We start from the raw sequence: 72,089 nt of genomic DNA, 5'->3' as shown, positions 1-72,089 counted from the left end.
TCTCACTTTTCCAAAAAACAAAGGACTAACCGCCTGAATTCTTTTGTGTCTCCCTTCTCCCTTTTCAAAGAATTCAAAAATACACAGTCTAAGAATTCTTTTGATTCTTCCCTTTCCCTTAAACAAAAGATTTCAAAAGACTAACCGCCTGAGTTATCTTTTTTTTCCCCTTTACAAAGTTTGAAAGGACTAACCACCTGAGAACTTTGTCTTAACACATTGGAGGGTACATCCTTTGTGGTACAAGTATAGGGTACATCTACTTGGGTTGTTGTAACTGAGAACAAGAGAGGGTATATTTCTTGTGGATCAGTTCAAGTGGAGGGTAATTCCACTTGGTTGTTCAAAGAGAACAAGGGAGGGTACATCCCTTGTGGATCTTTGCTTGTAAAGGTTTTTACAAGGTTGAAAAGAAATCTCAAGGACCGCAGGTTGCTTGGGGACTGGATGTAGGCACGGGTTGTTGCCAAACCAGTATAAAATTCTTGTGTTTGTTTTCTTCTTTCCTACACTCTTTAATTTCCGCTGTGCACTTTAATTATCGCTTTTGCTTTTGGTTAAGTTTCAATTCTTGTTCTTTACTTTCTTAACTTAGTAGTAAAAGCCTAATTAAATCTAGTAACATTAAGAAGGATAGATTTTTAATTAGTAAAGGCTCATTAATAATTAATTCAACCCCCCCTTATTAATTATTCCGAGGCCACTTGATCCAACAGTCAATTGATTAATAGATGATGATGGTGAATTCATGGACATGGGAATCCCTTGTATCGAAAGTCTTCCTAGTGGGTGAGTCCATGCCTTAAGGGCCAATGGTGTGCCCTATCACTGTGAAACGGTGGAGAGTAGGGTGCAAGATATTAGAGCATGTTAGCGGCAATGACTAGGCATAGTAGGGGCCACCATTGGATACTTGTGGACTGAAAATGACTTCCGCTTGAGGGGGAGGCTATCATATGGAAGAGACTCACACTTGAGGGGCAAATTGTTGGAGTACAAGTGTGATGTGAAGTTTCGCATTGGATAGAGATGGGAAAGTTCAGTGCAATATAAGTGAGGAGAAGACCCGTAAACCTAACTTCTAAGGTTTTATGTTAAAGTCTTGTCTCAAATTCACTTATTTGGTTGTTCATGATGCATTGGTATAATCTTTTTGGTGTTTACCCCTTCTGATGCACAACATTACCTTAGTTTGATTTTGACTAGGTGTGCAAAAATCGCAGTTTACAATTTCTTGTACATTTTCTTTGTTGTTATCAAAATGACTCGGACTTACTTTCTTGCACAAATTTTCTAGTTCAGAGACAAAAGTGGTTTCTTATTTGTTGTGTGAAATATGATGAGCTTTGGAAAATCTTTGTTTCCCACATTTGATATTCATTTTAAAAAATTAACATTTTATGGGAAAGGATGTTTCTCGAGAATTTTTTTAACTAGTTTCCCATGAAAATTTTGCCATGGGGGGAGGGTGGGTATCTTAATTTCCCAAGTTTAATATTTAATTTACTACAGAAAAATATCATGTAACTAATTTAATATGGTAAATAATTAAGATGCCGATAAAAATATCGCATATTTCTTTGATTCCCAAAAAACTTATCTAAATATTCTCAATAACCAGCTAAACAAATTTTATTCATTCTTAGAAAATATGATTTCCATGATTTGTGATTCCCAGGATTCATGATTCCCAAGCATGTAAAGTTTCTCCCTACCAAATGCACCCTTAGTGTAGCAAGACAAGTCACATCTCCCTCATTGTTAGAAAGGATTGCAATCCAGAATCTTTTGTATTGAAGAAAATATTGAGATTAAATTTTTTCTTCAATATTTTCTAAGCCTCCATTAACATGTGAACTTCATCATCTCCTTTATGAGAGTTGTTAGCCTTCAATAGTAGGAAATATACATCATCCCTTGAATTATCCAATAAGAGTGTAAACTTTTCCTTCTATTTCTCCTCAAAACTTTGAAACAAAGTTTGACCTGACATGGCACAAAATTAATGATTGAGTGCAAATAACCCCTTTATTAATTTCATTAAGGCAATTTATGTGACATTACCTGCCACATTGAATGCAAGCATCCAAATCCATACCATTTTCTTCCTCCTTGTGTCTTGATGAACACAAAGGTGGGCCAAGGCCCCCCAAGCTACACACACCCGTGATTTAAGTAAAGAGGATAAGGGAAAGTTAGAGACATAAAAGAGAAAAGAAAGAAAAAGGTTAAAGAGAAGGACAATAAACAAAAGAATATTAAAATAAGAAAGAGAAGAAGTAGAGATCCTAAGACCCAGTTACCAAAGATTATCTCCACAAGTTCTTAGAGGTGAATGCTTACCCCTTATTTTTCCCTATCCCTTGATTTGTATGTTTTTCCCCTTTTGAGCCCCAAGATGGAAATTTTGGGATTTTAATGATAAGGCTTGATTGATGGGTTTATTAAGGAGTTTAATCAATTAGAAATATAATAGAAGTGTTTAGGACTTGATTTTTGTGTTGAGGGACGCTTGGGAAGCCATTGATGGACCCTTTGAGTAAATCTCTCGAAAACGTGATTTTGTAGATCACATATCTTGCTTAGCGAGCACATTCTTGCTAAGCGAGAGTGAGAGTGATGAGGTTGAAATTTTTATCTTCAAATTAATGAGTGAACTCCCAGGGAACTTTATTTGTTGAGCGAGCATAGAATCACTAAGAAAATGAACACCCAAGGAACTTTGTTTGCTAAGCGAGAAATGCCTCGCTAAGCGAAAATAAGACCAAAGAACAACCCCCGGGGTCTAGGCCCTCCAAAGCAGTAATTGGGAATAGTTGAAAGTTACAATTATCTAGTTGTTCGATATGCTTTCTTTCTTTCATGTAACCATAGATGAATGCTGTTTCTTTTTAGTTTATATGAACATGAAGAAACAAAATTGTTATTTGTTGAATGAAATATTCAGATTACAATATTTTAAGAATTGAAAGGGAATGTTGATAACATCATGATGATGACCGATAATCTTATTTTGGAATCGTCCCTATGTGTGGAAAAGAATTAGCTATATCCTTTGAGAATTTCTTTTATTCAAAAATTTATACTTGGAGGGTGAGTTCTACACTAAAATTTTGTCCCACTAAAGTGACTTAAGGGTCTCACCTTGTATGGTATCTTCCTGAGTACCACCCCTATGTTTTGACTTTGAATGACCCGTCAAAGTGTTGAGAACTACTTTTCAAGAGGTTTAATGACCATTTTAGTGTATAAGAGATGAGTTGTTGTGATGTGGTTGGTTGATTGTTGAGTTGTATTTCGATACTAAGTCAAGTCATACGAGATCACAGGTATGGAGGTGTCTATCTAAGATTGTAGGGAATTCCAAATGTGTTTTCTCCGTTGGTATACGACAGGTACATAGTTGGTGCTTAGGCATATGGGTAGGCACATAAGTTGAGGGTGTTGGAATGACCCCCAACATAGTGTTATGGGTTTTTGTGGTGGCGAATAGGAATATGCCTATATAATAAACGAATGGGTGAATTTCTTTGAAATTTATGGTCTTGCAAACCTACAAATGTAAATCATTACCTACACTTGTCTATATTTGATAAAACCACACTTCTTTCATAGGACTTGCCCAAGAGACTCCCTAAATGATCATAGAGTAAGACTATGTTAGGGGATGAGGCTTGTAACACCCTATTTTTTGTAAAATATATAAAAAGAGTTTTATTTAAAAAATTAATAGAGTTTTTAGAAATTAAATAAATGAGAGAAAAGGGTTTTTGTTAATTAAAATAAAGGTTTTATAGTATTGGAAAATAAATAAAGTAAAATGATGTTTTAGAAAATAAATGGATGTCTTAATTGGTTATTTATTTAATGAAAGAGTAAAATAAAGTTCTTTTTTATAAAATAGTAAATTGAATAAAAAATAGAATAAATAAAAGGTTCAAAGTATCCTAGTTATAAATAAAGACATATTAGAAGTTTTAACATTTACGATATGTTTCTACACTCTTTCTTCCTTCCAAATTCGTTCTCCTTTCTTCTTCTCTCAAAATCCTCTTTTTTTTGCATACACCCAAACCTATCCCAGTAAAACTATGAGTTCAGACTCGTTAACCGTTGGATCATCCTGAAATTTGGACACCACCTTCAGAGCTCATTTTTGCATTGGAGTTGGGAAACAATGTCTATAAAGAGAGAAATGTCCCTCGCACGGAGACAGTGAAATTGAAGTTCCAACCTCTTCTCCTTTTCTCTAACGCTAGAAAACCCTAGTAGAGCAACCAGAGCAAAAGCTTGAGCAATCTTTGGGAACCACTGGAGACGCTGCTATCGCTGTCGGATTACACACATGAGCCCGCTTAGAGGTAAGGGATGAGTATATCAATTGGGGTTAGAATGAACTTGTGTAAGGATCTGTAGATGATAAAATTGGGGTTTATTTTGGAATGTTTCTTGTACTGTAATTCTGCCTTTATGATTATAATCATGAGATTGTTATGTTTGATGGACCAATTGATGCCCTGATGCGAATTGGTTGATAAAATTCAGTGCCTGTGGTGTTTTCGTGTTTTTGAACCTATGATTTTGATTCCTTTGATTTTGATATGATTATGTGAAATTGTTTGAGGGGTTTTACTCCCCATGTTATTAGAAGCATTTTTGTTTAATTCGTTTGTGTTTTGGATAAGATTTACTAGATTAGCGTGAGAATTAGATTGTTGGAAACATTCTTTGTCGTGTTTTGGTCTCATAAGCTTATTACGTGTTGATGATTATAACACATATATATGTATATGAATTGTTAAAATAAATTAGGAATTAATAGTTCAAGTAATAAAATTAAATTGAAGGAAATTAATATATTAAGATTCAATGATAAATACTTTCAATGCATATTTAGTTTAATTATTTATTAACTCTTTTTAATTGAAAATAATATATACATGTGTTGTACCATGTAAATATTAATAATGAGTGATGTTTATATGATTCATGAGGTGTGATAACATGTTGCTTTTGGATTATAAGATTATGATTGAGATTGGGTGTATGTCATAAATTGAATATGTGTTGAATTGTAAGATACATGTGTATTGAGATTTTGTACGCATTGAGTTGTGAGCTATGAACTGTACAATCACACAACTATAAGACCCTTTAAGGGTGACAAGTTAATGTGTGATGAGTATTATGATGGGATCCACTATGGGAGCTCGACGAGTTGAAGCACTTAGAGGCGCGATCAGTTAAAATGATTTTAAAAACAATTGAGTAGTTATATGTATTGCATAGTTTAAACTCCAGTGGCAAATATATGATTTTAATGCCTATTTTAATGAGTTGATTAGTCATATGAACGTAATATATTAATATTATTATTGTGTGATATGTATATGATGCATGAGGCATGATAACATGATCTCTTGGGATTATGAAAGTGTGATGAGTTGTGTGTAAGTGACAAGTTAGGTATGTGTTAAATTGTGAAATCACACATATAGTGAGATGTTATGTGCATTGAGTTGTGGGCTATGAACTATACAATAACACAACATAAAACCCTAAACCCCGATGTCACATCCTATCAGAGCACAGTTTCCCAACATCCTCTAGCATAAGGCTCTTCATAGTCATCCACCTAACCATCCGCTCCCATGAACACAAGGTTCGAGATTATCACATGATCAAAACATAAACAACACACATGGAGTGAGTTATCACATTCCTAAATAGGTATAGATAAACGAAAGCACATATATATAATATAAGTATAACAAGCTAAACTTAGCACAATTTGCATCATTTTACCTCTCATTACGTAACATCAATTGTCCCAAGGATTTTATCACAAAATCATATTGCACACCTTTATATTAATCAAGTGTTCAGAATAACACATCTCGAATATAACACAACATCTCACACTTACATAATTCATTACCCACCATCACGTAATAAGTCACAATGATCACTACACAAGCGTTATGCAAGAGATACACTAAGACTTGATCCTATATGCAATATAGTGCCATATCAGTGATAAACCTCGTGGGACGCTTAGGAGTATATGATAAGATAGACCATACATTGGTAAGTCAGGTCACTCTCACTAGGTACAATCATAGGGAGACCAGTCAAGATCACGTTGTTTTACGAGAATGCTCCAATCATGTGGGATCGGCATAAGCTTAAAGGATCGCTCAAACCAGGTGTATTTACCCCCAAGGTCTGAACTCCGATCATGTTGTATGAAGGAGAAGGCCAGTAGTCCTCTGAAGGTGAGGACGTGTAGTCCTATGAAGATGAGGACGTGAAGTCCTTTGAAGTCGAGGGCATGCAGCCCTCTGAAGGTGAGGATGTGTAGTCCTCTGAAGGTAAGGATGTGAAGCCCTCTGAAGGCGAGGGCTTGTAGCCCTCTGAAGTCGACGACATGTAGTCTTTTGAAGTCGAGGACGTGTAGCCCTCGAAAGGCGAGGACGTGTAGCCCTCTGAAGGCGAGGATGTGAAGCCCTCTAAAGGCGAGGGCCTGTAGCCCTCTGAAGGTGAAGGCGTGTAGCCCTCTGACAGCGAGGATGTGAAGCCCTCTAAAGGCGAGGATGTGAAACCCTCTGAAGTCAAGGACATGTAGTCTTTTGAACTCGAGGACGTGTAGCCCTCCAAAGGCAAGGACGTATAACCCTCTGAAGACGAGGATATGAAGCCCTCTGAAGGCGAGGATGTGAAGCCCTCTGAAGACGAGGCCCTGCAGCCCTCTAAAGGCGAGGGTGTGTAGCCCTCTGAAGGCGAGGACGTGAAGCCTTCTTAAGGCGAGGGCGTGTAGCCCTCTGAAGTGGAGGACGTGTAGTCCTCTGAAGTCGAGGATGTGTAGCCCTCCAAAGGTGAGGACGTATAGCCCTCTAAAGGCGAGGACATGCAGCCCTCCAAAGGCGAGGGCATATAGCCCTCTGAAGTCGAGGACGTGTAGTCCTCTGAAGTCGAGGACATGTAGCCCTCTGAAGGCGACGACGTGAAGTTCTCTGAAGTCGAAGGCGTGCAGCTCTCTTAAGACGAGGGCGTGCTGCCCTTTGAAGGCGAGGGCGTGAATCACTCTCTAGGCGAGGGCGTGTAGCCCTCTGAAGTCAAGGACTTGTAGTCCTCGAAAGGCAAGGATGTGCAGTTCTCTGAAGGCGAGGACGTGCAGTCCTCTGAAGGCGAGTACGTGAATCCCTCTAAAGGCGAGGACATGCAGTCCTCTGAAGGTGAGGACGTGCAGCCCTTTGAAGGCGAGGACGTGAAGCCCTCTGAAGGCGATGGCATGTAGCCCTCCAAAGGCGAGAATGTGTAGCCCTTGAAAGGCGAGGACGTGTAGCCTTCTGAAGGCGAGAACGTGAAGCTCTCTGAAGGAGAGGGTGTGCAACCCTCTGAAGGCAAGGGCGTGTAGCCCTTTGAAGGCGAGGACGTGAAGCCCTCAAAAGGCGAGGACGTGTAGCCCTCTGAAGTTGAGGATGAGTAGCCTTCGAAAGGTGAATACGTGTAGCCCTCCAAAGGCGAGGAAGTGTAGCCCTCTAAAGGCGAGGACGTGAAGTCGTCTGAAGTTGAGGGCGTGCATCCCTCTGAAGGCTAGGACGTTGTCATACCCTGATTTCATCCGGGAGTACTTGCGGTTGGCCCTTGAACCTTGTTTGGTCCATTCGGAACCCTCGAAACAAGCATCGTTGCGTAATCTGTAAGTTTCGCAACGTTTCGGAAGGAAAACGAGCTTTTTGCATAAATCCGTAAAGTTTTGCAACATTCCAGAAAGAAAAATGGGTGTCATTGGGTAATCCGTAAAGTTCCGCAACATTTCGAAAAGAAATCTGTAAAAAAAACACAAAAGGGGGTGTATTTAGTGAAAATGGGGGGTGCAAATAGCAACCAGGCCCACTTGGGCCTTCTTAAGGGTTCCAAAAGATGGCGGTGCCTTCTGGTGGAAGCAACCTTGCTGGCCTGGGCGAGTTGGGCGGCAACCTCCTCCCTTTTTTCTCCTATAAATAGGGGAAAGAGGGCAGAGCAAAAATGTTCAGCCCTTCTGGTATTGAGAAATTTCTCGAAATTAGTGAGAAAAAATTGTTTCCGTGAAAAAAATCCAAGCCGAAGTGCTTTCGTAACGCTTTCGAGACGTTTTCGTAAGCGATTTCATGGAGATTCTTCACCATTCTCATCGTTCTTCGTTTGTTCTTCGTCGTTCTTCGGTCTTCAACTAGTAAGTTCCCGAAATCGAATTTTTCAATTTATTCTATGCACCCTTAGTGGTCCCTACTTGTTTTGCGTACTTTTATTTTCATTTCGTTTGTTTTCCGTACTCCCTTTTAACGTGCTTTAACCGTTTATTTAAGCCATTATCTCACCTAATAAATGATAAAATGAATTTCAATCGATCATTTGTGATGTAATCTTGTTTAATCACTGTTAAAATAAAATCCAACCGATCGTTCACGCCATAACCTCGGTTAAATAAAAAAGGGAAAATAATAATAAAATAATCAAAATATCTTTGAATAAAGTAATCAATCAGACGTTTTTCTTTGGAAATTTCCTTGAATGAATTGACTAATAACCAAAGTGAAACTAAAGCTAAAATCAACTGACAAATCAAGCTTTTGTCTGCAAAAATCACTAAAAAACCATTTTAAGGTCCAACGCCTTAAATGGTCCTCTTTGCTTTTATCGGTTGACATGGACCGTTTAAAAGCATAAAATCTGGGAAGAGAGGGCTGCGTCAAGAAAGAGGTATCACTCGATGATGGAAGCTTGCTTGTGGAGCTTCTATGGAGGCTGGATCTTTGAGCTTCAATGAGGTCCTTTAATGGTGATTTTCCACCATGGAGATGCTGCGGAAGACAAAGGAGAAGAGGTAAGAGGCGACGCCATCTACTAGGGAATAAGCCATGGAAGAAGGAGCTTCACCACCAAGATGAGCCTTGGATAAGAAGCTTGGACAGGATGCTTCAATGGAGGAAAAGAAAGAGGGAGAGAAAGAGAGAGGGGGGAACACGAAATTGAAGGAAGAAAAAGGGAGAGAAGTTGAACTTTGAGTTCTGTCTCACAAGACTCTTATTCATCAAAGTTACAACAAGTGTTACACATGCTTCTATTTATAGACTAGGTAGCTTCCTTGAGAAGCTTTCTTAAGAAAACTTCCTTGAGAAGCTTCTTTGAGAAAACTTCCTTGAGAAGCTAGAGCTTAGCTACACACACCCATCTAAAAACTAAGCTCACCTCCTTGACAAAATACATGAAAATACAAAAAAAAAGTCCCTACTACAAAGACTACTCAAAATGCCCTGAAATACAAGGCTAAAACCCTATACTAATAGAATGGCCAAAATACAAGGCCCAAAAGAAGGAAAAACCTATTCTAATATTTACAAAGAAGAGTGGATCCAACCTTGACCCATGGGCTCAAAAATCTTCCCTAAGGTTCATGAGAACCCTAGGGCCTTCTTTAGTAGCTCTAGCCCAAGCCTCTTGGAGTCTTCTATCCAATACCCTTGGGGGGTAGGATTGCATCATCCCTTCCACCTTGGAAAGTATTTGACCTCAAATCTCGAGGTTCTTCATACTCTGGGCTCCTTCCCTCGACACCTGTAAAAAGAATAAAAACATATGTATTAGTGGTGTTGGGTATGTTAGAGTAGGGTAAGGTCTGAAAACTCCTTTCATGGACATCTTCCCATGAGGGAACATGGTTCCTCACCAACTCAATGAGTGGTGCTACAAGTATAGAAAAATATGGGACAAACCTTTTGTAAAAGTTTGTTAAGTCATGGCAGCCCCAGATTTCCCTTATACTTGGTGGAGTGGGCCAATCAGGAATGACCTTTATTCTCTTAGGATCCGTGGGAACCCCTTGATCACTATTTAAAAAATTAAGGAATGTAATGCAATAAAGTGTACCTTTTTCTGTATTTTTATGTTGATTATTCCTACAAAAAAATACAACAAACCCAAGGTGTCCCATATGAGCACCTAAGTTTGTATTAAAACCAAAAATAAGAACAAACCTACCTAATGAGTCCCTATGTACATGAATCATGAAGACGCTGGATGCATGACTGATTTTACAAAAGAGGGTTGCAACACTCAACAAATTCATCATATCACTTATTGTAGGGATTTGGTGCCTAATAATACCTATTTTGGGCACCAACAAAGCACAAGGATTTAAGATCTTACGAACCAAACCCTCATCCAACAACTCCTTTACTTGAGGAATAACCTCAAGCCCAAGAGGTGTGGCAGTGCTAACAAGTGTCTTTTTACAAAGGAGAAGATGTGGAGGTTGTCTAAGAGGGGAAGTTTCTTTAATATTTGTCTTTATTTCAAAATGACTTTCCTTCTTAGCTAACCTCTTGGAGGAGACACTTACCTTCTTACACTCCTCCTTAACCATTAAAGGTTGTCCCTCTTCTTGGGGGTAGATTTCTTCACTAGATTCTTCCCCTTTTACTTCTTCACTTTCACTAGAGGAAGGTGAAGTAATAGCCTCATCTTGGCTACTATAAATGTCTTGGCCCCTCATAATCATGGTTTTCTTGGTGGGGCATTGAGAAGTAATGTGCCCTCTTCCAAGACATTTAAAGCACTTTATGGAGCTAGTTTTCTCTTGCATACTAGCCTTAAGAGGTTGATTTTCTATTGTCTTCCCCTTATCATCTTTGGGCTCAGAAGGTGTCACCCGTAAGATGCCTTGACCTTGGTCTTTCTTTAGATAAGAGTAAGAGCCATAAGATTTTGAAGTAGACTTCCTTTTAAGTTGTTACTCTACCCTTATTTCCCAATCTAAATTAGCCTCTACATTGTCCTTCCCATGGAAGTATGGGAGGTTAATGTTAGCCTCTTGAGGCTTTCTTTCCTTTTCTCTCCTATGGGAGTGAGGTCTAAGATGTGACCTATGCCTTCCTTCATAATAGTCACGAAGTTCTTCACTTAGGCTTTTGCAAGAGTTATGACTACTATAGGAGACATGTTTTTCTCTTTTCATTTCTTTCATTATTTTTCTTCTTTCTTCCTCTCTTATTTTCTTTCTTTCATCTTGACTTATTTCTTCCACTATTTTTTTCCTTTTTCTTTTCTCTCTTGTTTTTCTTTCCATAACTTGAGGGAACTCAACTCATCTAAGATTCTAGATAAATGGTCTTTATGACTAGTACCCTCGCCATTAACACTAGATGAATGATGACTCATGTTCGTTCCTAAGTTGTGGTTCTTTCTTGTTGGAGGTTTGAAAACAAAAGGTAAAAGAAACTATGGTTGAAACTAGCCAAAATAAACACTAAAAGAGGTGTGAAAGATAAGGTAAAAAACTAATTGGTAAAAGGAAAGCTATCTAGGCGGTTTGACAATGGAAGGTAAAGGAAATAAGCTATGAAAGTAAGCAAGAAATGTAAACTAGGCGAATCCTAAGAGTGTTTGGATGACCACATTCAAGGTTCCCAACAAAACACTCACTATCCTAAGGAAAAATTGCCTAAAATTATTACACACAAATGGAAGTTTGGTAACCTATTGGAGGTTCCTAACACACTTCTAATGAAAGACCTTTTTGTTACAGAACTTGAAAGCAATGAAGGTAAGTAAATTGCAAATTACAAAATTACAAAACGGTCCTCAATTTTGGTGGTTGTTCTCTCTTTGGTGATTCACTCAATTTGGAGTGCTTCTTAGTCCAATAGCTCTTTAGGTGGTTGGCCCCTTTCTTCTTGACTCAAATTGTTCTAGGGATGGCACCAATCCTCCTTACAATTCCCGATAAGGCAACCCATAAAAAAGGAAACAAAGAGACAAGCAATAACAAAAGACAAAAAAAAATGAAATGAAAGCTAAACCAATGGAGTTTTAACAAGACAATTTTTCAAGGATTACTCAACAATTAAAGCAATGAAAAGGACATAGAAGCAAGCTAGGACTCAAAGAGAAACTTAGAATGGCTCTAGAGTAGAGTAAAAAAAAACTAAAAAAAAAAAGACTCAACAAACCTCTAGCTTTGGCACTTGTCTTCACACTAATTTTCAATTGAAATTTTCAATTATAGAATAAATTTTGAGCCAAAACAACAAGCACACTTCCCTTTCACCTTTTTTTTTGGATACTGATTTTCCTGCCAACTTGTGTGATTTTTCGTATTTTTCCTTTTATCCAAATCACTTGTTTCTTTTTTTTTTCCAGATGTCTAGAAAATTCAGTAAAAATATCAGCTCAAAATTCGAAGTAACCAATTCTCAGTAATTTTTACAAGTTTGTATGTCTAAGCTGTCAGCACCAGAGATTTTTTTTTTTTAAGCATGGTATATAGATTGCCTTGGGCTTACTTTCAACCTTCCTATGTATGTTGAACTCACTAGGATTGTTTACCACAGTTTTAGGAGTTCAATATTCACTTAGGATCAACATTTCAGCCTGCAATTCAATCACCAAAACTCAAATTCACAATAGACACAATCATAAGGAAACCTTAAAGTTCAAGAAAAGGTTCACAATCAAAGACTCTCTAAGAATTTTGCATGAACATGTTAAGGACTAATTAACATGAAAGATTTGACTCAAATCAAATAATAGGCTAAAAGAATTTCATACACTCATGAACAAATGAGTTACACAAAGAAACAAGAAAATAAAATTCAGCACAACATAAGAAATCTTATGTGACAAGTTTCATGACTAGACATGACTTCTATGACAAAACTACAATAGGTGAACAAGTCACTCTAGATTTTTGAGGTTTTCTTCTACTTTAATATTTTTGTTAAGAATTTTATGGTTTAGGTTTCAGCCACAAAAAAATAACAAGACAAAACTCAAAGGAACCTAAACTCAACACAATTCATGGTTCAAGAACAAGAACAAGAAATTTGAACCATAGAAAATCAAATCTACCTTCTATAGCAAGTTTAATCGGTGGAAACTCTAAAGAATCATGTTAACAACATTTAGCACAAGACATGTGAGGATACACATGGAGAAAAAATGAAGAAACAATAATGGAAGAGAAGGTAAAGCAAAAAAAAATAATGGAGGTTTAAGGAGCACCTACTTGAAGCTCTTGTGCTCTGATTACCACTTGATGGAAGCTTGCTTGTGGAGCTTCTGATGCAATCCTACCCCGCAAGGGCATTGGGTAGAAGACTCCAAGTAGATTGGGCTAGAGATCCAAGGGAAGGCCCTAGGGTTCTCATGAGCCTTAGGGTAGATTTCGAGCCCATGGGCTAAGTATGAGCCCGCTTATCTTTGTAAATATTAGAATAGGTATTTCCTTCATCTGGGCCTTGTATTTTGGCCATTCTAGTAGTATAGGGTTTTAGCCTTGTATTTCAGGGCATTTTGAGTAGTCTTTGTAGTAGGATTTTTTTTTGTATTTTCATGTTTTTTTGTCATGGGGGTGAGCTTAGCTATTATAGGGGTGTGTAGCTATGCTCTAGCTTCTCAAGGAAGCTTCTCAAGGAGGTGAGCTTAGTTTTTAGATGGGTGTGTGTAGCTAAACTCTAGCTTCTCAAGGAAGTTTTCTCAAAGAAGCTTCTCAAGGAAGTTTTCATAAGAAAGCTTCTCACGGAAGTTTTGTTAAGAAAGCTTCTCAAGGAAGCTACCTAGTCTATAAATAGAAGCATGTGTAACACTTGTTGTAACTTTGATGAATGAGAGTCTTGTGAGACATACTTCAAAGTTCCACTTCTCTCCCTCTTTTATTCCTTCAATTTCGTGCTCCCCCCTCTCTCTTTCTCTCCCTCTTTCTTTTCCTCCATTGAAGCATCCTTCCAAGCTTCTTATCCAAGGCTCATCTTGGTGGTGAAGCTCCTTCTTCCATGGCTTATTCCCTAGTGGATGGCGCCTCCTCTCACCTCTTCTCCTTTGTCTTCCGCTGCATCTCCATGGTGGAAAATCACCATTAAAGGACCTCATTGAAGCTCAAAGATCCAGCCTCCATAGAAGCCCCACAAGCAAGCTTCCATCAGCTTCTATGGAGGCTGGATCTTTGAGCTTCAATGAGGTCCTTTAATGGTGATTTTCCACCATGGAGATGCAGCGAAAGACAAAGGAGAAGAAGTAAGAGGCGGCGCCATCCACTAGGGAATAAGCCATGGAAGAAGGAGCTTCACCACCAAGATGAGCCTTGGATAAGAAGCTTGGAGAGGATGCTTCAATGGAGGAAAAGAAAGAGGGAGAGAAAGAGAGAGGGGGGAGCACGAAATTGAAGGAAGAAAAAGGGAGAGAAGTTGAACTTTGAGTTTTGTCTCACAAGACTCTTATTCATCAAAGTTACAACAAGTGTTACGCATGCTTCTATTTATAGACTAGGTAGCTTCCTTGAGAAGCTTTCTTAAGAAAACTTCCTTGAAAAGCTTCTTTGAGAAAACTTCCTTGAGAAGCTAGAGCTTAGCTACACACACCCATCTAAAAACTAAGCTCACCTCCTTGAGAAGCTTCCTTGAGAAGTTAGAGCTTAGCTACACACACCCATCTAAAAACTAAGCTCACCTCCTTGACAAAATACATGAAAATACAAAAAAAAGTCCCTACTACAAAGACTACTCAAAATGCCCTGAAATACAAGGCTAAAACCCTATACTAATAGAATGACCAAAATACAAGGCCCAAAAGAAGGAAAAATCTATTCTAATATTTACAAATAAGAGTGGATCCAACCTTGACCCATGGGCTCAAAAATCTACCCTTAGGTTCATGAGAACCCTAGGGTCTTCTTTAGTAGCTCTAGCCCAAGCCTCTTGGAGTCTTCTATCCAATACCCTTGGGGGGTAGGATTGCATCACTCGATGAGGCTTGCGAATTCCTCCACGTTATCCAACAAAGCGAGTTCAAAGTCATTGAACAACTCAATAAGACCCCGGCTAGAGTCTCCCTTCTAGAGCTGCTCATGACCTCTGAGCCTCACCGAGCTTTGTTGCTAAAAGTCTTGAATGAAGCTCACGTAGCCCAAGACATCTCCGTAGAAGGCTTTGAGGGTATCGGCAATAACATCACAACCAGCAATTACCTAACCTTCGCTGAAGAGGAAATCCCCGCCAAAGGGAGAAGGCATAATAGGGCTTTACATGTGTCAGTCAAATGCATGGAACACGGTATGGCCAAGGTACTCATCGACAATGGCTCAAGCCTGAACGTGATGCCCAAGAGCACGTTGGAGAAATTTCCATTTAACGCCTCCCACCTGAGGCCGAGTTCCATGGTGGTTCGTGCCTTCGATGGCAGCCGCCGAGAGGTAAGGGTAGAGATCAACCTCCCAGTACAGATATGGCCTCATACCTGCCGAGTTACATTCCAAGTGATGGATATCAATCCGGCCTACAGCTGTCTTTTGGGGTGTCCATGGATCCACTCAGTGGGAGTCATCCCCTCCACACTCCACCAAAAGTTGAAGTTTGTAGTGGAAGGACATTTGGTCATAGTATCAGGTGAGGAAGATGTCCTGGTAAGTTGTCCTTCCTCTATGTCGTATGTGGAAGCCGCGGAGGAGTCGATGGAAACTATTTTCCAATCTTTTGAGGTAGTAAGTATCGCTTCCGTAGATTCCCTCTCTCGGCAACCATGCCTGTCCGATGCGGCAATGATGGTGGCCCGGGTGATGTTAGGGCACGGCTATAAGCCCGGAATGGGTTTGGGTAAGAATAACGGCGACAGGGCCGGCCTGGTAAAGTTAGAGGAAACTGCGGGAAGTTTGGGTTAGGCTATAAACCTACGCAGGCTGACGTAAGGAAAAACATCTAGGAAAGGAAGAACAAAGGCCAAGGCCCGCGGTCAAGACAACAAGCCAAAGAGGTTCTGCCGTGCCACATCAGTAGGAGCTTCGTGAGTGCGAGTTTAAGACGCGAAGGACAAGTCGCCATGATATGTGATGAGGACTCCCTGAGGAGATCGGATTTGGTACAGCCATGCCCTCCCGGTTTCCAACTAGGGAATTGGTGGGTGGAGGAATGCCCGAAGGTTTACACGACAAGCATAATGTTACCATTTTAGCTTTAAAACTCTATGGTCGGGCCTAGACTTTAGGGTTTCCTTTTGTTTAGGCATTATGTCTTTTGTTCTTGAAGTTAATATAAAGATTTTTCTTCATCTGTTCTTGCACCTCTACCCATTCTCATTCATTTGCATGTTACGCTTATACGATACAGATCCAACAACGAGTCCCGCGAAGGTACTAATACCGGGAACCCAACCGTCGATTTCGAGCAAGAAGCGAGTCGGACGAAGGATGGAGAAGACGAAGATGTAAGGCTTCCCCCAGAGCTGGAAAGGATAATTGCTCGAGAGGATCGAGAGATAAGGCCGCATTAAGAAGAGACAGAACTCGTAGACTTAGGTACCGGCAGTGAAAAGAAGGAAGTAAAAGTAGGCACGAGTATGACCGCCCTCATCTGTGAAGAATTGGTGGCCTTGCTTAGGAACTACCAAGACATCTTTGCCTAGTCGTACCAAGATATGCCTGGTTTGAATTCTGACATCGTACAACACAGATTACCTCTAAATACTGAGTGTTCCCCGGTAAAGCAAAAGCTGAGGAGGATGAAGCCCGAGATGTCCCTGAAGATAAAAGAAGAGGTAAAGAGGCAATTCGACACTGACTTCTTGGCTGTTGCTCGGTACCCGGAATGGGTTGCCAACATTGTTCCAGTCCCTAAGAAGGATGGGAAGGTACGAATGATTGTGGATTATCGGGACCTAAATCGAGCCAATCCCAAAGATAATTTCCCTCTGCCGCACATCGATGTCCTCGTAGATAACATGGCCAATTTCGCTTTATTTTCCTTCATGGACGGTTTCTCCGGCTACAATCAAATAAAGATGGCGCCAGAGGATATGGAAAAGACCACATTCGTCACCCTGTGGGGAATGTTCTGCTATAAGGTGATGTCCTTTAGGCTCAAGAACGCCGGGGCGACCTATCAACGAGCTATGGTGGCTTTGTTCCACAACATGATGCACCGGGAGATCGAAGTCTACGTAGACGACATGATCGCTAAGTCTAAACCTGAGGAGGAACACCTCGTCAACTTGCGAAGGTTGTTCAAAAGGCTTAGGAAGTATCAATTAAGGTTAAACCCCACTAAGTGCACCTTCGAGGTCAAGTCAGGAAAATTGCTGGGTTTCATTGTAAGTCAGAGAGGAATAGAGGTGGACCCCGAAAAGGTAAAAGCCATCCTTGAGATGCCAAAACTGCGTACCGAGAAGCAGGTCCGAGGTTTCCTGGGACGTTTAAACTACATTGCCAGATTCATATCGCAACTCACAGCTACCTATGAGCCGCTGTTCAAACTCTTACGCAAGAACCAGTCCATCCACTGGGACGAGGACTGTCAAGAGGCGTTTGGAAAAATCAAACAGCGCCTCATGAACCCTCCCGTGCTTATGTTGCCGGTGCCCGGGAGACCTCTCATCTTGTACATGACGGTTTTGGACGATTCAATGGGGTACATGCTGGGGCAGCATGACGAGTCCGGAAAAAGAGAGCAAGCCATCTATTACTTAAGTAAGAAGTTCACGGCCTGTGAGATGAACTACTCCTTGCTGGAAAGGAAATGTTGTGCTTTGGTTTGGGTGTCCCATCCTCTTAGACAGTATATGCTGAGCCATACCACCTGGCTGGTATCCAAGATGGACTCGGACAAGTATATCTTTGAGAAGCCTGCTCTCACAGGGCGGATCGCTCGGTGGCAAGTGTTGTTATCCGAGTTTGACATAATCTACGTCACCCAAAAGATGATAAAGGGGAGCGCCTTGGTGGACTATTTGGCTCAACATCCTTTCAATGATTATCAACCCATGCGTCCCGAGTTCCCAGATGAAGACATCATGACCTCATTTGAAGAGAAGCTAGACAAGGACAAGGACAAGTTGATCGTGTGGTTTGATGGGGCGTCAAACATTCTAGGCCATGGCGTTGGGGCAGCATTGGTCTCTCCAGACAATCAATGCATACCTTTCACGGCCAGGCTTGGGTTCGACTACACCAATAACATGGCTGAGTACGAAGCATGCGCCATGGGCGTCCAGGCGGCAATTGACTTCAACGTCAAGCTACTCAAGGTGTACGGAAACTCGGCACTAGTAATTCACCTGCTGAGAGGATAATGGGAAACTAGGGATCACAAACTAATACCTTACCAGACTTATATCAAGGGATTGGCTGAGTTCTTTGATGAGATCTCCTTCCATCATGTTCCCCGAGAGGAAAATCAAATGGTCGATGCACTTGCCACTTTAGCCTCCATGTTCAACCTGACACCGCACGGAGACCTGCCATACATTGAGTTCAGGTGTCAGGTAGACCCACACATTACTGTCTGGTGGAAGAAGAGCGGGACGGTAAGCCTTGGTATTTTGACATCATGCGATACACTGAAAGCAAAGAGTACCCACCGGAGGCTTCCGACAACGACAAGAGGATGTTAAGGAGATTGTCGGCCGGTTTCTTCTTAAGCAAAAGTGTACTATACAAGAGAAACCATGACATGGTTTTGCTCTGATGTGTGAACGCCAAGGAAGCTGAGCGCATGTTGGGGGAGGTCCATGAGGGCTCTTTCGGTACGCATGCTAACAGGCACGCCATGGCTAGGAAGATCTTAAGGGCGAGCTACTATTGGCTCACCATGGAGAGCGATTGTTGCCTCCATGTGAGGAAGTGTCACAAATGCCAGACGTTTGTGGACAATGTCAACGCTCCGCCCCTGCCTTTGAATGTTTTGGCCGCACCGTGGCCCTTTTCCATGTGGGGAATAGATGTGATCGGGGCCATAGAGCCCAAAGCTGCAAAGGGACATCGTTTCATCTTGGTGGCGACCGATTACTTCACCGAGTGGGTCGAAGCAACCTCATATGCTAGCGTCACGAGGAGTGTGGTGGTCAGGTTCATCAAGAGGGAGATTATCTTCTGTTATGGTTTGCCGAGGAAGATTATCATAGACAATGGCACCAACTTGAATAACAAAATGATGGGGGAAATGTGCAAGGAATTTAAGATCCAACACCACAATTCCACGCCCTATAGACCTAAGAATATCAAGAAGATTATCCAGAAGATGACTGTGTCATACAAGGATTGGCACGAGATACTCCCTTTTGCACTACATGGTTACCAAACCTCGGTGCGCACTTCAACCGGGGCAACGCCGTTCTCGTTGGTATACGGAATGGAGGTCGTGCTACCGTTTGAGGTGGAAGTCTCGTCATTAAGAATCTTGGCGGAGTCCGGATTAAAGGAATCAGAGTGGGCCCAAGCATGTTTCAATCAACTCAATCTCATAGAAGGCAAGCGTTTGGCCGCTATGAGCCACGGGCATTTGTACCAAAAACGGGTGAAGAATGCTTTTGACAAAAAGGTACGCCCATGCAGGTTCAGCGAAGGGAACCTGTTACTGAAGAAAGTCTCCCAAGCCCTAAAAGACAATAGGGAAAGTGGGCCCCAAACTACGAAGGGGCTTTCGTCGTAAAAAGGGCTTTCTCCGGAGGGGCCATTGCGCTCACCAACACGGCATGTTTTATTTTCTGGGGTTTCCCCCAGGGATTCCTGTCCTCTGTATTTTTTTCGTCACAATCTTTTAAAGAACGTGGGATTGGTGTTTCATTGTTCCGATCTTCGCTTTGTGCCTTAAAAGATGTGTAGCCTTTTAATGACCCGAGCCTTTTCGCTCAGTCCATGGGGATGCCCCAAAGCGCTCAATTAAAACTGAACCCGACAAGCTTCTATTAAAGAATTATTGCATTTGACACCGCTCATGCATACGCATGCACATGCATATTTTTATCTTGTGAATCAAAAGACAGGAACAGGATCGCTTTAAGCGATGATCAAATACTGTGCCAAATCCAAGACAGAGATGAACCGAGGTAAGTGGTAGCATAGCCACATTTTTCTACGCAATGTCATTTCCTGTTTTCAGGTGCTCGAGAACGGGTACAAGTAGACGCTAGGCCCGTGATCAGCGAATCATCGTCCCACGTCCGGCTCCGAGTGATTAGGAAGCACGACTGGGAGGCAGCCTAGTATCCTTTAAATTTCTGCCTATTATCATTTTTATTTCTCTAAGGTGATGATCGGATATGCCTAACTTATCCTAGGGGTTTCGAGTAAACGAGCACCGACCCATAGAGAACACGTATTTTCTTCGCAAAAAAAAAAATGCACAGGGTTAGCTCGCCTGGGCGAGCTGAGCTCGCCTAGGCGAGCACCCCCTGTACAAAATGGTTTAAAAGAAAGGGGGAAATGCAGTTTTTCAACCCAAAAACTTCTCCCCTTCACTCAAGAACACAACACCCGCGGGATTGACGGTTTTTCTGACCCTAGGCCACCATTTTGTGCTTTTTTTGCTTCCATTTTAGTGTCCTTGATCACTCCATTCAAGTAAGTACACTATCCTTTGGTCTCTAGCTTTCTGTTGATGCATTTGTATGCTCTAAGTGGTACATATTTGGCCAATTTCGTGAGACAATTTGGGACAAATTCATGCTTTGATTTATTAAATTGGGGGGTTGTAGGGGATGGCCTTAGGCCTAGGGTTGTTCTGAAATATTTGGGCAAGCCATATTGCCCCCATTCCCTTGCTGTTTATACCCAAAAGTGCACCCACCAAGTGTTCGGTGAAATGCCTCAATGGCATTTGCGCATAAATTTGTGAATATTGCTTATAGATTTGGTTTGTGCATATATGGTTGCCATTTTTGGATGTGTGGACAGCTTGTGGAAGTTAGGGTAAATGCCGAAATGTGACTTAGGCCTAGGAACCCAAGCCTTTGATTTTGAATGCAAGAAGGCATGAAAATGAGAGCATGTTGGTAAGGTTTCCCCTTTAGGCCAGCACTTGATTTGGGCTGCACCATGATGATTTCTTTGTACCTAGATGGTGTGAAAATGTTGTTCACCATGTACATGTGTATATAGAATAGGTAGCAAGAGGCAAACACCTTTCAAATAAAGCGTACATATGTTGAATAGGTAGCCAAGTGCTTTGTAAATGTGCATATATGTTGAATATCGCACGAAAATGCTTCTCAAAATAGGAACATATGACATGAAATTGCCTTTCAAAAATGTGAATAAGTAGTACAAAAATTGCCTTTCCAATGAATGTGTAACATGAAATTACTTTTCAAATGAATGTAAATATGTGTGAATATATAGCATGAAGTTGCCTCTCAAGTGTATGAACATATATGTGAATAAAATGCAAACATATAGCAAAAATGCCATTCAAAATGGAGTAGATAGGTAGCAAAAATGCCTTGCAAATATGTATGTGGGATTGGATAGGTAGCAAAAATGCTTTGCAAATATGTATGTGTGGTTAGATATGTAGGCAAAGTGCCTTGCAAAATATGTATGTTGGATAGTTTGGCATGTAGCATAAGAAAATTCTTTGCAAACGAAAGTAGGTGCATCTCATAAAATGTTGTTCACCAAAGGAAAGATGTGTGTAAATGTATGTATGTCTTAGGAAAATCCGCGCATCAATGTGTAAGTTTTTTCTTTAAATTCACATTGATATTTGCGTTTTGTTGGAAACAAGTGTACGCCATTTTTGCTTGATTTGGCTTTTATTGTAATAAATTGGTATTTCTCGTAAACTAACTATACAAATGTGTCCTCGCAGGTGATGGCTCCGAGAAAGCTCCCCGCCAAGAGGTCCAGGAAAGACACCGCTAGAGAGGGCTCCAATAAGGCCCCACAAACGGATGTGGACTTTGATAGTCATCGGTTTCGGAGTGTCGAGCATCAGCAACGCTTTGAGGCCATCAAGGGATGGTCGTTCCACAGGGAAAGGCGTGTCCAGCTCAGGGAGGACGAGTACCCTGACTTCCAGGGTGAGATAGCTCGCAGGCATTAGGCACGACTAGTGACCCCTATGGCTAAATTCGACCCAGAGATAGTCCTAGAATTCTATGCCAACGCCTGGCCCACTGAGGAGGGGGTTCGGGACATGCGCTCGTGGGTGAGGGGTCATTGGATCCACTTCGATGCAGATGCCCTCAGCCAATTCTTAGGTGACCCGCTAATTTTGGATGAGAATCTGCAGTGTGAATTCAGCTAGAGGAGGAACCAGGCAAACGATTTCGATGAGGAAGCCATCGCCCAGCTGCTGCGCATACCAGGGTAGGATTTCGCCTGGACCGCTGCGGGAGGCGGGTGCGGATCGTGCGCTCCAGCATGACTACCCTAACCCAGATATGGATGACCTTGCTGCTCAGCAATGTCTTGCCTAGCGACCACAACTCCGACCTCCCTCTGCCTAAGTGCCAGCTGGTGTATGCCATCCTGACACGGATGAGCATTCACGTAGCCCAGGTGATTGCTGATGCCATTTATTTGTTTGCTGGAATGGCGCCTACTAGGCACCCTTTGGACTCGGAGAAGTCCAACGGGGCCCTAGGGTTTCCGACTATGATCACGGGCCTCTGCCAGTTTTATGAAGTGCATGTCGCCCCCAGCAAGGTAATCTGACCACCAATCACCCGAGCCTTCATCGAGAAGTACTGCACGCCTAGGCAGGCGCAAGGTGATGCACCTTAGGTCGCGGGCACACTGCCACCCCCTCAGCAGGCCAATTCGGCTGGACCACTGAACGTGGAGCAATATCTATAGCATTTGGTTCGCCAGCAGGCAGCCAACCACCGTGGACAGGTGCAAATACATGGGTGTCTCTACCGGTTCAGCCTCAACCAGCAGGGGCAGGGTTCCACCCCTTTTGTATGCCCTACCCCGGAGTAGTTCGGGGCTGAGGTCGCATGACCTGGAGACTGGCTCAATGCCCAAGCAGGGGAGGAGCCTGCAGAATCCCCCGGTGAAGTGGATGAAACCCGTATGGATGAGGATATGACTGACCTGCTCGGTTTCTTGGGAGGGAGCGGGGCCACATGACCGAGGTCACCGCACTTTTAATTCCATCATGATTTACATTACTGCTTTCAGTTATTGTTTTTGTTGTGATCTAACATTACTGCTTTCAAGTTATTGTTTCTGTTTCCACAGTGATCTAGCATTACGGCTCTCAGTTGTTTTGTCACTGTTTTTCATTGCGACTTATCATTGCATTGTTTCTATTTACTTTGTGATTTGATGACGTAGGTAGGTTGTGTGTACCCTCGTTCGCACGGCTTTTCAGAAAAGAAAAATATATATATGTGATCGTAGATATCAACTTTGTCAAAAAATATATATATATATATATATATATATAAATAATAATAATAATAATAATAAAAATAGGTGCATGCATGACCAGTTTTGCATAAAATTTGCAAATCATCATTGTTGCATGTGCGTCATGGAAATAATGTTGGACATCCCCTTTATCCCTAAACCACTGGCTAAACCAACACCCTGACATATATCATGTCTAGTCGTTCTACAAGCCTTGGGCCAAAATCCCAACTCACCATAAACCTTGACCCAGGGTGAGAATGTCCATCCTTGCCCTCAGAAGAAAACAAAAAAAGAAAAAGAAAGTTCCCGATCAAAGATCGGAGGAAAGCAAAAGAAGAAAGTTCCCTATCAAAGATTGGAAGAAAGAAAAAAAGAAGAAGAAAAAGAAGAAGAAGAGGAAAGAAGAAAATTCCCGATCAAAGATCGGAAGAAAACAAATGAATATACAGAAAGGTCTTTAGACCAGACAATATCTGAACAATATAGAATTGTCACAAGCAAACAAGGAAAGAAAGGAAACCATGACTTTAAGTGGTTCTCTCCTTTTAATCGCCAACCAAAATCCTGTGCGTTAGCTACTTTCTCGCCCCACACTAAACAAAAACAGAAAAGGAAAAGGCCAAAACACTCAGAGCCAAATTTCCCACCAAAACACCACTCCCAAAAAGGTCCTATTGATCCATGATCACGCATGTAATCTTTGATTTGATAGGAAATGATTTGCAAAATCAAGTCATGACATATCTATGGTTCGGAATTAGGATGAAACACTTGCCTGTGTGAGGTTTATACACTTTGAGTGATTTTCTTCTATTTTCAGTTGGACCCGATGTTTCCTCTAAATGGTCGTTTAGAAACGAAACGCTAACATCCAAAATCTCATTTATGGTTACGAGAAAATTTCGTCAGCATACTCTCCTTCCCCGATAGACACATTGTTTTTTACCAAAAGTATATGTTGCTCTGATTAGTTGGAGGTTTTGTTTCTTTACTAAAGCATGTTCGCATGTTAGCAAAAGAACACCGAGACTATTTTAGTCTCACACATCACAAAATCAAGAACTACGTAGGTCTGAATTCCTTATCACAGATTGAGGATACATAGGAGCAAAAACCCTGCTTTTGTCGACCACCCCACCTTTTGTTACCATGACCCAAGAGTCTGGTGGCATGCGGAGACACCCGAAGGTAACCCGTACACCGAGACTACAAAAAAGTCTCATTTTCTATCCGTAAGACTCAAAGCACGATAGCAAGCAGTGACTAACATCGTCACCTGAACCCTTCCCGGAGATGTCAGCGTCTTCCGGCTGAGACTACGAAAAAGTCTCATTTGCTATCCATAAGACTCAAAGAACGATAGCAAGCAGTGACTAACATCGTCACATGCACCTTTCCCGGAGATGTCAGCGTCTTCCGGCCGAGACTACGAAAAAGCCTCATTTGCTATCCGTAAGACTCAAAGCATGATAGCAAGCAATGACTAACGTCGTCACCTGCACCCTTCCCGGAGATGTCAACGTCTTCCGGCCGAGAATTTTTTTTGTCTCATGATTTCTGTTAATCCTGACCCGTGAAGTCAGGTGACAGGCGGGGATACCCAAGTGGTTATCTGTACAACACATTTCTATTAATCCTGACCCGTGAAGTCAGGTGGCAGGAGGAGATACCCAAGAGGTTATCTGCACCTTTCGTCAACCAAAAGGCGAACGAGTCCAATAGTATTGGGATGATGTTGTTCGACCGATTCTGTTTATTTTGAAAATTTTTGCAGGTTTTACTTTCGTCAGCCAGAGACATTCAAGCACGATGACGCGCGAGATTCTTCTCTGCTAGGCGGGGACGATCGAACTCGATAGCATGTGGAAACGTCGTGGTTATCCCATTTTATCGCTTTCAAGGCACTGAAGTTTTGCTGATGCCCTGATGCCTTTTTCTTTCTGAATGACAGGTTCTGCTGGTTGGGATATTCATCAACCAAATGATGTTCCGCTCAAACGAAATTAGTGTCTTATCTTTACTTCCCTTTTATCACCAATAAAAGCTAAGTAAAGAGGGGCGACTGTTATACCCTAATTTCATGTGGGAGTACTTGCGGTCAGCCCTTGAACCTTGTTTGCTCCCTTCAGAACCCTTGAAACAAGCATCGTTGCGTAATCCGTAAGTTTCGCAACATTTCGGAAGGAAAACGAGCTTTTTGCGTAAATTCGTAAAGTTTCGCAACATTCCGGAAAGAAAAATGGGTTTCGTTGCGTAATCCATAAAGTTTGGCAATGTTTCGAAAAAAAAATCAGTAAAAAAACACAAAAGGGGGTTTATTTAATGAAAAGGGGGGGTGCAAATAGCAACCAGGCCAACTTGGGCTTTCCTGAGGGTTCCAAAAGAAGGTGGTGCCTTCTGGTGGAAACAACCCTGCTCGCCTGGGCGAGCTGGGCAGCAACCACCTCCCTCTTTTCTCCTATAAATAGGGAAAAGAGGGCCGAGCAAAAATGTTCATCCCTTCTGGTATTGAGAAATCTCTCGAAATGTGAGAAAAAATTGTTTCCGTGAAAAAAATCCAAGCCGAGGTGCTTTCGTAACGCTTTCAAGACGTTTCCGTAAGCGATTTCGTGGAGATTCTTCACCGTTCTTCGTTTGTTCTTCGTCGTTCTTAGGTCTTCAACCAGTAAGTTCCCGAAATCGAATCTTTCAATTCATTCTATGCACCCTTAGTGGTCCCTACTTGTTTTGCGTACTTTTATTTTCATTTCGTTTGTTTTCCGTACCCCCTTTTAACGTGCTTTAACCGTTTATTTAAGCCGTTATCTCGCCTAATAAATGATAAAATAAATTTCAACCGATCATTTGTGTTGTAATCTTGTTTAATCACTGTTCAAATAAAATCCAACCGATCGTTCACGCCGTAACCTCGGTTAAATCAAAAAAAGGGAAAATAATAATAAAATAATCAAAATATCTTTGAATAAAATAATCAATCAGACGTTTTTCTTTGAAAATTTCCTTGAATGAATTGACTAATAACCAAAGTGAAACTAAAGCTAAAATCAACTCACAAATCAAGCTTTTGTTCGCAAAAATCACTAAAAAACTGTTTTAAGGTCCAACGCCTTAAATGGTCCTCTTTGCTTTTATCGGTTGACATGGACCATTTAAAAGCATAAAATCAATGTGCAACTTTACCGCTTTTTTCGACCACCTCAAGAGATCATTAATGGTCCAACGCCTTAACGTTTCTCTCCTTTCAAAAATCAAAAGATCGTTTAAATGGTCCAAACACCTTAAATGACCTTTGTTCAAATAAAATCTATCTTGCGAAAAAAGATAAAAATAACTTAACCAACGTTCAGTTCTCAAAGAACTACGTAGGTCTGATTTCCTCATCGCAATTGAGGATACGTAGGAGCGGGGGAAACACCCTTGTTGACCACAAAAAAGATAAAAAAAAAATACAAAAGACATAAAAACATAAAGGGAAAAATACATAATGTTGAAAGTCAAATTTGCACACTTGATTGAAGGCTGCCGTCCCTTGTGACGAATGCATGGGGTGCTAATACCTTCCCAGTGCGTAAAAACAACTCCCGAACCTTTCACGCTTAAAGTTCGTAGACCACACCTTTTCGATTTTTCTGACATTTTCCTCAAATAAACGTTGGTGGCGACTCTGCACATTTTCTTCCCTTGGTAGACGCACTCGTGAGCCCTCGCGTCACCCTCTTGCCAAAGGGTAGGTTGCGACAGACGTGAAGCCCTCTGAAGGCGAGGGTATGTAGCTCTCTGAAGTCGAGGACGTGCAATCCTCTAAAGACGAGGACGTGAAGTCCTCTGAAGGTGAAGGCGTGTAGCACTCTAAAGGTGAGGACGTGTAGTCCTCTGAAGGGGAGGATGTGTAGTCCTCTAAAGGCGAGGACGTGTAGTCCTCTGAAGATGAGGGCGTGTAGTCCTCTGAAGCGAGGGTGTGTAACCCTCTGAAGGCGAGGGCGTGTAGTCCTCTGAAAGAGAGGGCTTGTAGTCCTCTGAAGGTGAGGACGTGTAGTCCTCTGAAGGCAAGGACGTGTAGTCCTCTTAAGGCGAGGGCGTGTAGCCCTCTAAAGGTGAGGGCATGTAGTCTTCTGATGGCGAGAACGTGTAGTCCTCTAAAGGCGAGGACGTGTAGTCCTCTGAAGGCGAGGGCATGTAGCCCTTTGAAGGCGAGGACGTGTAGTCCTCTGAAGGCAAGGACGTGTAGTCCTCTGAAGGCAAGGGCGTGTAACCCTCTGAAGGCGAGGACGTGTAGCCCTCTGAAGGCGAGGACATGCAGTCCTCTAAATTCGAGGATGTGTAGTCCTCTGTAGGCGAGAACGTGTAGTCCTTTGAAGATGAGGGTACTAGTTCCCAAGGGTCCACCCTTATGAGAAAGCAAGAGATTGACTCATTGAGAGGGCCGGCCGGTCATCCCAAATTCAAAAGATTAGACAATAGATGTAGGAAATTTATGTAGTTAACATGATTTTTAGGGATGCAGATGCATGCAATCTTTGTCTTGAAATGCAGTAAATGCGGACTTCGTATGCAACAATGCAATGTAATGGAAAGTTGTACAATGTTCATGGCATTCTTTCCCTATTTTGTGATTTTGATTTTGATTTGATTTTTTTGGAAAACACAGAATGACTATCCTTTTGAAAGAGGTGATAATTCATGTAATCTTATCCTATATTTTGCAAATCTCTTCGGGAACTCCCTTAGAGTGTATGTTCTGTTTGATTTAGTCACTTGACCATTTTGGAGTGACGACAATGGAGCCATTTGACATTTAATCAATCCATTGAAATCCCAGGGTTTGTCCCCCCTTTTTTGTTTAAAAACATCAGCGGGTGAGAACTTTTGATCTGCCCCTAAGTTCGCTTGAGGCTCATGCACGGTGCCCCTTATTGCCCCAATGTAGGGCTTTGAGGTACTAATCGTTGTCTTTCGTCATGACCTTGTAGCAGGGAACCTATTGGGTGAGAACTTCTAATCTACCCCTAGGTTCGCTTGAGGTTTATGCATGGTGCCTTTCATTGCCCCAGTGTAGGGCTCTGAGGTATCCATCGTTGTTTTGTTTTCACAACCTTGTAGCAAGGAAGAATGAAAGAAGCGGTTGATTCTCGCAAAAAGAATTTTTCAAGGACGAGAAATAGTTAAAGGATTTTTTCGGTTGACAGATTAAGTCAAATCACTCCTATTCTTGATAACTCACTTCTCTCTAAAAAAGAAAAACTTTCCGGAATGATAAAATGAGGTCACTTGAACGTCTATATTTACTTGAAAACATAATCAATCAAATGTTTTTTTCCTTTTTCATTTTGAACTTTTTTTTCTTTACTCGTCGTTTTACGACACCCCCACCAATGTGCAAGATGAGTAATCTCTGATTGAACGGTCTTGGAAGTCAACACTCAGGAGCGCAGATCGCTTGAGCAAACAAACCAATGGCTTACACTCACATTCCGGTGGAAGTTGAATAATCAAATATGTGTTTGTGAGAGGATGAGAGAGACAAGGATGTCAAATTTATCCATATTATTTAGCAATGTAATTATGGTTTACAATAATGGCATAAACTTGAAAATCCTAATGAGTCATTAGAGACATCTAACAACAACCTTCAAATTGCCCCATGTGTGGCATCTCTTGTCAATGTCAGGACTTACACGCGATTCTCCTCAAATTTCAGCCAGCCCGCATCAATTAGACCTTGCACCTTATACTTCAGGGCCCAACAATGCTCAATGGAATGCCCCGGAGCTCCTCCATGATAAGCACACGTTGCGTTTGAGTCGTATCCTCACAGAAATGGAGGTTGAGGAAACTTGGCTGGGGTTATGGCTACCATTGAATTAACGAGTAGATATGGGATCAAGTCAGCATAGGACACCAAAATTGGGGTGAATTCTACAGGATTTTTCGCTGCAAAATTCATTTCTTGGTTGGTGTTTTGGTTTGTGCTAAAGGTGGTGTTCGTCATTCAAAGTGCGGTAGACAGGCTTTGTGGTTGATTTAGGGATGGCCTTTGTGGATGGCTGGGTGGTGGGTAATGAGAAGGGTTGATATCGGCTGAGTAATGATGTTGTTGAGCTGGTGGGGGATTTTCCATGTAGGAAAGACAGTCGCATCATGGGTTTCTCCTTCATTCTCACCTTCTTCATTTGCCCCAGTTTTCTCATTCGTCCAAGCAGGATGATTAAGTTTGCCTCTTTTCAAACCCAATTCGATCCTTTCGTCGGCGAAAACTAAATCAGCAAAGCTTGAAGGTGTGTAGCCCACCATCTTTTAATAGTAGAACACTGGTAATGTGTCTACTATCACGGTTATCATCTCCTTTTCCGTCATTGGGGGTGCCACTTAGGCTGCCAAATCCCTCCACCTTTGGGTGTATTCTTTGAAGGATTCATGCTCCTTTTTGCACATGTTCTATAGTTGCATCCTATCCAAAGCCATATCAAAATTGTACTGATACTTCCTAACAAAGGCAACCATTAGGTCCTTCCAAGAATGGGCTCGGCAAGGTTCCAAGTTAGTATACTAGGTGGCAACTACCCCAGTAAGACTTTCTTGGAAGAAATGTATCAGCAGTTTCTCATCTTTTGCGTATGTCCCCATCTTCCGACAATACATCTTTTAGATGGTTCTTGGGGCAAGTAGTCTCCTTGTACTTCTCAAAGTCCGACACCTTGAACTTGGGATGGGTGACAACATTGGGTACTAGGAACAACTCTTCTAGGTTAGCAAAGGCATAATCTCTGCTTCCTTCAATGACCTTTAGCCTTTCCTCTATCCGATCCAACTTTCCATTTTCAGCCATAGCAGGAGGGGCTCTTCCCATCGCAAAATGCAATGGTTGCGGTTGTAGGCGAAAATGAGGGCCTTCCGAAGTGTTTGCAGGGGTATACCACGAACTGCTTGCCCTTCAGTGGCACATCCGAGGCAAGGCTCGAAGTTGGCTAGATTGTGGTGGGGTATTTCATATGTCTCCCCCATGGGTTGAGAGACATGTGCATGACAAGGTTCTCGGCTCTCAATGAGTATGGGAGAGGGAGTTATTGACATCCTCACTGGGAGTGTATGCCACATTGGGTGGTGTATAGTTGGGAGGCAAGCCATATGGCGTGAAGGCGTGCTTGTTTTGAATTAGCACACAATGAGGACCGCCCGTACTTGCCAACTCTTTGCCTCTCACATCCGAGGTTGGATGACTTATTTGATTGAGGCCAGATGGGTGAGTCAGGTCCACCTCAGCAACGCAGCTGCATTGATCTCCATTATCTCCTTCATGCTCATAATGGCCTCCATCATTGTGGCCACTTTCTCTTTCATGGCCTTCATGTCAGCCTTGATTCGTTCTTGTACCTCCTCTACTTCACCCATTACTCTAGCTCTAGCACGAGTTTAGTAAGGGTGTCGTAAAGCGCGTTCTCTCATTTTGATTATAATGATTACAGTTTGGTTTTCAAGGAAAGAATGCAATGAACAATGCAACCAATGAAAAGCATGGATGTATGTGAATGATGAATTGTTGAAGTACTGCGATTTTTAGATAGGACACGGGGTTGAATCAATTTAGATTTTCATTAAAACAACATGGTTACTTCCAATTTGCAAGTTGGTTACTTTCATACTTGACCTTGACTTGATGAACCTTTTCAAGAAAGCATGAGCTTGGTTCAACCCTATAATCCAAGGAATGGCAATTTCGATCGCCAATACTTCGACAACATTTCACAAAGATGAATGACTCAAGAATACCTAAGCTATGCATGGAAAATGTAATTATGAGATTGAGATGCCCGAAGAATCATCTTTTCTTAGTTAACCATGCATTAGGTACCATGTTCAATCATTTTGTTTTTAAGTGAAACGGGTTTATGATCCCAACATGGTTGGCTCATGGTACCGAACATATGCAACTAAGAATGCAGCGTGAATTTTCATGCTTTCTTTTTTTTGTTTTTGTTTTGCAGAGGAAAATGTAAGGATCATTCATGAGTAAACATGAAAATAAATGGTGTGCAAAAAAACATGTTAGATGCAGATGCATGGTGAAGAAATGACTTCTGCAAAATGCAATGCATGAAATGATAAGTGACAAATGCAGGAATGATGTGTCCATTACAATGCCATGAAGAGATGCTTATGCGATGCACGATATGAATGCATTTATGGACACGAGAGCCCGAAAAATAATCTCTTCTTACTTGCGCATTTGGGGGTGCAGTGCCCCATGTGTGCAGTTAAGAAGGTGATATGGACCTTCCGGCTTCCCATGACAAAAGACGAGACCAACATACAACGCGTGCGTGACAACATGATGTAGACCCGCAAAAGCGCAACACAGGGATGTACACAGTATGGCAATATCCACAAATAATCATACAACAAAGGTGTACATGAAATTTAGGTTATATGCATGGTAGTGTTTAAAAGGCACGCAGCGTGTTCGCTTCGTGCCCCTATTTTAGGGACCTAAATGGGAGGAACTAAAAGGCTTTTAGTGATAATTCCCAAGGTGGTCATATCTCTCTTGATGGTTTCTAGAGGTATCATCCCCTTCGAAAAACATATTGCGGCAGTAGGGACTACCAGCAACAATATGTTATCAAAGAAAAAAAACTCTAGATGAGGGTTCATTGTTATCAAGCAAGTCGGAGACCCAGCATGACCACAGATTCACCTCCACTCCTTATGTTCCCATGGACCCGAGCATGATCGTGTGTGCAAAAAGGTGTTGGAGTTGTGTGCATCAAATGAATACATATTTATCTCATGCATACATTAAAACACGCTTACAGCATCAAAGAAGTTTATACAAGAACATAAAGGAAAAGGGAAACCGATCAAAGGGAAAACACAACTTTTGCACAAAAGATTAATAGGCCTAACTCTCTAAAAACAGTCCCCAGTGGAGTCGCCAATTGTCGCGACCTACCCTTCGGCAGGAGGGCGACGTGAGGGCTCACGAGTGCGTCTTCCAAGGGAGGAAGGCTTGCGGAGTCGCCACCAACATTTATTCAAGGAAAACATCGAAAAAACCAAGATGCGGTCTACGAACTTTAAGTGTGAAAGGTTCGGGAGTTGTATTTACGTGTGGGGAAGGTATTAGCACCCCATGCGCCCGTCACAAAGGATGGCAACCTTTAATTAAACGTGCAATATCATGACTTCAAACTGTTTTACTTTCCCCCTTTCTTATGTTTTTGTATTTTTATGCTTTTTATGTTTTTTTTTTACTTTTTTGTTGGCCTTTTGTATTTTTTTTATCTTTTTGTGGTCAATAAGGGTGTTTTCCCTCGCTCCTACGTATCCTCAATTGCGATGAGGAAATCATACTTACGTAGTTCTTTAAGAACTAAATGTTGGTTAAGTTATTTTTATCTTTTTTTCGCAAGATAGGTTTTAACCGAACAAAAGTCGTTTAAGGCATTGGACCTTTAAACGATCTTTTGATTTTTGAAAAGGAGAGAAATGTTAAGGCATTGGGCCATTAATGATCTCTTGGTTGTGAAGGAAGAGAAGTGTTAAGGCATTGGACCATTAACAATCTCTTGTTTTTTGAAAGGAGAGAAACGAAGGCATTGGACCATTAACGATCTCTTGCGGTGAAAGAAGAGAAGCGTTAAGGCATTGAACCATTAACGATCTCTTGTTTTTTGAAAGGAGAGAAACGTTAAGGCATTGGACCATTAATGATCTCTTGGGGTGGTCGACAAAAGCGGAGCTTTTGCTCCTACGTATCCTCGATTTGTGGTGAGGAACTCAGACCTACGTAGTTCTTGTAGAACTAAATGTTGGTTAAGTTGTTTTTTTATCTTTTTTCGCAAGATATATTTTAACTGAACAAAAGTCGTTTAAGGTATTGGACCTTTAAACGATCTTTTGATTTTTGAAAAGGAGAGAAACGTTAAGGCGTTGGACCATTAATGATCTCTTGATTTTTGAAAAGAGAGAAACGTTAAGGCGTTGGACCTTTAACGATCTCTTGGGGTGGTCGACAAAAAGCAGGGCTTTTGCTCCTACGTATCCTCAATTGCAATGAGGAAATCAGACCAATGTAGTTCTTGCAAAAGCGATAAAGTTATGTGTTAATTTTATGCTTTGAATGGTCCATTTTAACCAATAAAAACAAAGAGGACCGTTTTAAGGTGTTGGACCTTAAAACGTTTTGAGTGACTTTTGCGGACAAAGCTTGGTTTTGAGGCGATGGAAAATCTTCACGAAATAGCTCATGGAAACGTCTCAGAAGCGTTACGGAAGCACCTTGGCTTGGATTTCTTCACGGAAATACGCTTTTTCACCCAAAACAGCTGAAATGCATATCATAGGGGTTAGGAACCCTTTGGAACAGCCCCCCTCGGCCTATTTATAGAAAAAAGGGGGTGGTGCTTGCCACCCAAGCGAGCTCTGCTCACCCCGGCGAGCAGGTGGCATCCTCAGGAAGATTCCTGAGGCACCCCCCCTTTTACTAAGTTTACCCCCCCCCCCCCATTTTTCGTAATTTACAGAAAAGTTACGAAAGCCTTACGGAAGTATATCGGACTTGATTTTATTTATTCTTTCTCTTACTTCTCACCCATATTAAGTAAAATATGATTATTTAGGGTTACGGGGATTTTACGGAAGCCATTTTTTAACAAAATGGGGGAGGAGGTTGCCGCCCAGCTCGCCCAGGTGAGCTAGTTTGCTTCCTCCTTAAGCAACCCAGCCTCCATAATATTCTGGAAGGGCCTTGATTTGAAAATGCTATTTACACCTCTATCTCGATAAGTTTACCCCCCCTATTTTTGTGTTTTTGGTTGTTTTCTTTCCGAAACCTCATGGAACATTACGGATTCCACGGTGATGGGTTTTAAGCCTTCATAAGCAATCAAGAATGGTCCCCAGATGAAATTAGATTGTAACAGTCTATTTACACACACACACACCTTGCTAAATACACTCATATTTTTATGTTTCTGGCTGGTTTCTCTCAGAAACATCCCAGAACTTTACGGATTCCATGGTGATGGGTGTTAAACATTTTGAAGTGGTCAAACGAAGGTCGCATGCCGAAAAACAATGGTCGCTGAACGAAATTAAGGTATGACACATCCATAGTGACAGAATTATTGTGGAAGGTAATTGTAGTGTTGTGATTCAACGCATTCTTCCACCCAAGCACAAAGATCCTGGAGTTGTCACGATACCGTGTTCTATTGGTGAGGTTGTTGTAGGCAAAGGTCTCATAGACTTGGGAGCTAGTATCAATTTAATGTCTTTTTCCATGTGCCAGCGACTTGGAGAGATAGAGATAATGCCTACACGCATGACCCTCCAGTTAGCTGACCGCTCCATCACAAGGCCATATGGAGTCATTGAAGATGTTTTGGTGAAGGTTAAACACCTTATATTTCCAGCTGATTTCGTTGTCATAGATATAGAAGAGGATGCTGACATTCCTCTCATTCTTGGCCGCCCATTCATGTCTACTGCAAGCTGCGTGGTGGACATAAAGAAGAAGATACTGCAGATGGGCATAGAAGATCAGAAGATCAACTTTGATTTGTTCCATGAGGACAAAGATCCACCTCGCCAAAATGTCTGTCTGAAAGAGCATGTGATGGAGGAAAAAAGACCTAAGAAGAAGGTCCTTGAAGTAGGAACTCTTTTGGATCCTGGATTACAAGACGATGTGTCAAGCTAGTGATGTTAAAAGAGCGCTTATTGGGAGGCAACCCAGCTTGTCTTTCCCTTTTCTATTTTCATTCTTACCTCTTGCATGTAGTTAGGATATCTTGCTTGTGATTGTGATTAATTTCAGCTTGTTTAGTAACGAACAAGGGGTTTTAAGCTTGTGTGAAGAGATAGACAGAAAAAGACTCAGAAAATTTTTTGCAATTGTCTATCCGCTAAGTGCAGACCTTGCGCTAAGTGCTCAGTCTTCAAGCGCTAAGCCGAGCTTGCTCGCGCTAAGCGCATAGACCCCTAATTGGTTGGCTAAATAGTTCAGCTAAGCGCACATCACTGTGCTAAGCCCCACATCTTCATGGTAATTGAACTTTAACCTGTGGGCTTAGCATGGATGATGCGCTAAGCGCCACTTTTACTCTGTAAACATTTCATTGTAGCAACGCTAAGTGCGCTATCCTGCGCTAAGCCCCAGATCTATTCTGTAACTTGAGCTTTTAAACTAGGCTTAGCTGGCCAAGAGGCGCTAAGCGCCAATCTTTTACAGTTTTTGAACTCTTGGAAGTACGCTTAGCGCGCCTGTTGCGCTAAGCCTGAACTACTCTCTGTAAGTTGAAGCTTGATGGTACGCTAAGCCTCACATCTCAGGCTAAGCGCATATTGCAGAAAAAAATTGGTGTTGCAGAAAGCGCTAAGCGCAGCCTGCCGCACTAAGCCCAGATGCTTACGGGATTTTAAAACTTCGAGTTGGGCTTAGCGCGAGGCTTGGCTAAGCGCTAGTGTTTTAAACTCAAACGTCACGTTGGCACGCTAAGCGCAGCTGTGCGCTAAGGGCCATACAGATTTCAGTTTTTAAAAATCAAAGGTAGAGACACTTGGGTTGCTACCTTTACACCCAAACCTCTGCACCCTCTTAACCATGAGCAAATTCTTTTACTTTATGCTACGTGTCTACTGCTTCTCTGCATCATCTTTACTTCATCTCAAGAACAATCCAAGTAAGTTAGCACATTTCTATTTTTATTTTTCATTCTTCAAACCTTAGGATAGATGACTTTTTGTTTTCTTAGTTGTATGTTGTTAGGTTAAGGTTATTAGTTTTAGGGTTAGCCAATGTAGGAATTTAGGTAACCTAGAAGCCCATTAGGAGCAATGTGGCTGAAAAGGGGTGAAGACCCCTGAAGTTCTATCAAGAAATCGCAATGAACGCGCTAAGTGCGCCTATGCGCTTAGCCTGTTCATCGCAGCTGTCAAAATTTTGGATTTCTAGATGAACTTAAGTGATAAGCCCGCTAAGCGTATCTGTGCGTTAAGCGGGACCAGTGTTCTAACATTTAGGGTTTTGAGAATTTTTGTTCAATGCTAAGCCGGACCTGTACGGCTAAACACCACTTTGCTTCTGTAAGTTTTCCTTTGTAATAAGGTTAAGTGCGTCTATGCGCTCAGCCCTTTTTGTGTGTTGAGCTAAGCGCCCTGCTGGGTTAAGCTCAACTCCCTCACTGTCTTTTAAGTTTTTGTAGTCAGGCTAAGCGCACCCTGTGCGCTAAGCCTGAGTGTCTTTCTGTCGAGCTGAGCTAAGCGCCAGCATGCTGCGCAAAGCTCCAACCCTTTTCGGTTTTGAAAATTGTAGACTTAGGCTAAGCTCAGATGTGCGCTAAGCCTATTCTGCAGAAAAAAATGTTTATGTGTCTTCAAGCTAAGCGCCAGCTTGCTACGCTTAGCGCCTGCGTAAAATTTCATAAGGCTCGCTAAGCTCAGCATGCTACGCTAAGCGCCCAGTCAAAATTTCAGTTTTATTTTTCTGTTTTTGTGAAAATAACTTGTACTAATCTCTTGTGTTTGTCTTATATTTTACAAATGGCATCTAAGAAGAGGAAAGCACCCTCTACTCCTACCCAAGCCAGATTTGATAGATCCAAATTCTCATCCCAAGAGGCTTGGGAGAGATACACTGACATTGTGGTACCTAGAAAGATCTTGCCTGAAAGGAATGTCATTATTCATCACACTGAGTTCGATGAATTTACTGAAGAACTCGAGCGTAGAAACTGGCACAAGGAGTTGACAAACTTTGTGGAGGGTAGTATTGATGTGGCCATCGTAAAGGAGTTTTATCTGAACCTCTATGACCCAGAGGATAAACAACCTAAACAGGTGAAGGTGAGAGGTCATTTGGTGAAATTTGATGCAGACACCTTGAACTCATTCCTGAAGACCCCAGTGATACTTGAGGAGGGGGAGAACTTTCCAGTATACTCCAGGTTCTGTCGCTCGAAGCCAAAACCACAGGAATTGGTAGCTCGATTATGCATCCCTGGAAGGGGATTCGAGTTAAATGCTAATGGACTGCCACTAAAGATCTTACGGAAGAATCTAACCATGCTCGCTCAGACATAGAGCGTTATTTCTTTCTCTAACCTGGTCCCTACCTCTCACACTTCTGATATCACATTAGATAGGGCCAAGTTGATTTTTGGAATCATTCAGAAGATGGATATGAACTTGGGCTATATTATTTCAGCTTAAATTTTTATGATTGCCCAGCATGACTCTTCTAGGCTTGGGTTTCCAGCCTTAATCACTGCTCTCTGCAAAGCCAGGGGAGTCATTTTTTATTCTTTGACATTGGAGAGCCTCGGTCCAGCTATTAATGTGGCTTATGTGAAGAAAAATTGTTGGAACCTAGATTACGTCTCAGTTACCTTCAGAGGGTCGCGCAAGGCCAAGGGGAAGAGGTCTGAGGCTCCCCCATCTTCTGAGGTTCACCCTTCCTCAGCTCCAGCACCTATTCCATCTGTCCCATTTGCATCCACGTCTGTTCTTCCATCTCCTTTATCTGTAGGACCATCAAACTTTATATTCACATCCCAGATGCTGCACTCCATGCTACAGAGCATCCACAGGGGGCAGTCCATTATCATGCAGAGCCTACAAGGCTTGGGCTTGCCATCCATTATGAGCATGGATGAGTTTGATGAGCAGGTGGCTTGGCAAGGAGCCTGCTTCTGAGGAGCCAGCAGCAGCAGTAGCAGAGGGGGAGGATAAGCTCACCCCTCCTGAGCCTTCTTATTTTGATGCAGGTATACACATGGCTCAGGAGGAGGATGCTTCTACAGACTAGATCCCAGAGCTATCCCCAGCACCCATACCTGATGATGCCACACCATCTACACCAACACCTGAGTTAGAGTAGCCTATCTCTCAGGATTCACCAGCTGCTCAGGTGTTGGACCTTAATGAGCATGCACATGAGCAACCATAGGAGCAGGACATTTGAATTTGTGCATCATGAACATTTTAGTTTATTTTCAGTTATTTTATGATTTTTGTTCAGTCATTTTAATTTCAGTTTTATATTTTAGTTCTTTAAATTTCAGTTATTTAAATTTCAGCACTTTGAGTTGTTTGCTTGTACCAAAAAGCTTGTTTGAATAGTGAATTAATTGAAAATGATATGCAGTGGATTGTTTTGGATGAAATGAGTGTTTGAGAATGATTTGAATGAGCAATTGTATAATTTGAATGGATTGGAATGATTAGATAATTGTTTTGATCAAGCTTGTAGCCATTAGAAGAGAATGAGCATGTGATTAGAAGTATGACTGAAAATGGTAGTCAGTTTTTCAGATTGATTGTGAAGGAATGCATTAACCATATCCCGATGAGAGTGTGATCCTTAAATTTTGAGAGAAACGACTATCATTTAGTATTGATTTTTGCGTGAATCTTTGAAGTATGGACTGAATGTAAGAAATTGATGATGATGAAGGCCATGTTTGATTGTGATAGCCACTTAGCCAAAAAGCTAACCATGTGCTTGAATGAATTATCCCTTGTACCCAGTTTGAGCTTAATGAATTATTGATTGATTGAACCCTAAGCCTATACAGTGTTATCTCCTGCTACCTTGTAGGAGAGAATCATCCATAGGAAGCGTGGTTCAAAGCAAATTTGTCCCAAATTTGGGGGAGTAACTATCAAGGTAAATTTGTTCCAAATTTGGGGGAGGCACTGGGTAAGAATGGAAATGGTCAAAGTAAACAGCATACACACGCTATTTCTGTATATACACATAATGTCTCTGTATATATTGTGTTAAAAAAAATTGTAAGTACAAATCAAAATAATAGGTGTATGCTGCAAAATATTGAAATGAAGTTGAATGCCTAACTAAAAGGCAAGTATAGGATGTGAATGAATGAAAAAGTGAAGGTTTATCTATGGATGAATGCTCTCCTAGAACCTAAGCTTTTGAATCCTAGAAAATCATGATTTGTTGGAAGCCTAACCCCATTACAAGCCTAGAAAGTCCTTCAGATTCAATTTTGTGTGTTTATTGTTGTATGACATGAGATGAAATGCAAAGGTTGGGACTTGTGTTAGTTGTTTATGATGGAATGAGCCTAAACACATAAGTTTGAGTGAAACAATGACTGTGAGGTTTGGTTGATGATCCTTCCTTGATTTCTGCCATCCTTGCTAGCTTATTTCAGTTGTGACTCTAATGTGCATGTTTTTATCTTTGAAAAGTTGCATGTTTGTGAAAATCAATTGATTAAAGCAGTCCATGATATTCAGTTCATATGGTTGAATTTCTCTGTGAAGCAAACACCATTTTTTTGAGTGACCACTGTAGCTTGTCACTTGAGGACAAGTGAACTTTTCTTTTTTTGCTTGAGGACAAGCATAACTGTAAATTTGGGAGAGTTTGTTAGTCGTCTTATACGACTAACTTTTGCATAGAAAACATTTTCCAAAACTTGTATAGTTCCCCAATTTATGGTTATTTTGTAGTGATTTTTGTAAATAAATCTTGTTTTATGGTTAAATTTTTCTCTAGAATATGTCCATTGGATTTAATGATGAAATATGTGCAACTTCAGGTGAAAATGAGGCTAAGTCATGAAGTGCTAAAAGTGAAAGTTGAGCTTAGTTCATCAGTGGGCTAAGCGCGCATCCACCATTAAGTGCAGCTTCAGCGTGCTTAGCGCGACAGAAGAATCTGGCAGGGCATCATCATCAAGGTCGCACACTAAGCGCGAGATCAGTGCGCTAAGCGCAGCAGTTGTCTTCAGCCAGGCTCAGCGTACAACTGGCGCTAAGCTCAAATGCACTTACTCTCGCTAAGCGCAACGTCGCAAATTCAGAGCCTATTTAAAGCCAGTTTTGTGCAAAATTAGGGTACAATGCCCAGGGCACAGAATTCCACAGCACACCACAGTGCCTATTTCGGGAAAAGAGCTTCGGAGGCAGCAAGAGGAGCAGCTTTTGTAGAGATACCTAGGTTTTGTAATCTCATTATTATTAGGGTTTCTTCTATAATGGTTGGCTAAACACCCTTGTTGGGGATTTCTAATGAACAACTGATGTAATTATTTTAATATCTAATTGATTGTGTTTCTTGTGTTCAATGCTTCTTTCAATGCTTAAATTTTATATGCCCTTGGTCTGATCAACCATTTGTGTGCCTAGTTAGGCGATTTTAACATTGGAAAATGTATTGTTGCCTTAGAACTTGAATGAAGCAGAATTAAAACTTAGTCTTACTGTAGAAGCAAATGAATTTGATGTTTTGATGATGATCATGATGATTTGATGCAAATGCACTTTTCAAGTTTAATTCAAGACAATGATTCAAGAATACAAGACACAACATCAAGATGATCACTAGTATTTTAGGAAAGGAATTCCTAATTGAAATAAAAAAAGGTTTGGCCAAGTAATTTAAGTTAAAAAGTCTTTTTCAAGAGATTTACTCTCTGGTAATCGATTACCAGAGGATGTAATCGATTACCAGTGGCCAAAAATGGTTTACAACAGCTATTAAAATTTGAATTCAAATTTTAGACTGTGTAATCGATTACACAATATTTGTAATCGATTACTAGTAGTTAATAAACGTTTTAATTCAAATTTTAAAACCTGTAATCGATTACACCAATCCTGTAATCGATTACCAGAGGAGATTTTCAGAAAATTATTTCTAAGAGTCACATCTTTTCGAAATGGTTTTTACATGGCCACCAAAGGTCTATATATATGTGACTTGAAACACGAATTTGCTCAGAGTTTTTCATAACAAAAAGTCTTATTCTCTCAAAGAGTAAAAACATTTCATCCTCTTAAGAATTCCTTGGCCAATACACTTGCAATTCAATAAGGAATTAATTGAGTGCTCAGATTGTAAAATATATCTCTTTCAAGAGAGATTTATTCTTCTCTTCTTTCTAATTCTCAAAAAGGATTAAGAGACCGAGGGTCTCTTGTTGTAAAGAAATCAGAACACAAAGGAAGGATTGTCCTTGTGTGTTCAGAACTTGTAAAAGGATTTTACAAGATAGTGGAACTCTTAAGGGTGTTGCTTGGGGACTGGACGTAGGCACAAGGGTGTGGCCAAACCAGTATAAATCTGAGTTTGCACTTTCTCTTCCCTTAAACTCGTTTATTTATTATTGATTTATATTTATATTCAGATTGTTCTATTTGAATCATTATTTAAGATTTCATTTTTAAGGGAACTTGCAACTTGCATTGAAATTGAAATAGAATTTTAATTGTGGAAATAGTTTGCAATATCTTAATTCAACCCCCATTCTTAAGATATCTGAGGCCACTTGTCTAACAAGTGGTATCAGAGCTTCATTCTTGTATAAAGTTTAGAAGCTTCAAGAATAATGGCCTCAGCAAACTTCTTATTTCCAGAAGGAAATTCAATCAATAGACCTCCAATCTTTAATGGAGAGGGTTACCACTACTGGAAAACCCGAATGCAAATTTTTATTGAGGCAATAGACTTAAATATTTGGGAAGCCATAGAAATAGGGCCTTATATACCCACCACAGTAGAAAGAACCACAATAGATGGAAGCACAACAAGTGGAAGCACAACAATAGAAAAACCTAGAGATAGATGGTCTGAAGAGGATAGAAGACGAGTACAATATAATTTAAAAGCCAAAAACATAATTACATCTGCCCTGGGAATGGATGAATATTTCAGGGTTTCAAATTGTAAGAGTGCTAAGGAAATGTGGGACACTTTACAAGTAACACATGAAGGCACAACAGATGTTAAAAGATCTAGGATAAACACAATAACTCATGAATATGAACTATTTAGGATGAATGCAAATGAAAGCATTCAAGACATGCAAAAGAGGTTCACACATATAGTAAATTATCTTGCAACCTTAGGGAAAGATTTTCAAAATGAAGATCTCATAAACAAAGTATTAAGATGTCTAAGCAGAGAATGGCAACCTAAAGTAACAGCCATTACTGAATCAAGAGATTTATCTAACATAACTCTTGCTACTCTATTTGGAAAGTTACAGGAACACGAAATGGAATTGTTGAGATTAAATCAACATGAAGAAAATGACAAGAAAAAGAAGGGAATTGCTCTTAAAGCCTCATCTTCAATCCAAGAAGAAAGTGATAAGGAAATTGATCAAGATGAAGATGATGATCTTAGCCTTTTTGTAAAAAGGTTCAACAAGTTTCTGAAAGTCAGAGGAAGTCAAAGGGGACCAAATTTTAAATCTAAAAGAAGGACAGAAATCTCATCTTCTACTCCAAAATGCTTTGAATGCAATCAACCTGGACATCTGAGGGTTGATTGTCCTATCTTCAAGAAAAAGATGGAGAAATCTGAAAAGAAAAATTTTAGTGAAAAGAAAATGAAGAAAGCGTACATCACATGGGATGACAATGATATGGAATCTTCTGAAGATTCAGAAAATGAAGAGATAAACCTCTGTCTAATGGCTAAAAGTTATGAAAGCGATGAAGAGGTAACATCTTCAAATAATTTATCCATTTCTTTTTATGAATTACAAGATGCATTTGCTGATTTGCATAAAGAGTCAATCAAACTTGCAAAGTTAGTTTCATCTTCTAAGAAAACAATTTCAGATTTAGAAAATGAAATTTCAAAATTAAATAGAGAATTAGATCATCTTAGAACTGAAGTATCAATTTCTAAATCAAATGAAAAAGTTTATATCTCTACTATTTCTGACAAGAAAATATCTGATTCTTGTAGTTGTTGTGGAAAATATGAAAAAGAAATTAAAGATTTGAAAAACTCACTTGCAAAATTTTCTTATAGTAAAAATAATTTAGATGTCATATTAGGAAAATAAAGATGTGTCTCTAATAAGGCTGGAATTGGATATAAACCTGAAAAACAACAAAAATTTCATAAAAACCTCTTAAATTCCACACAAAAATATAATTCTAGTTCTATCATTTGGTTTTACTGTGGAAGAAAAGGGCATGGCACATCTACTTGTTATTTTAAGAAAAACTACAACAACATTAAAATGATATGGGTCCCAAAAGGATCTTCAGTCTACACTAAAACACAAGGACCCAATAAAGTTTGGTTACCTAAGTCAAAAACTTGATTATGTAGGTGTCTTTGAGGAAGGAATGGTACATAGCTAGCGGATGTTCAAAACATATGACTGGAGATGCATCAAAGTTTACACATATCTCTCCCAAGAAAAGCGGGCATGTAACTTATGGTGACAACAACAAAGGTAGAATCCTTGGAGTTGGTAAAATAGCTACAAATTCTTCAAACTCCATTGAAAATGTTCTACTTGTTGAAGGTCTTAAGCACAGCCTACTTAGTGTTAGTCAATTATGTGACAAAGGCTATCTAGTATCATTTGATTCTCAAAAATGTCTTATAGAACATAAGCATGACACTAATATAAAGCATGTAGGATATAGAGTCAACAATGTATACATGATAGACTTAAGCCTAAAACTAGATAACAATCATTGTTTTCTTAGAAAAGATTATGATCCATGGTTATGGCATAAAAGAATTGCTCACATAAACATGGATCACTTAAACAAATTAATTTCAAAAAATTTAGTAGTGGGTTTGCCTAAATTAAAATTTGAAAAAAATAGACTATGTGATGCATGTCAAAAGGGAAAACAAACTAGAGTCTCATTCAAACCCAAAAATATTGTTTCAACTACTCAACCCTTACAATTATTACATATGGATTTATTTGGTCCATCTAGAACCATGAGTTTTGGAGGAAATTACTATGCTCTTGTCATAGTTGATGATTTCTCTAGATATACATTGACATTATTCATTACTCATAAAAGTGATGCATTCCAAGCATTTAGGAAACTTGCTAAAGTTATACAAAACAAGAAAAATCTTAAGATTGCATCCATTAGAAGTGATCATGGGGGTGAATTTGAAAACAAAGATTTTTAATTATTTTGTGATGAACATGTTATTGAGCATAATTTTTCTGCACCTAGAACCCCTCAACAAAATGGAGTTGTTGAGAGGAAAAATAGGTCATTGGAAGAAATTGCTAGAACTTTATTAAATGATACTTCTCTTCCAAAATATTTTTGGGTTGAAGCCGTTAATATTGCATGTTACATCATGAATAGGGCCTTAATAAAACCCATTTTAAAGAAAACCCCATATGAGTTATATAATGGTAGAAAACCTAACATTTCACATCTTCATGTTTTTGGTTACAAATGTTTTGTGCTTAATAATGGTAAAGATAATCTAGGAAAATTTGATGCAAAATCTGATGAAGGCATCTTTCTTGGATATTCATTGCAAAGTAAAGCATATAGAATATATAACAAAAGAATTGTGAGTATTGAAGAATCCATTCATGTTTCTTTTGATGAATCTAATGCTATTCTATCAAGAAAGAATATACTAGATGATATTGTAGAATCTTTAGAACAAATTCATATTCATGGACAAGATTCTAAAGGAAAAGGGAAAGGAAGCAATGAAGATCCTCAAGAAGAAGCAAAATCAAATGATGAACTTCCAAAAGAATGGAAAGCCTCAAAAGATCATCCCCTCGACAACATTATTGGTGATATCTCAAAAAGGGTAACAACTAGACATTCTCTTAAAGAATTATGCAATAATATGGCTTTTGTATCTATGATTGAACCTAAAAATATAAAAGAAGCCATAATAGATGATAATTGCTATGCAAGAAGAACTGAATCAATTTGAAAGAAACAATGTGTGGGAACTTGTTGAGAAACCTAAAAACTATCCCATCATAGGAACAAAATGGGTATTTAGAAATAAGTTGGATGAACATGGAATAATCGTTAGAAATAAGGCTAGATTAGTTGCAAAAGGATATAATCAAGAAGAAGGTATAGATTATGAAGAAACATATGCTCCAGTTGCTACATTAGAAGCCATTAGAATGCTCTTAGCATATGCATCCATAATGAATTTTAAGCTTTATCAAATGGATGTTAAAAGTGCTTTTCTAAATGGCTTAATTCAAGAAGAAGTATATGTTGAACAACCACCAGGTTTTGAAATGTTGGATAAGCCAAATCATGTCTATAAATTGAAAAAGGCTTTATATGGCTTAAAACAAGCCCCTAGGGCTTGGTACGAGCGTCTAAGTAAGTTCCTTTTAGAAAAGGACTTCTCTAGAGGAAAAGCGGATACTACTCTTTTCATAAAGAGAAAATCACATGATATTTTATTAGTTCAAATTTATGTTGATGATATTATTTTTGGATCCACTAATGAATTATTGTGCAAGGAATTATCTCATGAAATGCAAAGTGAGTTTGAAATGTCAATGATGGGAGAACTTAATTTCTTTCTTGGATTGCAAATTAAACAAACCAAGGATGGTATCTTTGTCAATCAATCCAAGTATTGCAAAGAGTTAATCCACAAGTTCGGCATGGAAAATGCTAAGCACATGGCTACACCAATGAGCACTGCTTGCTATCTAGATAAAGATGAAACCGGTCAGTCAATAGATGTTAAGCAATATCGAGGTATGATCGGATCACTTCTTTATTTATCTACTAGCAGACCTGATATAATGTTTAGTGTGTGTATGTGTGCTATATTTCAATCAAATCCTAAACAATCACATCTTAGTGCTATTAAAAGAATCATAAGATATTTAGTAGGCACTATGAACATAGGATTATGGTATCCTACAAATTCCACATGCACCTTAATTGGATATTCTGATTCAGACATTGCCGGTTCTAAAACAGATAGAAAGAGCACAAGTGGAACTTGTCAATTCATTGGAGCTGCTCTAGTTTCTTGGCATAGTAAGAAACAAAATAGTGTTGTTTTATCCACTGCAGAAGCGGAATATATTTCTGCCGGCAGTTGTTGTGCACAAATCTTATGGATGAAGCAACAACTTTCTGACTATGGAATCCTTCTTGACCATCTACCTATTAGATGTGATAATACAAGTGCAATTAATCTTTCCAAAAATCCAGTTCAACACTCTAGAACTAAACATATAGAAATTAGGCACCATTTTCTAAGAGATCATGTTCTAAAGGGAGATTGTGTGTTAGAGTTGGTTGATACAAAGAATCAACTTGTTGATATTTTCACAAAACCTCTCCCCAAAGAAACATTCTTCTTTATTAGAAGGGAATTAGGCCTCTTAGATGTTAGTGATTTAGATAAATAAGGATTGATTGATTGATTTATTTTTATGATTGATTGTTTGTGTTAAGAATGTTACTTTGCTTGATTTTGTTTAAATTCTTGTTATTATGATAGGCTTTATGCATTATTGTGTGTTTGATGTTTGAATGATTGAATTAAATGCATTAGTAATAATGATTAATAGTATTAGATGTATTTAACATATACACAGGTAATTTTTAGAGGAACTAGCCTAGTTTATACTCTGGTAATCGATAACCATTCAGTGTAATCGATTACATAAGAACAGGCAGCCTGTAATCGATTACCACATCCTGTAATCGATTACCAAAAGGCTTACTACTCCTGTAATCGATTACCATACCTTGTAATCGATTACACCTCATCCTCCTCTATAAATACCTTCGAAACCACTCACGCTGCGCAGCCTCACTCTCTCCCTCGTGCCTCCTTCATCCCTAATTTTCAAATTCTCATATCTTCCTCAATTCTTCACCAAAACACATCCCATAAATCTCAATCTTCCTCATTTTCACTCCTCTTTCGATTCCCCCGATTGAAATTCTCTAAAACTTCATCAAATGGCAGAATCGTCGAAGAATAGAAAGGGATCATCCTCCACCACCGCTGCTGCTGGCCATCGCCGCCACGGACCATCTGAAGCACCCACAACACCTATCCATCCTCCCTTATCATCTCCAAGATCATCCACTTTTTTTTCTTCCGATGATCAACGTCTACGGTACCTTTCTCAATTCTCTTCTAGGATCATCTTAGACCCTAAGTACCTAGACATAGATTTCTTCAATGATGAGACATTTGATTGTTATCAAGTGTTTCAAAATTCTGGCTTGGTTGATTTTATGTCTTTAAAATTGCCTTATTATCCTGAACTTGTCAAAGTCTTTTCCTGCAATTTAAAAATTCAGGATGGCATTATTTCTTCTGAGGTGCATGGTATTTCCATGATCATTGATCAATCATTGTTCTTTTCTTTGACTAAATTACCCAGTCAAGGTGCACCTTTTTGAGGGCACCATTGTTGATGACTGGAAATTTGATTATTCTAGTCATGATGCTTGCCGTATGGTTTGTAATGACCAGGCTGAAATGACCGGTAGATTGCTGGCCGGATCATTGACCTTTGATAATCACATCATGCACTACATTATTGTTATAATTTTGCTTCCCCGGTCTTCAAATTTGGCTCAAGCCTTTGAGGAGGACTTGATTTTGATGTGGGCTTTCCTTACCGGTCATCAGATCGACTGGGCTCACTTGGTTCGGTACCGAATGCATAAGGCATTACGGGCCAATGCACCTCTCCCTTACCCTCAATTGGTCACTCTGTTTCTCCGTCATTTTCAAATTCCGCTTGATGATGAACCATTTGTTCAAGTCAAGCGTTCCTTTGCTATTGGTGTTGGTGCAGTCACTTCTTTTGGATACCGTAAGGATCGGAATGGTCAATGGCTGAAGAAAGATGCACTTCCTACACAAGATGAGCGTACTCCTTCTCCTCCTCCTCAGCGAGATGATTCAGCCCTCATAACTGAAGTTCTTTCTGAGTTACGGGGTCTTCGTACTTATGTTGGAGAACGTTTTGATTCATTGGATAATCGCTTTGCCGGAATGGATATTCGTCTCACACAACTTGAAGAAGATGTGGGTTATATTCATCAGAGCTTCGATCTTCCACCACCACCTCCACCTTCTTAGAGTTTAGTTTATAATTTTCTTTTTAATCCGTGTATTTTGGCTATGGTATTTAAGTTATCATTTTCTGCACTTTATTTATCTTTTGGTATTTGGACTTTAGTCTTTTATGATTGGATTTTATGTGTTTTTGAATTATGACTGTTTGAATTATATTTTGGTTATGACTTATTTATGTTTTTGGTTGGTTATGACTGTTGGGATTATATTTTGTTCACTTCATTATATTATCTATTATTGATTCCCACAAACTTTGGCTTTTTGATGTTGTCAAAGGGGGAGAAAAATGGGGTGGCAGAAAAGCTTAGAAATCAAGTGATCATCAATTCCAAAACATAGGGGGAGTGAACGCAATATATTATGCATATGCATAGCTTGCTTGCTTGTATCTTGATTTCAGGACTTAAATTGTCATCATCAAAAAGGGGGAGATTGTAGAAGCAAATGAATTTGATGTTTTGATGATGATCATGATGATTTGATGCAAATGCACTTTTCAAGTTTAATTCAAGACAATGATTCAAGAATACAAGACACAACATCAAGATGATCACTAGTATTTTAGGAAGGGAATTCCTAATTGAAATAGCAAAAGGTTTGGCCAAGTAATTTAAGTTAAAAAGTCTTTTTCAAGAGATTTACTCTCTGGTAATCGATTACCAGAGGATGTAATCGATTACCAGTGGCCAAAAATGGTTTACAACAGCTATTAAAATTTTAATTCAAATTTTAGAACCTGTAATCGATTACACAAATCCTGTAGTCAATTACCAAAGGAGATTTTCATAAAATTATTTCTAAGAGTCACATCTTTTCAAAATGGTTTTTACATGGCCACCAAAGGTCTATATATATGTGACTTGAAACACGAATTTGCTCAGAGTTTTTCATAACAAAAAGTCTTATTCTCTCAAAGAGCAAAAACATTTCATCCTCTTAAGAATTCCTTGGCCAATACACTTGCAATTCAATAAGGAATTAATTGAGTGCTCATATTGTAAAATCTATCTCTTTCAAGAGAGATTTATTCTTCTCATCTTTCTAATTCTCAAAAGGGATTAAGAGACCGAGAGTCTCTTGTTGTAAAGAAATCTGAACACAAAGGAAGGATTGTCCTTGTGTATTCGGAACTTGTAAAAGGATTTTACAAGATAGAGGAACTCTCAAGCCGGTTGCTTGGGGACTGGACGTAGGCACAAGGGTGTGGCCGAACCAGTATAAATCTGAGTTTGCACTTTCTCTTCCCTTAAACTCGTTTATTTATTATTGATTTATATTTATATTCAGATTGTTCTATTTGAATCATTATTTAAGAGTTCATTTTTAAGGGAACTTGCAACTTGCATTGAAATTGAAATAGAATTTTAATTGGGGAAATAATTTGCAATATCTTAATTCAACCCTCCTTCTTAAGATATCTGAGGCCACTTGTCTAACACTTACAAGAGGGATCTGCGGATTAAGTTTTGGTTTTAAGTATGTTGTTACAACAATGTTGTTTGGTCTAAGTCTAGTCTAACAAGAGGGATCTGAGGAGAAAGCTTAGGCTAAATTAGTCTAAACTTTCATAAGTTATTTAAGTTGAGTCTAGTCCAGCAAGAGGGATCTGAGGATGAAGCTTAGTTTAAGTTAGTCTAAACCTATGAGGGTTGTCTAAATTGAGCCTAGTCCAACAAGAGGGATCTGAGGATGAAGCTTGGATTGATTCAGTCTAACTAGTAATCAAGGTTTAGTAATTTAGGCTGCAGCATAGAACACAAAAGCATGATTAATTAGAGAAACATCCTTATATGCATCGGTTGGTCTGTTAGAAAGACCCAACACTTCTACCTACTACTGTCAATTTTACTTACTTGCATTTTTATTGTTTTTATCCTAGACTTAGTTTAATTCTATTTTAAACCATCAATTATCAACGTTTCTTTCAACAATGCCTTATTTCTGAATTTAACCCGGTCTTAGACTAGTTCCCTAAGTTTGATACTCAGATTCATCCGTTTTAATTTTAAATACTTGACGATCCGATGCGCTTTTTGGTAAACCAGATTTCCCTTGAACATATTTGTACAAAGAAATAGTGGACCAAAAAGCAACTGCAGGGGAAATCCAATAGTAAGCTCTCTTCAGTTTAAAATATTCAAAATTCAATCTCAGTTATGATTGTTATTCACAAAATGTGAAGTACATATAGCTTCCCAAAGGCATTCTAAGAGTCTAACGTAACTCCTATTACTTATTTTGATAATTATCTCAATTAACTAGCTTAATAATTATCATGTAAGCCACACAAGAGACATGACAAGCCAACAATCAGTATTATTCTAAACATCTTATTACAAAATTTATTTAATAAAAAACTAGACATATTCATAGGCCTTGTCATGCAAGTTAGTCTATATCATTATTCCTCAAGTTGTTTTAAGTAGTCAACCAACTAGGACTTTAGTCCTTGTAGTTGTGAATCTGATTCAATGAAAGTTGTCACCATTTGGATCAAGGTTTCATTTGCTTTCTTAGCATGTGCCTTTTTCACTGGTCCACCAAGTCCTTGTATTGCTTCAATGTCCTTATTCCCTGTTTGATCCTCATCATCCCCTCCTTCTTTGAGTGAATTCACCCTCGAATTGAAATCCTCACCACCTATATCAAAAGGAGACAAAACAAACACATTAAAATATTGCTAACACCATGCTCACCTAATAGATCTATCTTCTAAGGATTATCATTGATTTTGGACAACACTTGAAATGGACCATCTCTTTATGGTTAAAGCTTGGATTTCCTTTATGAAGGAAACCTTTCTTTTCTCATATGTACCTAAACTTATTCGTCAGATTCAAATACCACCTTTTTCTTGCCTTTGTTAGCATGTTTAGCATAACTTTTTGTTTTCTTCTCAATTTGAACTTTAACTTGTTCATATAACTTCCTCATATATCCAACCTTAGTTTTTCCATATTTATGATTCAAGAGAGAAGTATTGGGCAACGACAACAAGTCAAAAGGAGTTAAGGTATTCAATTCATACACTATTTCAAATGGAGAATGTTGGATAGTGTTATGGACAACCCTATTATATGCAAACTCAACATGAGGTAAACATTCTTCCCAAGCCTTTATATTCTTTTTAATCACAACTCTAAGAAGAGAAGAAAGAGTTATATTCACTACCTCAGTTTGCCCATCAGTTTGAGGATGACATGTAGTGGAGAGAAGAAGCTTTGTGCCTAGCTTACCCCATAAGGTTTTCCAAAAGCTACTTAGGAATTTTGTGTCATGATAAAAAATGGTGCTTCTTGGTAGTCCATTGAGACACACCACTTCCTTAAAGAACATGTTAGCAACATGATGAGTATCATCAACTTTCTTACAAGGTATGAAATGTGCCATCTTAAAGAACTTGTCCACCACCACAAAGATGGAATTTTGTCATTCCTTTTTTGAGGCAACCCTAAAACAAAGTCCATAGACAAGTCAATCCAAGGAAAATCAGGAATAAGCAAAGGAGAATAAAGTCCATGAGGCATTACCTTAGACTTAGACTTCTTACAAACAATGCATCATTCACAAAACCTATGCACATCATGTTTCATGTATGGCCAATAGAAATGTTCTTACAACATATTTAAAGTCTTTTGTATCCTAAAATGCTCCATTAAACCCCTTTCATGTGTCTATTTCACAAGCAATTTTCTTATGGATCCTTTATGCCTAAAGTATCCATTTTGAACAGTATGCACACATGCAAAATATTTAGGAGAAATCTAGATCATGTTTATACAATTCTTTAATATGCTAAAAGCCAATGAACTTAGTTTCAAGAGTAGAGACTAAAGCATACCTTCTTGAAAGTGCATCTACTACCACATTGGACTTACTATTCTTATGCTTGATTAAATATGGGAATTGCTCAAGAAACTCAACCCATTTGGCATGTCTCTTATTCATCTAGCCTTGTCCCTTTAGATGCTTCAAGGACTCATGATAACTATGAATGACAAACTCTTTGGGCAAAAGGTAATGCTGCCAAGTTTGCAAAGCCCTTACCAATGTATACAATTTCTTATCATATGTGGAATAATTAAGAATAGCCCCATTTAGTTTTTCACTAAAATAAGCAATAGGATGTCCCTCTTGCATCAAAACAACCCTTATCCCCTGCATTAGATGCATCACATTCAATTTCAAAGGATTTGGCAAAATTAGGTTTGTATCCTTGTGAACTAACAAAACAACCAAGAAAAACTACATGGTCCATACAAAACACACATTTTTCCATGTTAGCATGCAATGTCTCTTCCTAAGAGCTTCTAAAACAAATCTCAAATGCACAAGATGAACATCATAAGATTTGCTATAAATCAGAATATCATTAAAATAAACTACAACAAACTTTCCTAACAAATCCCTTAAGACATGGTTGTAGAGGCAAAAAACATAAGAATAGGAGTTGAATTGTGTTTTTAGAAATTTACAGTTTTATTTTTCAACAAAAATACTTGTTATCGCTTGATACATGCTTTACTAAAACAAACAAGAGATATTAGTTGAAAGCTTAATTAGGCGATGAAAAAAGGGTTTTCTTAACAAATGCAAGATCTAAAAACAAATTCAAACTTGTCAGTTAGACACTAAGGAAAGTAGTAAAACAAGAACACACAAGAAATTCTACTAGTTCATCTCAAACCCCAAAACTACGTGTAACACCCTAAACGAATCACATTGAATAAGAGAGACCTAAAGGTTGTACAAGTATGAGACTGTAGACTTGATGACGACTTAAAAGAATTAATTGCTACTACCTATACCAACAAGATGAATCTACTTTTCGGTAACCTATCACTTAAGAACTCCACAGTTAAGCGTGCTTGGCTTGGGGTAGCTATGGGATGGGTGACCTTCTTGGAAGTTTCCCAAAAAGCGTGTAAGTGAGGACAAAATACACTGAAAAGTCTTGTGTTGATTTGTTGGGACAATCTTTGATTCTGAAATCATCCGAAACATATTGTCAAGGTCTCAGAAAGGGCTACCTATGGAGGGTTCTGACTGGTGGGGGATTCAGACCAACGAGGAGTTGATGAAAAAGATAATGAAACTCACAAATCAAGAGAGGGTGAATTGGTCTCTAAATCAAATCAAACTTAAAAAACTAGAGTTAAAAAAAAATCTTTTCCGAGGATTGTATCACAAACTTTTGACAAGCCAATATTTAATTTAACCTTTAATACAAAATCTTTGTTAAAGTTCTTTCTCAAAAAGATATTTTCTTTAACCTTTCAGTAAATTGATCAAGACTAGAATGAAAAAGAAAGATAAGATCAAGAGAACATGTACATCAATTTTTATACTAGTTCACCCTCTATCTCAGAGAAGCTAATTCAGTTATCTAATCCAACCCGAATTAGATTTTCACTATGCATATATAATTCTTACAAGCAATCACAATTAATCTCAGTTCCTACCCCAGGAAAAAAGACTAAGTTATCCAACCCTAGGGTCCTTTGTGAATAAGAGCCTAAGAGAAACATACTATTAGCCCAAACTAGAAAAACCTATTCTAGCATGCCTTCAGACATTCATACACATACTAACAACATGTAAAACACATGAAAAACTGAGTCGAAGAGAGACACAACCTGATCAATCATATGCAAGAACCTTTGCTTGAGTGAATGAGTGTCTTCTTAAACTCAAGAGAAATTCACAACTCACTTTTTACCATGAGCTCATCAAAAACAAAGTTTAGAAGTTGTGAGTCACACACTTTTTCTAAGCACTTAATCTTTTGTCTTCCTTTCAGTTATTTCATTTTGCACACAAAAGTGAGAACACAGGCTGGTTATTCATAGAGAAAATAGTTATAACCGCTTGTAATTGATTAAATATTCAATGTAATCAATTATTTCGAATAAGTAATTGATTATATTATCTTTTCAATCAGTTAAAGTGTTTTTCCCAACATCTAAAAAACTTTCAAGAATAATGTAATCGATTAGATTGTCTATGTAATTTATTAAAGTGTTCTTGATCACTTCTGGGAACACTTTTAAGAACAAGGTAATCGATTACGATTATCCGGTAATTGATTAAAGTAGAAATTAATGAAAAATTCGTCATTGTCTCAATTGAAATGTGTAATCAACTAAGGTTAACTTGTAATCGATTAAACCGAAACGAGAATCTCTCTGCAAGCTACAAACACTTGTGTAATTGATTATTATTAGCCATGTAATCGATTAAAACAGAGAGTTTTATGCACTATAGAAGTTTCTACCTTTAGAAACAATCTTTTTACTTCTACATGATGATGGATGATGTACATATGAAAAGATAGAGATTAAGATGCAACAATCATTACAAATTCCACTCAAGGAGTCGGGCATGTAAAAGACAAAATTTCTTCAAACTTCTTTATGTTGCTCCCTTTATCTCTAACAGTTGAGTGATATGTCACCGTGTGAAGTGTCATAGTGTGAGAGCCGTTGAGAAGTCAACAATTAAGAGTGTTACACTACGTTTAGTTCTTGACAACCCTCCAAGTTTCCACTAACTTTAACAAAAGTCACAAGTATTCTTCATTGTCACTTATGGCTCTTACAAAGACAAGCTCTACCCCAAGCCTGACTTAAACCCAATATTTTTGTCCTACCAAGCCATTGTTGGCTCTAAACAAATAAAACAGATTTTTTTTGCATAATGACGAAGATGTGATCGTCTTACAGATGAATATATCACTCAACACTCTAATCTTTCTTTCAAGGCTTACAAGGTGCTTTGAGAGCTTTGTATCTATACAAAAATATTACAGAAAGTTTTACAAGAAAGAATGAATGAATATTTTGCGCAGGTTAATTTGTGTCTTGTATCTTCAAAAGCTTATTCTATTTATAGCCTTAATCTTTAAGTATTTGTTGTCTCTTAATAGATGGATTCTTCACTTTGGTTTTTCATCTAAAGGCTTGTGGCCATTGGAGCATTTAATGCATGCCCCTTCTTTATGTAGAGTCCATGCTTATAGGTTAGCATGTTAAGCACTTCAGCAGAAAGTCATATCTTTCATTAGAGCAGATCTACACAGCAAAGCACGCCTTTTGATAAAGATCAACACTTCTAGATCGTGGACTTCATTTATTCTTCATAGGATTTCAACATATCCTAGGAGAATGTTTCCTACAAGAAAGAATCTCAGACATAAAGTATTAAATAAAGGTCTTAAATGCACTATTTAATGTTATGCCAGATCATCTTAGATGGATGTATCATTTGAAACATCAGACACACAAATACAGATCATGATCTGATAGTATATCAGAAATTTTTTTGTCATTTGTATTTATTTGCATCCAATCAAAATAATTAGGAGTCTTGATTCATCTTTAAGACATAAATGTCTTTTGACTTAACAATGGCTCATAAGATGCATGAAAGTAGTAGGTGCATTTGTTATCCAAAAAGGCATAACCAATCACTCATATAAACCATATTTTGTCTTAAAGGTATTTTTCCATTCACCCCATTCTATAATCCTAATTTAATGATATCCACTTTTTAGATCAATGTTAGAGAAGACACAAGAACCTTGCAATTAATCCAATAAATCATCCAATCTAGTAATGGGATGCTTATACATTATCATGATGTTATTGATGGTTCTACAATCAGTGATCATCCTCCAAGTTTCATCTTTCTTAGGCACTACAGTCAAGGACAAATCTATGTACAAAGTAATGGGGGTAATTGCCCCCACTAAGTAATTTTTTTTTACTTCAATATATTGAACAAATTTTTTATTCATCCCCATAAAAAAAAAGTCTTGCCTCCATTAAAAATTTATTTTAAAAAGATTAATGTAAAAAGTTGAAAAAGACAAAAGACAAAATAAAATGGTACTAATTATATTCACATTATCCTTTTAGCTTTTATTATTTTCAATTTTTTTATATTATTTTAATAGAGTTTATATTATCTTTGTCTAAAAAAATATTGTTGGATCAAGTGACCTCAGAATAATTAAGAAGGGGAGGTTGAATTAATTATTCCTAAACCTTTACTAACTAAAAATTTACTCTTCTAAGGCGTTTACTATGTTGTTAAGTGAATAAAGAGTAGAAGAGAAACTTAACCAAAAGTAAAAGCGGAAATTAAAATGCACAACGGAAATTAAAAGAGTAGGGAAGAAGGAGACAAACACACAAGAGTTTTTATACTGGTTCGGCAACAACCCGTGCCTACATCCAGTCCCCAAGCGACCTGCGGTCCTTGAGATTTCTTTTCAACCTTGTAAAAATTCTTTTACAAGCAAAGATCAATAAGGGATGTACCCTCCCTTGTTCACTTTGAACAACCTAGTGGATGTACCCTCCACTAGAACTGATCCACAAGAGATGTACCCTCTCTTGTTCTCAGTCAAACCCAAGTAGATGTACCCTCTACTTGTACCACAAAGGATGTACCCTCCAATGTGTTAAGACAAAGTTCTCAGGCGGTTAAACCTTTGAAACTTTGTGAATGGGGATACAAAAGAATTCTCAAGCGGTTAGTCCTTTGAAATCTTTTGTATATGGGAAAGGGAAGAATCAAAAGAATTCGCAGACTGTGTCGTTTTGAGTTCTTTGACAAGGGAGAAGGGATACACAAAAGAATTCAGGCGGTTAATCCTTTGTTCTTTTGGAAAAGGGAGAAGAGAGACACAAAAAGAATTCAGGCGGTTAGTCCTTGGCGAATTCTTTTTGGCAAAGGGAGAAGAGAATGAAAAAGATGAATAGCACAAGTTTTCAAGGTTTGGAAAACCAGAAAAATTTGGAAAGCTTTTGGCAAAAGGAAGAAGAAGAAGAAGTTCAAAGAGACTCAGAAATCAATGTGGAAAAATTGCTTGTGTAAAGAATGAATTGGAAAAGATTGGTGTGTAGAATGATTGATTGGTTGATTGTGAAAATGCAAAACAAAGTCTTGCTTTTATAGACTCTTCATGTCTGGTCAAGAGAACCATTAGAAGAGTTATGACTTTTAGAAAAACTTAAAACCAATTTGAAAAAGTCAAAAACTTTTTGAAGAGTTACATCTTTTGATTTGTTCAGAAACTATCACTGGTAATCGATTATCAAATCAGTGTAATCGATTACACAGCTTTTTTTGTGAAAGAATGTGACTCTTCACATTTGAATTTGAATTTCAACGTTCAAGCACACTGGTAATCGATTACCAAAACATTGTAATCGATCACAACTTTTTGAAATCAATTGGAACATTGTAAATTCAGTTGAAAACTTTTTCAAAAACATTTTGCTACTGGTAATCGATTACAACAATCTGGTAATCGATTACCTGAGAGTAAAAACTCTTTGGTAAACATGTTTTGAGAAAAATCCATGTGCTACTCAGTTTTCGAAAAACTTTTTCATACTTATCTTGATTAATTCTTCTCTTGATTCTTGAATCTTGAATCTTGATCTTGATTCTTGGAAGCTTGAACCTTGAATCTTGATTCTTGATTCTTGAAATCAAATTTCCTCTTGAACCTTGAATTGTTCTTGATTCAATCTTGAACATGTTGAACTCATTCTTTGATTCTTTGAGATCATCATCTTTGTTATCATGAAGTGTTCTTGACCTTTGAGCTTTTTGTCATCACCTTTGTTATCATCAAAAACCCCTTTGAATCAATCTTGATTCATCATGAAGCTTGCTTCTACAAATATTAGATTATATGTTGTCCACACTAAAAAAAATCTAGATCTGTCACTGACTAGAATGATTGGAACTGCACATGGACTTAAGTTTTCTTGTAGCCACCCTTTTTGCATCAAATCTTCAAGTTGATTTTGAATCTCCTTGGTCTCTTAGGGATTATTCCTATATGCTAGCCTATTAGGCAATGAAGCTCCTGGAATGAGATCAATTTGATGTTCTATGCCTCTTAGAGGAGGTAGACCACGAGACACCTCTTTGGGAAAGACATTTTCAAATTCATGTAACAAAGAAGAAATCTTATTTGGAAGAGACTTGCAACCTTTAAATTACTATCTTTATTGAAAAGTAAGAGCATTGGTTTTTCAAATGCATAGTCTTTTTCACCTCTTTTCTTTAATAAACAAATTTGATGTTTTTGTCTCTTTTTCTTGCTCTCTTCCACTTTTTTTCCCTTTTTCTTTTCTCTCTTGTTTTCTTTTATCTCTCATTTTTTATTGATCCTCACCAGCTTTTCTTGGATGCAAAGGTGCAACAATAGTATTGCATTCTTTATGTACAAAAGAGAACTTCTTGGTGTAACCATCATGCATAACTTTCTTGTCAAATTCCAAGGTCTCCCAAGAAGCAAATAACAAGCCTCCATGGGCATCACATCACACAAAATTGTATCATCATACTTCCCTATGGAGAATTCCACCTCCACTTGCTTACTTACAGTCACTTCACCATATATACTAAGTCATTGAAGTTTGTAAGGTTATGGGTGTGGTTTAGTCTTCAAATTCAGTTTTGAAGCCAACCTTGCACTAGCCACATTAGTGCAGCTTCACCATCAATGATCAAAGAACACACCTTCCCTTGGATGATGCACCTTGTGTGGAAAATATTTTCCCTTTGGTTTTCATCCAAGTCCTTTGCTTAGATGCCCAACAACCTCCACACCATGAACAAGTCTCCTTTTGCTCCTTTTTCCTCATCATACGCCTCTTCATAACTAGATGGAGCAGAATATGAAGAAGATTCACTCATAATCTCTCCATCCTCCTTAAGTAACATAGTCTTCTTAGTTGGACATTTAGAAATTGTGACCTTTTCCCAAACACTTGAAGCATTTTATCTCACTACTCCTTATCTTTTTAGGGGACCCATAGGACTTAATTTGAGTCCTTTGAGGTACAACAATGGAATTGCTTGAAGAAGTATTTCCCTCCTTGTTTTTGTCCTTCCAACTTGGAGAATTAAAGTTAGAAGAGCTCCTTCTAATAACACCCTTTCTCTTGAGTTTTTGTTCTACCTTAGTTGCCTCATGCACTAAGTCCTCCAACTCCACATAAAACCAAATTGATTCTCTGCAATCCTTGTTTCTTCTCTTAATATATATCTTCAATTACCTTTTCTTATAATTTCAGTGTGACTCATAAGTTTTATTCCTCTATAGTTAGTAAAATCTTAAATACCTTTTTTGTTCTTAAATATAGAAACCAAAGTGTTCTTTCTCCATTCATTTGGCATTTTCTTAAATCTCAAATCTCATTAAAATGATTTAGTGAGCCAAATGAAACATTTTTCTCCAACACACTTCTAAACTTTAATAGGGATATCCAGTGGTTAATCTAGAAAATTTCTTTAGTATGGCAAATAAATAATTTATAATATTTTTATAGACAATATTATAAGTTTTTACAAAATACACAATCTCATGATTAAAAAAAATCAAAATACCTTAACTTCTGTAAATTTAAAATAATAAAGTGAGTAAAATCAGTACTAATTTATTTTCTCTTTTAATTTTTGCATTCTTTTAGTTAAACAATAATTTTATGGGAGTAATATCTATTTTTTATGGGGCAAAAATATTATTATTTAATATATTCAAGTAAAAAACAATTACTATGTTGGGCCAATTGCTCCCATAACTCTCAAAGTGCATCCCCCTCTAGGAATGTCAAATGGACCAATAGTTTTACCTTTATCCATCATTTTAAGGACAACTTTTAACCTCTCAAATTTGAATTCCACTGTCATAAGCCGAATTTTGTTCATCCTCTTGAATTTCTAATCCTTCCATATTAATGCTATTTCATATCCATTAAATACTTTTTTGTAGTTTTTGTTATTTTTCCTCACTTTCCTTCTACCTTAACTATCCAATCCACTTTATATCTCTTGTCTCCCCAAGAGTCAATGATTTTGAAGTGATTTGGCATGTCGTGTAACTAACTTAAAAAATTAAAAGGAAAATTAAATTAACTAATTAAAAAAGAATTAGAAAAACATGTAAAAAATAATATAGATAGAAGGTTGGAACTTCATCAGAAGGTTGGATCTTCCTCAGATGGATCTTCATCGAATCTGTTGATCACCGCATTGTCTCCTACTTCTTAACAAAGTTAAAACTAAGGTAAATGGTCACTTTTGTCCCTCAATATGTAATTCACTGACAAATGCATCCTTGAAAGATGAAAATACAAAATTTAGTCTCTGAAAGTGTAAAAAGTGCGATAAATATATCCGACTGTTAACTTCCGTCCTTCATCGTTAATAAAATAGCCTACGTGACACGGAGGGACAAATTTATTACTGAAATGATTGTCAACGTGGATTCCCAGCATATGGGCATATTTGTCATAATATTTTTTTTGACTTTTCGTTTTCTCACTCTGCTGACAAATGCGTCCCTCAAACATGAAAATGTAAAATTTAGTCCCCGAAAGTATAAAAAGTGCAACAAATATATTCGAACGTTAATAATAGATTCTGACTAATTATTATTATTATTATTATTATTATTATTATTATTATTTGTTTGTAATTTATTGGTTCTATTCGTTTAGTACTTATATAATATATTTTTTAAATTGTCTTTTAATATATATATATATATATATATATATATATATATATATTATTTTGATTTCCTTATCAAACCTTAATTTTTACTGTTAAAAAAAAGTTTATATTATATCTTATAATTTTATCAAATTTGTACTAATTTTTTTACTTTTAATCTTTAAAATTATTCTATATCCCAATTCCAACTCAAGTATCCTTATATTTAGATTGAAAATAATATGTCGAGAGTTTTGAGTAGAAAAAACACAACCAGCCCCGGGATCAAATTTATTTATTTATTTATTTTTAAAAAAGAATTTAATCAACTATTTTAAAAAAAAAAGTCTTACAAAATTTAAACTAGATAAAGCTAAAGTGGAATTATAAGTCTTTTTCCTTAATCAATAAAATGTATATATATACCTCAAATATGAAAAAATCCCTTGGATAAACCTTATGTGCTTCCATTCGAGACAACACTTATTATATATCATATGAATGAAATGAAAACAGTTACTAACAAATAAAGAACCCAAATAAATTTAAATAAAAAATATAATAATGTTCAAACTAATACAGAGGTTAACTTCAAAACAAAACAAAGAAAACTAATGCAGGGGTTTATTCTTTACCTTTGGGGCATAGAGTTGTATCTCTCGCTGATTTAGGAGCTACAGTGACCATACATTTCATTTGGCATACTGTGACAGAGTACGTAATAAAGATTAATAATTAATTGAAACAACAAAAAATTTCAAGAAATAAAAGACTTTCATTTTTTTTAAATGGTAACTCAATTTTTTTATATCATAAAACTAAAGAAATTTGTTTTATTTGGAAAATAAGTAGTTATATCGATTAATTAAAAAATTAATTAACAATTTGATAGATAAATAAATAGATAAATAATCAAAGTATAAGAGTTTAAATCTTAAGCTGTATTTTATTATTTTTTTAATCCATTTTTTCCTAACTTCTCTCTTATACAATTTAATATTAACGTTCGGATATATTTGTTGCACTTTTTATACTTTCGGAGACTAAATTTTGCATTTTCATCTTTCGGTAACGCATTTGTCAACGGAGTGGGAAGACAAAAAGTAAAAAAGTATTATGACAAATATGCTCATGGGCTCACAATCCACGTTAGCAATCATTTCAACGACAAATTTGTCCCTTCGTGTCACACGTAAGCTATTTTATTAATGATGACGTGTGTTAACGGCCGGGTATATTTGTCGCACTTTTTACACTTTCAGGACTAAATTTTATATTTTCATATTCAGGACACATTTATCAACGAATTAGTCATTGAAGGACAAAAGTATTTATTTACCCTTAAAACTAAAATCTAGTATTCCAAAAATCTGAAGTTCAAAAGCAAATATTATTTTTTAAAAGGATTAAAATCAAATCTAATATATTTTCGGAGAATAAAAACATATTTAATCTTAGTAATAATTCTTCTATCTTTAAATTAGTAAATTGAGTATGAGTTTTATTCGTAGACAAGCGAACCAACTCCTCACGTTGTGCAAAAATGTCTAGGTTTTGATGCTAGTCCATAATGTTTTGATGTTTCTTTTCTCATTGTATTGATGTTCTGCTTATTAATGAAATGATATAAGCTTGTTGCAGTAAAAAAAAAAATTCTTCCGTCTCTGTTTGATATCATGATCCATCACCAAAACCTTCCTTTTTTGTGCTTAAAGCTCCCACTTTCATAGAAAGAACATTTTCCTAAAACTACATACATACATGTTTTTGCAGGATAGAACAGAGAGTAACAAAGGGCAGCGACAAAGAAGGAAGGTGCGCAGAAGGCAGATTCCGATGCTGCCAAAATGTTGGCTGGCCACCACTAGTGTGCAAGTGTGCAACATCATCCTCGTGAATACAACAGAAAACATCTGCCAAATTTATGCATCACTTTTCTTATTATTTTTTTACACATGCATCACTTAGTCTATTGCACAAATTAAATGTTTATTTTATACAACTAAAATTAGCAGTAAAAACATTTATAAATATATAAATTACAGTATCATTAATAAATATATTTATACTTATAAATTATATTTTAAATTCATGATAAATAATTTATATTTTGATGTATTATTATTATTTTTAATTATTGATAATTTTTAAAAAAAATTATTGAAATCCAAGTTAGAATTATAGATAACTTTTTTGAAGTAGAACTAAAGATACTAAAAATAATAGATTGAAAAACATAAAATGTCAATTTAAATAATTCTTTTCATATTAAAAGTAAAAGAACATATATCATATACATATTGGAAGTATGTTTTGAATTTTGAAGATAAAATATATATTTGAATTTAATTTTGATATTTAGTTATAACTTGTTAAACGATTTAGTTGATATGTATTAAAAATATAAAGAGATATATTAGATACGTATTAAGAATGCATTTGAATTTTTGAAGATAATATATATATAAAATTAGTTTATGATTTTCCCTTTTTTTAGAAAAATTAATTATATCCAGTTATTCAGTTACAATTAAACTGATCGGTTGATATTCAAAGTAGAAAAAGATATATAAAAATAAAATATTTGTTCTGGACAACTCACATAATCTTGTATCCGCCATAAAAAAATAGATTAAAATTACAGATTTAAAAAATATGTTGTTCTGGCAAGTAATTAAATAAATAAATAAAAGGACCCTTGTATCCTCGTTCAGAATTTAAAAAAAAATACAGAATAAAAAAAATATCCTCGTTGAATTCAATTGCGTTAATCGAATCCTAAATATAGAATTACCAAAAAAAAAAATCCTAAACATAGAATAGAGCCAACAACAAAATATTCCATTTTATCCAAATGTTTTTATATCCACCACAAAGTTATTGCTTGAAAAAATAATTTAATATTTTAAATTTATTAAAATATATTTAATTTAATAAATATATCTTTAATTGATAATTATTAATTAAAATCATAAATAATGATAATGTGATGACTTAATAATTTCTCCATCGATTGACAACAACATACGTGACTCATACGTTCCATTCCCGCTCCCTCCGATTTCAACGCACCTTCCGTTTTTCTGAACCAATCCCACTTCACATTCCCATTCATTCATTCATTCAATCCCTTCTCCTTATATATAATTCACAATCCCACCTTCTACGTACCCTCATAATCACAAACCACACCACCATGAGGACCCTCTTTCAAAACTCACGTTTCCTTTCCCATGCATTTTTGCTTTCTCTTTCTCTTTTCTTTCTGGCGTTCGGTGCTGGCTGGGCCATGGACATGTCCATCATCGACTACGACGAGAGCCACACGAGGCACGTGTATGAGGCGTGGCTTGTGAAGCACGGCAAGGCCTACAATGCCTTGGGGGAGAAGGAACGGAGGTTTAAGATTTTCAAGGACAATTTGAGGTTCATTGAAGAACATAATGGGGCGGGGGACAAGAGTTACAAGTTGGGGTTGAACAAGTTCGCCGATCTCACCAACGAGGAGTATAGGGCCATGTTCTTGGGTACCCGGACGAGAGGACCTAAGAACAAGGCAGCAGTCGTGGCCAAGAAAACTGACCGTTATGCTTATCGCGCTGGGGAGGAGTTGCCCGCCATGGTGGATTGGAGGGAGAAGGGTGCGGTTACCCCCATTAAAGATCAAGGCCAATGTGGTGAGTTTTTTTTTTTAAAAAAAATATATAATTTTGGTTTCTTAATTTTTCAAATTATGGAAGTTTAGTCACATCATCTGTTTACCATCGGTTGAGACATTTTTTATTTCTTGTGATTTTTTAAATACTGAGAAATTGTAAATGATCAATGTGATTGATGCTGTCATAATTGTGGTCTTGATGATATTTTGACTGATTGTGGTCGTGATGATTCTAAAGCATTGATTTTGTAGGTGCAGTTAGAAGTTAGGGTTGCATGTTGATTTAATTTGTACTCAGAGATTGTTTTTTAAAATCTTGGAATAAAGGAATAACGTTTTTTTTGGTGAATTTTTAAACTTTAAGATTTACTGAAACATATCTTAGGTAAATTTAAAAAAAATGAACTTATAAAATAACCGACTGTACAGTAATTAAATTGTTTTATCAAAAAAAAAAAAAGAAGAAGAAGAATGTAAAGTGTTTTTAAAATCTTTCCGTTATCCCTTGATTCAAGTGATGATTGTGAATTTCATTATATTTTGATTAATAGTGCGTTTGCTTAAGATAATTTTTTTTACAATTGTAAAAAAAAAATCATATCATTATCCTTAAAATAATAGTATATTTTTTCATTATTCCTTGCTTAAGATATTTAAAAATAAATAAATTACTTCTTTTTTATATTACTTTTGAAATATGTTATCATACTTCAATAGGTATTAAAAAACTATAGTTTAGTAAAACAAAAAGAATTTTAGAAGTTTTATATGTGAATTATGGATCGTGTTTTTGCCAAAATTGTAAATATTTGATTAAATGATTTTGTTTGTCTTTAATAATGAGCACATTGGTAGGCTTTGTTTTGTTTGTGACATATATGTATTGTGTTAATTTGGTGGTTGATTTTAAATTTTGGATTGACTTTGGTCTCCATGAAGGGAGTTGTTGGGCATTCTCCACGGTTGGTGCAGTGGAAGGAATCAATCAAATTGTAACGGGCAACCTCACCTCTCTGTCTGAGCAAGAATTGGTGGATTGTGACAGAGGCTATAACATGGGGTGCAATGGAGGTCTCATGGATTATGCTTTTGAGTTTATTGTGCAAAATGGAGGCATTGACACGGAAGAAGATTACCCCTATCATGCAAAGGATAATACATGTGATCCAAACAGGGTATTAAAATTGTCATTTGTCCTATCGTTTTTTTTTAATCTTTTCTTTAATATATGTCATAGTTAGCTTACCCTTTTAAAATATAATAAAAAAATAGGGATTCTCATAAAATTCAGCTAGTAAAGATGAGTTTTTACACTGTTAATTAATTAAATATCACCTTATATATGAATTTTAAAGTAATTTATGAGTAAAATAATCAATTTTAAATTATTATTATTATTGACAATCTATAGAAGTGTTATATTCTAATTAAAGTTTTCAATTAAAATCAAATGACACCTTAAAAGTGTATTTCTTATAAGACTATTTACCTCCCTTTTGTTATTCCAGAAAAATGCTCGGGTTGTTACCATTGATGGATATGAAGATGTCCCAACCAATGATGAGAAATCTTTGATGAAGGCTGTTGCAAACCAACCTGTCAGTGTTGCCATTGAAGCTGGTGGCATGGAATTTCAACTTTATCAATCGGTAATATTTTGTATTATTTACCAGTTTTAGCCTTTTTCTATTTAACTTAGCTAATAATGCAAGCGAAAATTATAACACAATCTAATAGATTTTCGGGTACAAGTTACTGTTCCAATTATTTGTTTTGGTAGGATAAGTTTTTCTAAGAACAAATATTCAAATGGTTTAACTAATGATAAGAATTAACTACATTTGGAGTTTTCCTACCATTGTTTATTTTGACTGTTGACTTGATTTTGAACGACTGTTTTCTAAAATTTATTTACTTTTTAAGAATAATAGTACATGATTTCATAATATAAACAGCTAATTTGACATTTTTTATTTCTCTATTTATTTCTTTTTTCATTCACCAGTTATCATATTTATATTTCTCTATTTTATCTATAATTTTTCGTAAGGGTGAGATATCACATAGTTGTTCATGCATCACTTTCTATTTTCTAATTCTAAAATTTATTTACTTTCTGATAGTAACAGTACATGATTATACAATATATACACCTAATTGACATTCTTCTTTTCTCTATTTCTCTTTTGATTCCACGTGATAACACTCATCGTACTTATACTTTTCACTTTTATCTCTATCTATCCATTCCATTTTCTAATTCTGAAATTTGTTGATCCAGGGTGTTTTCACTGGCCGATGTGGGACAAACCTAGACCATGGTGTTGTAGCAGTTGGGTATGGAACAGAAAACGGCACTGATTACTGGCTAGTGAGGAACTCATGGGGCTCAGCATGGGGGGAGAATGGTTACATCAAGCTAGAGAGAAATGTGCAAAATACTGAGACTGGCAAGTGTGGAATTGCAATAGAGGCATCATACCCTATCAAGAATGGTGCTAACCCTCCAAACCCTGGTCCTTCTCCTCCATCTCCTGCAACACCTTCAATTGTTTGTGATGAGTACTACTCTTGCAACTCTGGAACCACATGTTGCTGCCTCTTTGAGTACAGAGGGTTCTGCTTTGGATGGGGATGTTGCCCTATTGAGTCTGCAACATGTTGCCCTGACCAGACCAGTTGTTGCCCTCCTGATTTCCCTTTCTGTGATGATTCTGGATCTTGCCTATTGGTAATTTACCCTCTCTTTCATTGGCTTTGCTATAAATCTTACTATCAAACAATTATGATACCAGAATGCTAGTATGAGAGATATTAGGAAGACACTCTTTTGAATATATTTTTTTTATTGGTTAAAATTTATTAAAAATGATACAAATTTATGAGTTTTATATTATATTTAATAATTTTCTATTCTAATTTTATAATTTTTAATAAATTTTAAATGATTTTAAAAAATATATTTGAGGAAGTGTGTCAAAAGTCTAAGTCTGTTCATTGTACTCCTTGTGCTAATCATACACTTTTTTTTTTAATATTATTGGGTGGAATTCTTGTAAATTCCACTAAATAATAAATGAGATTCATTAAATTAAATTGTAAGACTGTACACAAATCTTGAATACATTTTCTTTAGTTTTTTTTTAGTATTGTTCTTTAATCAACATTGGAGTTTTACTTTAGTAATTTTTACTGACCTTTAATAGTTTAATACAAATCTTTATTACATGATTACGGGTGAAATTTCAATCTTGATTGAAGAAAAATACTAAAAATATTTAAAGAATTACACAAGCTTTATCCTCCTTATTGGTGAGAGAATGTTAGAACAAGCAAGGTAAAGAGTGTGTTAGTGGGATTTCTAATTGACTTGTGACTTTTGGTTTCTTGGTTTGAAATTCATTTCCTAAGTGTGTTTCATCTTGCTAATCTTCCGTCTTGCAACAGAGCCGTGACAACCCATTTGGGGTAAAAGCTTTGAGAAGAACGCCTGCCACAAGTACTTGGACCCAAAGGAAAGTTGCCATGAAAGGCAACTAAGCTTGAGAGAAGCCAGTGGAATCAGTAAAATGGTTTAGGCACAACAAAATTAAATTCATTGGTACCTGTAATTGTGTGTTTGTGCTAGAGAATGCTTCTGTAATGGTTGTCTTCCATAAATATCTAGATACCAACATTCTCTTTTCCAAACTGGTTGCTGTAAATTTCTCTACAACTACTCAAGTATTATGCATTTTGGATGTTGATGTTAATTTTAATAAATTGTATATACTTGGTTCCAAATTCTTGTTCATCTTTGTATTCTTTATAAACATCAATTAGAGAAGAAAATAAAAGGTAAAATGAATTGATGCAGCCATTACTTAAAGAATTAACAAATTATTTTTTATTAAAGATGACGTTAAGATAGTACACTAAAAATGATCACAGCAGCACGCTAATATCAACTTTTAGTTTTTTTTTTCAATTTTATCCTTACTTCAAATTTTGTTTTACCCATTTACTCAACTTGAAAATTTTCTTTTTTTTTTTGTTGTTGTCTAAAGATACTCGTATCTAATTCATTCTCATGATAATCAATCCATCAATTGTCATCCTTACACCATTCCTTGATATTAAATTTGTTGAATCATATCAATTTTATAATTATTCATTGAATTATTTTTTTGTTTTTTATAAATTATATGACTTAATATGTGTAAAATCACCAAAATTTTATCATTCTTATATAATAAAAATTTAAAAATTTAGGGTAAACAACCGTTAAAGTCCTTGAACTCATGTGTTTTTACTTCTTTAACTTTTTTTCTAAAGTTAAGTTAATAGACTAAATACATAAATAAAAAATCAAGGAATAAAAACATAAATTTTAAAAATTTTATGGAATAAAAAGAAAGTTTACCCAAAATATTATTATCCAATTTTTTTAATATAATAAGTTATTAAAAAGAAAAATCAAATATTAAAAATATTAAATATTTTCTTTTATATCATATGACATTTATAAGCTAGTTTATTCATTAGTCTTATTAAATACTTTCAATTAAATCAACTAATTTATAATTTTCAAGTTTTTCAACTCCTAACTTATAGTTAACTTTGCATTAGCTTATAACTATTTTATTTGTCATATGAAAAATATTCATTCCTGCGCAGAAAGTGAAATTTTTACTTGGATTCACTCAAGTAAAAATCTCTACCATAAAAAAGTATCATATGAAAAATATTCATTCCCGCACAGAAAGTGAAATTTTTACTTGGATTCACTAAGTAAAAATCTCTACCATAAAAAATATCAAGTTCCTATTTTTTTATTTAAATACTCTAGTTTTTTTTTTATTAAAGGCTACATGTACGTGAACTTTAAATCTTCCATATATATCTCGTTTAATAGAAATTCAACAGGTCAAGCGTATGTTATGATTCTTTGGGCTGATCATGACAAGTGAGAGTTTTTTACCCATTTAATACAAAAAAAAAATTACTCAAATAATGTAAGTGTAGAATTATTTACACAAATGATACAAAATATTGTTCTCGTTCAAAGATCAGTTCCTACAAAATTAATTTATCGGTATAAACAGTATTTTTTATATTATTTTGCCTTACTTTAGAAATAATTTTTTCTAAATTGATTTTTTTTTGTTTTTAATTTTCTAATTTTAAATTATTTTTTTATTTTTTAATGCCTTTTATTTATTTATTTTTCTTTTGAATTATCTATATTTATGTTTCATTTAAACTGAAAATAATATTATTTTGTATATGTTGTTGTTAATTTTTTTTTGCATATTTTTTGTTTATTATTTTTTGAAGAGTTGAAATCCTTTTTAAAATTAAGTGATGAAATATCTTAATTAAAAAATAGAAAGATTAAAATTGTTTATTTAAAAAAATATGAATACAAAAATAAGCATGTGTTTTATTCCTTGTATCTTCATCTTGTAGTAGTTTTACCAAAAATATTATAGTAACTAACACTAGTGACTAAAAACTCATAAAAGTTACTCACATAAAAACTATAAAATATTTTGATACCAAAACAAAAAAAATTAAAATAAATATAGAGTCAATAGACTAAATAAACCAAAAAAAATCATAATTAATAAATAAGGAATCATTTAGAGTTGAAATCGTTTGTATTTTCATTTTATTTGATTTTTAAAATACATAATTGAAATTATAAAAAAACATATTTAACCAAAAAGTTAAATTAAACTAAAATATTTAAATTATAATATATATATATATATATAATTAAAAAAAATGGAACAAAATATTTAAATTTAAAACAATACAACAAAATTTTTAAATACAAAAAAATATGACATTAATTTAACGTTGTTGGCTTTGTACCTACACAATGGGGGCAATTTATCTTTGAATGGTCTGGGATGTGACACATTAAAAATCACTTTGGTTAACTCGATTCTCGGATATCCATTTTGATGTGTATAGTAGAGGAGTCATGACGACCCTTAAAATTTATTTTCTCCTTTGAGTCAAGGAAGATTATTGGCTCGTGACAAGGTGGTCAATACTCTTCGTTGCACAATTCTCCAAACAATTCCTTGTATACGTTGGAGACACTTTTCAAGATATACACATGATGTATGTAGTTCTTGTACTCATGGTGAGCATGTTTACAAGCAACAAAAACATGAGAACATGGCATGTGCAATTTTTGGAATTTATCACAGTCACATCACCTTTCATCCAACCTAACCTTAAAATTTCCAACGAGTCGAACCTCTTTGGGTTAATTCTCTCTTAGACCAAGAACTGTGTGTCGCATCAATTGAACTCAAGAACAATGTGAGTATTTGTCTTTCTTTGTGCGTCTTCCATGGCCTTGTTAATGCTTGGACATAAACTTGGCCAAATGTAAGCATTGTTGTGACTTTTCCATCATTGGCCACCATCCCATGCAAGAGTCCATTTTTCTTGCTGAATCTTGTTGAACTAATTAATTACTCAATCACCATCTGCTTCCTCCCTCAGATTGTTGTAGTAGTGATTGAACATATTCTCTATCCTTGCATATGCTGAGTAGTTATAAACATACAATTTCAATATTGTGAATAATACAAAATTAAGTAATGTTTAATATGAAGAGAAAGAAGTTTGACACTCATCCATATTGATAATTAGTTTTTTAATATCATTGTTCTTAAACTTCCTCATGTAATTTTGTGTAATGTGTCAAATGCAAAACACATACACAAAATCTTGTGTTGTCCACCCACTATCACAACTTGAGTATGCATTTTTTTATTCACTTGTGCCTATCTGAAAGCAAACATAGACCATGTTGTGGGGTGACATGCCTTTTTTAATTTTTGAGGAAAAAGAGTCATGCTTTCATTGTTTCACCCTGAACAATGGCAAACACTATTGAAAGGATTTTATTGTTGTCATCTTGTGCAATTGCTACAAGGGGGTCCCCTTGTACTTATCGTACAACCATATTCCATCGATCTGAACCACTAGCTTGCAGTATTGAAATCCATTGATACACAGTTTGAAACTCCAAAAAGATGATGGAATTTCACGACACTCTACTATTTGACCTCCTTGTGGTGGCATTAACAGTGTTCCCTTTTCCACGACTATATCAAAAAGAAATTGTTACATAGCTTGCAGTAATCTCGGTAAATCATGGATCAATTTTTTTGCGTTGTCGTAATTATTTTCAGTGACCTTTTGCTTAACCAACTATGTTTTTGAGTATGTGGTAATATATCCTTCAATGTTTTTAACAAGTGCTAAATAATTAATAATATATTAAAAATTACTCAGATAAATTATAGGATGTGAATTTAATACCTGTGATACTAAACTAATATTTTAAAGTAATGAAGTGGTAGTAATAACTTATTTTATAAATAAATTTTTGTAAAAAATATGAAATAGATAATTTTAAATTGTCCCAAACATGCTAAAACAAAAATATACTGAGAAAAATGTTTAGCATTATTTGGGACGTCTTTATCAATAGAGGAGCTACTTTTTAGTGTAAATGTTAATTATTATATGTTATATATTTAATTGCAATAATTACTTATATCAACTTGGAGCACGACAAGTGTGGGTACTAAGTACAGTATCATTGGGATGCTTGCCTGGAGGTAGAACTAAAGCTGGAGGACCATTGATAATCCTACTAGCTCAAACATTCAATGGCTAGTTATCATCAGCAGTTAATTCTATCAAATTCAGCCTTTCCAATTATGCATTTCTCTCTCTCCCGCAACAATAAACTTCTTCCATGACAACTAAACACTTCTCTTTTTTATTAGAATTCTTCCTCTCTTGTACTTGGATCCGAATCCTCTCCAGCACAAGTATGAGCCGTTGCATTAATTCAATGGTTCTAATTTAAAAAC

General features: G+C 37.1%; 1 protein-coding gene across 1 annotated transcript; it reads left to right on the top strand.

Annotated features, from left to right (window-relative positions):
* The first annotated feature begins 63,665 nt into the window (after nt 1-63,665).
* LOC114370445 (probable cysteine protease RD21B) lies at nt 63,666-67,988 on the top strand. The gene is made up of 5 exons (XM_028327798.1): nt 63,666-64,222; nt 65,143-65,378; nt 65,712-65,852; nt 66,485-66,934; nt 67,651-67,988. Exons 1-5 carry the CDS (start codon nt 63,742-63,744, stop codon nt 67,741-67,743), a joined length of 1,401 nt encoding a protein of 466 aa, XP_028183599.1. The 5' UTR covers nt 63,666-63,741; the 3' UTR covers nt 67,744-67,988.
* Nucleotides 67,989-72,089: the final 4,101 nt, after the last annotated feature.

The sequence above is a fragment of the Glycine soja genome, chromosome 10 (assembly GCF_004193775.1).
Source record: "Glycine soja cultivar W05 chromosome 10, ASM419377v2, whole genome shotgun sequence".
Taxonomy (NCBI): domain Eukaryota; kingdom Viridiplantae; phylum Streptophyta; class Magnoliopsida; order Fabales; family Fabaceae; genus Glycine; species Glycine soja.
The sequence above is the reverse complement of the archived record's forward strand: the minus strand, read 5'-3'. Positions and strand labels throughout refer to the sequence as shown.

Excerpts from the sequence above, each read along its gene's own strand:
- LOC114370445 (XM_028327798.1), top strand. The coding sequence starts at position 63,742 with ATGAGGACCCTCTTTCAAAACTCACGTTTCCTTTCCCATGCATTTTTG. Across the intron at positions 65,853-66,484 it reads AATTTCAACTTTATCAATCG|GGTGTTTTCACTGGCCGATG; the intron begins GTAATATTTTGT and ends TTGTTGATCCAG. Across the intron at positions 66,935-67,650 it reads ATTCTGGATCTTGCCTATTG|AGCCGTGACAACCCATTTGG; the intron begins GTAATTTACCCT and ends GTCTTGCAACAG.